The sequence below is a fragment of the Enoplosus armatus genome, chromosome 8 (assembly GCF_043641665.1).
Source record: "Enoplosus armatus isolate fEnoArm2 chromosome 8, fEnoArm2.hap1, whole genome shotgun sequence".
Taxonomy (NCBI): Eukaryota; Metazoa; Chordata; class Actinopteri; order Centrarchiformes; family Enoplosidae; genus Enoplosus; species Enoplosus armatus.
The window spans coordinates 11,322,140-11,381,365 of NC_092187.1; the positions used below are offsets into that span (position 1 = coordinate 11,322,140).

Below are 59,226 nucleotides of genomic sequence, written 5' to 3' on the forward strand. Positions count from 1 at the left end.
TCAAGGTGGCTCTCTGATAATTCTAACAAAGTGACTCTTTACCTTAATCACTGTGTCAGGAAACATGGCAGATCTTCACACTTCCCTCACATTTTGTCAAAGATATAACACTATGGAGATTAGCCTGAAACATTCAATTATTATGGTCTATTATTAGCCAAGCTAATGGATGAAAACTCAGTTAACATTTCCGTGTACAATGGGTCCAATACAACGATGGAAACCTTAACTGTCACAAGCAGGAACAGAATATGATGCGTTTCCTCACGCCTAAGTTTTAGCAACCAGAGCAAAGGGTTTGGCAGGTTATGTAGCCTATTTAGCAACATAAATCTGTGCGGAAAAATACTGCCACCAGTAGTAACAATAAGCGCTGATAGAAAACTGCACGGACTCTATTGTGCTGCTTTCCTTTAATCACCTGCATCTTTCATCTGTGCTACAGAAGAAAAAGAGCGCAGAGAGAAAAGGGCTATTGGCTTCCGGATGGAGTAAATGTGTGTGTCGCTACAAAAAGGGCACCATCTAAAAGATGTTGAAATATTCTGGGGAGAGCGTATATGTCTATATAAACATCTTCAGGCAGGCAGCTGCAGGGGGTGTGCGCAGTAAAACACTGGTATGCATTGTTTGTGTTTCTGCACCACTAGCGCCATGCCGTGTCATTACATGAGGCAATCTCTTACCTAATCAGCACTGACACACACAGCGGCAAAGCACTCCTCCTCCTCCTCATCTCTCTCCCCCCTTTCTCTCCCTCTCCTCAGGGGCCAGCCAGCTGATCCTACACCATTTCATTTTCCTCTTTTACTGAGATGGCAAATGGCTGACTGTTATTTTTGAACACTTTCGATTTATGCTTTTCAGCACTGTAATTGACTAAGTGCTATTATTAGCCTATCTTGCCCAAATACTGAAAAAATAGGCTATCATCTGCACGCTACGGCGTCTTTTAACTAATAATTAGTGAGACGCATGAGAAATCTAACAATGTGTTAACACTCCCAAATATTGGAGACCAAAAAAAAAATCCTCAGCACAACTACTTCATGTATTCATTGTCCTACGTTTGCTGTTGCTTCACAACTCTTACAAATGTTAGTCAAGCCTCCATTTCCAGTTTCCACACACATTGTACAACAAGTACATAAATCACAGAAGACACTGAAATGTGGTGAGTTGCAAAATTGAACAAATATGGAGAGAACTTTTTTTTTTTCCTTTTCTTTTTTGCTGTACCTACGACCTGCCAAGAGGCTGGCAACAATGCAAAACACAATGTGTCTGATTAGTTAAGATGTGAATCCATGCCAAGCCAGCCCAATAAGACAGAGGTGGCATTTGCAGGATGAAGTGAGGCCGACTTCACCGCGGCTTTTAGCTCACAGAAAAAGCAGATTTGATCACATCTAGTACATCAAATACCACCAGCAGTATGTAGCAAGACAGCTCACAATTGTTAACACGGATAGCGTTTGCCGATGCTATCTCCTTGGCACAATTGTGGAGCTGCAGCGCTAGGCCTGAATCAAACAAAGATGAGATATGATGCAGCAAGCTTGGATCTCCTCTTATGAGAGGTGAAGGGAAGCTGTCAAAGAACACAAAACACATCCAGCATCTTGCCTCCTCTGACTTGCTGGGATAAGCCAGGAGGAGGAAGAGGAGAAGGGGGGGGCAGGTGCTTGCCTCATTTCTGCCAGTGTGCCCTGTGCGTGTCAGTCCAATATCTTAAAACAACACATGCAAGGCTTTGCTACAGCCAATTACCCAGCTCTTGGCACAGGAACTGAAAAACATCTTCGGAGAACAATAAAGAGAGCTTGGCTTGTTGTGCGTGCTGTCAGTAAGTGCTGACAGATTGTTATTTTTAATGAATATACAGCACTTGAATGGCCCATCAAGAGGTCTTTGAGCGAACATTGCTCCTTTGTTCAGAGCATTAATTTTCTATGTAACAGCCTGATATCTTGCAATGCAATTGCTATCATGCACAGTAAAGGAAAAAGCTAAATCAGTTTATCCACTTGCTTCCCTATTGTCCATGGCGTCCTCTTTGCAGCAACTATGCAAAGTGATTAGAATATAAAGACAAGGCAACACACTCAGATAATTACAAACCTGATGTGTAAATGCTTGATTACACATCATTTCCTGTGTTGATTCTGTCAACCAGACATTTCACTGCTCACCTCTCCTGGCAACGTAATTTCATACTGTATATGAGGTCCCTGAGCAAAACTGCCTTGAAGAAAACAATAAATCAGCCTAATCACCTTCATTTGAAAAGCAATAGCCTTGCTGAAAGTAAAATGGCTCTTTTAAAATACAGGCTAGCCACAGCGATGACAGGTTATAGCATCATCTCGTACTGCAACACAATGCCACAATGCCTCAGTGTGCAGCATGAAGTAGCTCTGAGACTAGACCTGGGCATTATAATGGGGAATCATCTTTCATGACAATTCATGGTGAAGGAAAGATGCAGTGACGGCATCTAGGTGAAAAACAGCAAGACGCCATTCGAGCGCAGCATGTAAACATTGAATTCCCGAGCATGTGTATTGACAAATCATCCAACAAAGAGGTGTCAGAGCGCAGTGGAAAGGGATTTTCCTCATTATTGTCTGGCCTTCCATTTGCCATATATTACTCACAGGGAGCTGCCATTACTCAAACACACATTAGTCATTAAAGGAAAATAGCAGGGTTATTACACTTCTCTTATCATTACTCCGCTGCTACTGCAGCCACCCAGCTAGATTAACATTCGATGGACAGGGTGTGTCATTGGATATGTGACTCAAAGTAATTTTACCCACTACTGCTCTTGAGATCCCATTCAAATTGAAACACTATAAAACACCCTGACCTCCTCTGACCCCTGAACTAACCAGATAATATGGATTCAAAGAGGACTTTGCACATTTAATACAAAAAAGGCAAATAACGGCCCTGCGAATGTCATGAACAAAAACAAACAAATAAAAAAGGTTTTCTTTTAAACTATTCAAAAATATCCTTGTGGCTGAATTTTAAGAATTTTCCTTCTACAAAAATCAGAAACCAAACATTAAGGTGCTTTTCTGTCAGATCTGTGCTTAAGTAGTAATCAACGTATAGCCTGTAATGGCAGACCTCCATAACCTAACCTTGCAAGTTTACAGTCTAAGTGGCAGTTAAAGAAAATCTAAATCACAGCCACTAAGCTGCTGGCAGCAGGAAAAGCCACCAAAACATCAGATGCGCTATATGCAAGATGTATAGAGCTAAAAAGGTGTCACTTTAATCACAACTGCAATGACTTGATACAGGATATGTTCAGTAAGATCTAAAGCTGATAAAAAAAAGACATAGTACCTGTTGTTAATTAAATGCATTAATGAGCTCACTGTGTAAAAATATTGCAGTATTCCTCACAACATTTCTGACCATGTGGGTGTATGTGTGTGTGTGTGTGTGTTTTCTTACCTAACCCTCTGTTACTAAACCATAGTGTGTAACAGACATCACAGACATATGTGATGTGTATATGAACTTAGTTTTTCAGTTCAGTGACCTCTCTTTACAGAGTAATGTCATTATCAGGAGGCCTGGATAGAGTAGTGGTGTAGTTGACTGCAAAGTACCAAAATGTGTCCAGGTTGTTTACAGTCATTAAAAACATAAAGTGGTGTTGAGCATATTTATGTTTTACAATGCAATGCTGTCAGGATATCAGATAATTCATTAAAGATTCCCTTATACCCAGGCTCATATTGTGGCACGTTGACAAGTAAGGCTTTGTTGTCAACATTAAATTACATTCTTTCAGTGGACTGAAAATAGCTTGGCATTTATGAAGCAAAACAAATGTTTCTCACTCCTTTGATCATTGCGCATAGTGTACGTTCATTAGTTATGGTGAAGTCCACAATTGCGCAGGGCTATGCTGCCTGTAAGGCACAAAAAAGTAAATAAGTGAGGAGTGAGTCATAAGCACTCAATAAAAATAAATCACTAGCTTTTAATGGCTTTATCTTTCTAGGTTACAGATATTAAAATGAATAGAAACCATCTCTGTAATATCATTTACAGGACAGATTATGTGTGATTTCAGTAGCCAAATAATGTCAGTGAATTTCTTTTTGTTTACTATTTTCAAACTTATATTTCATGACAACTCTCATGCAAAAAATCCCATTCACTGTTAAAAGAATAAGCTCAGCAAATATATCTATCCTTGTAACTTATGTAGTCACTACTACTCAAATGTTTTGAACTACTCAGCCTGCCAGAGGTGAAAAGTGTTAATGCCAATTCTGTAGATTTTATTTGTTGACAAATTTCTCCAATGATGATTTTACAAGCCTTGCAGCTTTGTTTTCAAAAGTCATAACGAGTGTGCGGATATCTAGTGTTATCTGTGTTTAAAACCACCCCAGACCAAACTCGTAAATAATCACAAACTGCAAAGTAGATAACAATAATTTAGCAAAAGTCAAGCAGACAAAGACAGCAAGTTAGCTTCGCCAGCTAGCGTTTCCATGAGCTAATGACAATAGCTGAATGGGCTAAGGCTACTCCCTGGAATGCAGCTACTACACTGGGTAATTCAAAATGGGAAAACGTTTGCTATGAGGTATAGCCAGGTTACGTGCACGTTAAAATTACAAAGCGTTTAATAAAATGAAGTCAGGTTGTATGTGTTACATGTGCTCTGTGCTAACCGGTGTCAACGAGCTGTTTGTATCCAGACATTACACTGCTTCTTGCTGGCATCCCCAATCATTGCTAGTCACTGGCGCTAGCCGCTAACGTTAGTCCATGGTAACCAGCAACAGTAAGGGGCAAACAAGTCTATCAGCTAACTAGCTAGCTGCTGCTAATAGGCAAATTAGCCAAATAGCTAGCAAGCGAGGGTGTACGTTAACAGCCCAACGTTTACAAACTATTCCTTCATATTTGTCATTTCTTCCTCGTATGCTGCTGAACGTCTAAGGCAAAGAAGACGACTGGTTGAAGCTCACAGCACTTACCTTAAGGAGCTTGATCTACAACATCTGTGATTTGTTTGATGAGAGACTGCAACAACAAACAATAGCAGCGGCAGCAGCAGCAGGGGCAATTAGCCAACGTTAGTTAGCCAAGTGTCGCCACTACAGAGAGTAGCACAACAGCTGCAGTGCCACCTGTATATCTTCTCTTATGTACGTTAGCTATAACGGAACGGACCACGTTTGATATAATGCTGTCATAAATGATGGACTTGAGAATAAAGAGGGAGTAATCGTTGCCGGAATGCTCAGACTAGTGTGTGTGAGGGGCACTCAGCATGACAGCATCCTTCTTCATCTTGGGGTGAGAACAGTTGGGGGGCTCTCAAAGTTCAACCGGTAAAATATCGTCACCCACTGGCCAAAACTGGGAACATCCACTGAGAGAGAGCGGCGGAGTCCTCAGGGTGTCTATTCTGTAATAACACTCGCTCTACAGTATCTTCATCCTTATAAACATGTGATACTGCCAGACTATATTTGGACTGTCAGTGAGCCCTGAAGAATTGAATTCTTGGGAGATTTGAATGAACTGCAGTATTGAATATATAGTAAATGAAATTGATTATTTATTTTACATTATAAGGCATACTGTAAACGAATAACAGAATTGGAAGAGAACAATATGACTAAATCCAACAATATTTTATAACAGAATATGATAGAAAAAATAATTAACACCGCACCACAGCAGAATTGAACAGAAAATAAGGATAAAATGTAAATGAACAACATAATTAGATTAAAAATTACAATATGAGAATATAATATAATGGAGTAGAATACCTCTGGGAAGATTTGAGTAAGTTGTAGCATTGAATATACATTAGATAAGATAGAAACATGATATGCATACTGTGTATATAGAGATAAAATAGTTATAAATGTGAATTTCATCACAGAATAGAATACACTTGTAATTTTCTTTAAGAAAGCAGCAGTAGCCTACTTTCATAACAAATACATATTTTACAGCAGCAGAAACAGTGATCACCTATGCTGGCATTTGGGTGCTGGTTTCTTAACGGCGCTTGCGCACTATGTGTTTAGGGGATCAAAGGTTGGCGGTTGGGTTTCATTTCTATTTCAGCACTGTTGATATATGTGTGCAGTAGAAACACTGACTATGTTTTGAATTGTTTGTTCATATAAAACTGTTCATGTGCATGGACGGTGCAGCAGCCCTGCTCAAACCTGTAACCCCTCTAATAGCCGTGGATTTATTGACAGGCGCTCAGGGATTGGACACTATCTGTTTGATGATTGATCTTCTTTGCAACTGTTTTTTTCTACCGGCAACTGAAACTGTTGCTGTTAGAAAATTATATAGCCTTATCACGTCATCATTTGTGTTTGTGAGGCGCAAAAAAAAACTTAGGAATATGTTCTTTTTATATTGAAATAAAGGCAATTTGTATGGTATCATTCATTTTCAATTGTTTCATTTTTCACCTTTTATTCATCTGGGACGTTTAGGCCTCATTACAGCACCAGCTGTCTTAAATATGGCCTGTTCAATAGTTGAATGAGTATCAGTTAGCTGTTTGATTGTAGGCAGCAAACTGGTGTCACTATCATGGACTTTGTATTTTTATTGTTACATCTAGAGAACATTTACGAAACATGCCTATACGTTTTGATGATGCCCAATAAAGTAAACTTTCACTGTTCACTGTCAACACATTGTGATTGTGTCAAAACACTTTGGTGGCCCTCAGGCTGCTATTTTCTTGTCAACAATGAACATGTGAGGGAAGTGTACTGCATAGATCTGACCACTAGATGGTGCAGGTCTCAAAGAAAAGAAATTAAGCATTGCAGTCTCATAGAAAACCATGCATCTAGGCAATAATCCATGCTGTATTATCCATTTACAAATCACCCAGATTCACTCGCTCACTGTTTTGAACCTCCTGTAAAAACATTGTTGTTGTGTGAAGAAGTGTTGCTAAATGAAATCTGCTGCAGCCGATTGGTCACAGGATGTTTACAGATTCTGTAACATATGCTAGGTAGTTTCTTTGTACCAGTGATTTGTAATACATCTCCTTGGTGACGGCTAAACAATGGAGGCAGGTTCAGACAGGGATCACACAAAGTGAAGTGGTGTGGCACGGACCCAGCTGGCAATTCCCTCCCAGTACCATACCACTGGTGAATAGACAGTCATTTATCTTGGCAAGGCACAGTACAAACCGAGCTTGCGTAGAGCTTCTGCATACTTTTGCCCAGGGGGGACAGAAATGGCGTCCCAGAGCACTGAGCTCATGTTTCTGCCTCTCACTCAGATTACACTGAACACTTCACACAGACAGGAGCAGTCACTGAGGGGGAGGCCCTCGACTGCAAATACTTTCACTTTGTCTGCAAGAAAGCTATGAAAATGATTTGTGATTATAACCTTGTTAAACTCGATAGTGATCATTATGAGCTGAAGAAAACTGGAAACCCATGTCTCTCTCACAGCTGCTTCGCTGTTTTCTCCCTTGGGTCTCGATGATTAAACTAAAAAACTTTGAATTCATTAGGGAAATTGATTTAAAAAAGGTAGAACATTTAATTGAAGCTTCATGGTAATCCCACGCTTTTTGTCAGTGCCTGAACATGTGGATTAAAAGAAATCACAAAACATTTCAAACTATATTGTTTATTACATATTCCTGCCAACGCTTACAGCAACACAAGACCTTGTCAGATGCGACACATTGCACACATAGTACTATTACCACTGCTCGAGGCAGAGCCGTACTAAAGTTACAGTAGCTCAAATAGTCAGTAGAGGACGAAGAATCACTACAACTCACAAGAAGCTTAACAAAAACCTCTCACACAGTTACACGGACACAAACATAGGGACCAACACTATTCAGGAGCTAAAGCATAGTTTGAGGGTGAGCTGAACTGTGGTTGTACTAGGACGTACTGTAGCTTCTCCACCCCACAGACAACAACTTGGACCTTGGATTTCAGCGTCGGTCTCTCTATCTTCTCTCCAGACAGGGCAGGTGACCTAGCGTGGCGTATATGTGTGAGGATTATTTATGAGCAATGAACACACAGAGGCCCAAGGGCGAACACCAGCTCAGATGGGGTGCCTGAAGTTCTGGCCGGCAAAACGGGCCTTGTCGCCGAGCTCCTCTTCGATCCTGGAAGAGAGTGATGGCTGTTAAAATGGATGGATCTATAGCCTGAGAAAATCTGCAATACGTAAGCCTCTAAGGAACACACAGCTCGTACTGATAATAAAGATGTGACCAAGCTTTTATTTAGCCAATAGAAATATGTTGACGTTTTTGGACTGGACTCACCTGAGCAGCTGATTGTACTTGGCCAAGCGCTCAGATCGGCAAGGTGCACCTGTCTTGATCTGGGAAAGGAATTAAACGACATATAAGACCCAATCTGTAATGTAAAAACTACACCAATCTCAACAACATTACTGACACTATGGCGCTGAACTTCAGAATAAGAATGAAAAATGACTTGTCGGTTAAGGTTTTACCTGTCCAGTGCAGAGGCCGACTACCAGGTCAGCAATGAAGGTGTCCTCTGTCTCTCCAGAGCGATGGCTGACCATCACACCCCAGCCGTTGCTCTGGGCCATCTTGCAGCTAAAAAAAGAGCCATGTTAGCCAGTTTATACTTCATTTACTTGGATTTTGGTAACGTGTGCTCTGCTGTGGACACTCACGCCTGCAGGGACTCTGTGACAGAGCCGATCTGGTTGACTTTAAGCAGCAGGCAGTTGCAGGCCTTTTCGGCCACACCCTTGGAGATGCGTTTAGGGTTGGTGACTGTGAGGTCATCGCCCACCACCTGGATGCTGGTGCTGGCTGTGAAATTGGTCCACGCCTCCCAGTCATCCTGGTCAAAGGGGTCTTCAATGGACACCACTGTGAGGACAGACAGAAGGAGAGAGAGCAATGTTACAGCAAATAGTCAATAGTTAATATCTACAGAAATCTTAAACCTGCCATAACTGATTTTTTGGCCACTTGGAGGCAGCAGAAAAAAGCTTCTAAATGCTCCACTATGTTTATCAGCTAGCCTCTAACTTTGATAGTAGAGTACAGTGGGTTTCTAGATGAAAACAGCTGCCCACTGCGGTTGAAAACAATGCTAATCAAAGCGGAGAGAGCAAACTAATATGTACAATCTGTGGACACGGGCAGCATATGCCCATACAGTTGTATTAACACTATATTGGATGTTTTCTTGTTATACTAAAATGATCTCCATAATATCTCGGAAAGTTTGCATCAGAGTTTTAAGGCTGTAAATAAGAGGGTATGTGTTAAAAACGCACCGGGGTAATCTTTGACGAAGCTCCTGTAGAGGTCAGCCAGCTTGTCAGGGGAGATGTAGCGGCTGGGGTCGTCAGGAGACTTGAAGTCCAGGTCGTACTTGCCGCCCTTGTAGAACTCAGAGGCGGCCACATCCATGCCGATAACAATCTTGTCAGTGTAGCCGGCCTTGGCGATGGCATTCTTCAGCAGCTCCAGAGCTGAGACAAAAAAACAACAACATGCTATAATAAAAAAGTGACTAGAGATGTTGCTAATAAAATCAAATCAGTCACCACTGAAGAGTCTGCTCCACTGGGGCATTTGCCATATCAGCACCTTGACCTGACACTGGAGTCAGAGGCTGGCAGTCAATGCATTCAGTGCAGAGTTGAGGCCTTAATTTAGAAACCATATGTCCGCTCAGGACTGACATGATAAGTGAAGTGCTTTCCTGGAAGGTCTAAGAATGTAATGCTTTCAAGACACTCCCTCATGACTACAGTATCCTAAAATAACAAGTAATTGATTCAGCTAGATCCCTGTAATGATCCCCTTGTGATGAAACTCTTATTGTTGAACAGTGGTTATGGCTGCGTTCATGTTTCCTCTCACCTTCCTTGTTCTCCAGGATGTTGGGGGCGAAGCCTCCCTCGTCTCCTACATTAGTGGCGTCCTTGCCATATTTCTCCTTGATGACATTCTTCAGGTTGTGGTAGACCTCAGCACCAATACGCATGGCCTCCTTGAAGCTGCTGGCTCCCACAGGCAGGATCATGAACTCCTGCATGGCCAGCTTGTTGCCTGCATGGGAGCCGCCGTTGATGACGTTGAAAGCCTGAAAAGAAGCAGAGAGGATCCGCTTTCAGCCTAATGGAATCACAACTGACTACAGCGATTCTTCAGATCAGACATTAATGGTACATGTCTGTTAGGCAAATGAGCATTAAGAGCCTCTATAAAGCCTGTAATATGTGACTTAGGTGCAGTATGATGCTCACAGGGACAGGGAGGATGACTTCAGGGTTGCCAGCCAGGTCAGCAATGTGGCGGTAGAGGGGAACGCCCTTCTCTGCTGCACCAGCCTTGCACACAGCCAGGGAGACGCCCAGGATGGCATTAGCACCAAACTTAGCTGAGGGAGGGTACACACAAATATTTCAATATATTGTGTATACTGTGTGTAGTTCTTTCAAGGCTGTATTTATGAAACATTAGCAGAAATCAATAATGCATGACCTTGAAATAATATGGTTCTACTGGACTTTTCTGTTACATAAACACAATGTATGAGTGCCTGTTCATGTTTGTGTGGTATTTTTTATGTCATTATAAAAGAACAGGACCTATCTTCAGTAATGACTGTTGAAAATACAACTCAACGAATGTGTCCGAAATCACTCCCTTGTTCACTCATTCACTACTCTTTATACAATAGACCCACAGTCAGTTGTGATTTATCAATCATTGTCATTTTATGTTAATAGATAAAATAACCAGACAGGAATATTTCTTTTTGGTTAATCCTGCAAATTAAATATTTGACCAATCAAGAATCTTCATCACATTGATGCAGAAATCTGCGAAAATATTGTCACAAAACAGTTCTGCTTACTTACTTACGACATTGCTCACCACGCCATAATACACCCAGAGATATTAATAAAGGGATAGCTTCAACGAGTAAAGTAATACATAGAACTTTACAATTTCAGCTCACAAAACTCTGCATTGATATTGTCACGCCAGTTGTACATAAAGTGGCATCTTACACTTGTTTTCTGTGCCATCCATATCCAGCATCAGCTTGTCAATCTTGCCCTGATCCACAACGCTCACATCCTGGATTAGACATAACATGACAGGTTATACTGTACATTTGGAAATAAAAGATTAACTAGGTTCAACTCTAATTCATTAGTTCAGAACAACACACCCCAATAATGTTAGGATAATCACAGCATTTCAGAATTATACCACTGCAGCTCTACCAACGCAGCAGTTTATAGATACTTTAGATATATCAGTTTTAGAAATGCAACAGTCAAAAACCAATGAGGTCAATGTAAAATACAAAAAACTCTCAACATGTCACTTTTATGCAGCGTCTTACCACTTGTTTTAAAATCATACAGTACAGACAGACAGTCAGTACTGCTACCAAGTATACTAATATTTTTGTGCCATCATTTCTTATTGAATTTTCCAGATGGATAAATAATGAATTCAAGAAACTGATCAGTTCGCTTGAGGCTTTTGACACTAGCACATATTAATATTAGTCAAACAATAAATGGTCCTACCTTGCTAACCAGTGCAGGTGCAATTGTTTTATTGATATGATCAACAGCTTTTGAGACACCTGCAAGGGACAAGCAGACCATGACTGACCCAGACAGAAGAAGAGCATGCAGAGCAGGCCAGACAGATGACCACAGAGCACCTCATCCAATCTCATGAAGATGTGTGAGTAATTCTAACGTGTAAAATATTATTTAGCCATCTATGATTGGGCTCTTTTTTCTTTTTAGATCTGTGAACATCTGTTAGTGCCTGCCAATGTTAGTTTCCAAAGGCAAACCCATTCTTCATGCTGCTGGGCACAACGGTATGTTGTTGAAAAGAGTCATCCTGTTATTCCACACTCTATTTACCTGGTTACACAATGCAGGGGCCAAGAATTCATTTATATATTTAACTGCTCTTTTGACTCCTAACAGGAGGGAGAAAGATGGAGAAAGAAGAAATGAAGAGGGAAGAGACAAGGACAGACAACAGAATGTATAGCAGTTTTGAAATGACGTGAAAAGGTAGCAACAGAACGGAGGTAACCAGTAAGTTTAGAGGGGGGATCAATGAAGACGCCTTACCTTTGCCCATGTAGCGTGTTTTGTCATTGTCACGGAGCTCCAGAGCCTCATAGATGCCTGTGGATGCACCGCTGGGCACTGCAGCTCTGAAAAGACCTTGGAGACACAGAGGGCGTTTTGCAATTGTCATTTCCTGGAGTGCTGTGTCATCATCTCCAACAAGACTGACTTACCATATCAGCCATTACCATGAAAATGCCTGACTTTAAACTATGTGATTACTATGTGATATTTATACAGCACACGAACATGGCTGACATGTCTGGCATTAAGTGCAGGACGTGCTGCTTGGTATTCACGGAGCAGCTAAAGGCCTTTTCTGCCACGGCAATGTACATCGTTATTCTGTCCACAGAGAGAAATAAAGCACGTGTGGAGGAAGTTGTACTGGCTGTGCTGCAGACGACTGTGATGTAACAGGGGAAGACAGGCCGCCAACTGAGCATGTGCAGTGCATCTGTGGAAGGATGCCAAGCCACGCCCATACATACAAGAGGATGGCCATTTTGGATTCACCCAAGTGAAGAGAAATTGGGGAAAAAAAAGCAAAAATCTATTCAGTTTGCTCAGTGGACCGGCAAGGATGGTGTGAGTCTGAGGGGATTTAGGGCTTAGAGCCAGGAGGACAGAGCTGCTGTCTGGGGCATGAGTTCAGGCTTAACACATCATCTGCATCAAGACATCACCTGGCTGCGGCTGGGGGATGCTGGCAGCAGTCCATCAGGGTATAAACAGAGATGTCGTGCTATTACATTATATCTGCTTTATTAACAACTAATCCGGCCAAATACAATAAAAAGATCCATCTGAAATAAGAATTTACTGACTTAACTGAGATGGTCTTCACAGCGACATTACATCAGCAAATTTACAAGTAAATATAATTAAAAACATTTCTATTTTGTGCTAATAATCCCACCATGCAAAGGATATAACTGTAACAGTGAGTGCACATGTCTCTCTAGATTAGCAGAGCTGCTGAACTTACATCATTCAAGCATAGGAGGTTTTGTAGTATGACTGTGACCGAGAGGCAAGCTGGTTACGTAACACAGCGCAACACATTACAGTAACTATGACAGACGTGCTCTGGGTGCTGCACACTCGCTTTGGTCTATGCTGTCAATGATGCCAAAACAGGCCTGGCTGACTTTAAAGGGAATCTTGTCAAAAAATATGTAAATAAAAGGTGCTATTTACAGTAAACTGGAGCACTTAGCAACCATCCCAAACTAATGAAAAGACGACAGGGCTGCAGAATACAGCAGTCGATTTCCAGCCAATGTGTTCAAGGCAGTGCAGCCAGTTCTGCTCACTTCCATGTCAATGGTCATTCAGGTTGCTTCATTAACATTCTCAGGACATTTCATTGGGTTGAGCTGTTCCTTTGTTTTAGCTCTCAGAACAGAACAGCTCGCCAAAATCCTTCAATCACGGTCAAGCCATTAGTTAATTGAATGGATCTTGACCTTAGGCAGACGTGTCAAACGTTGCAGGGTTTAGATGTTTTATGCTCAGCAGCTTCATTATGTAATCTACAATGAGGTGAGAGAAGCATACTGTAGATTTAATTAACCCGACACCTCTAATTTGCATGCAATATCAAGGATTCAACTCAACTCATACGTTTGCTAGAGGTACCTACTGTATGAGCTATCTGTGCTTTAATTACAGTAACAGAGTGCTGTAGAGACAGTGTGATATTACAGGAGCTATTTTCACACATCCACCATCTGATCTGATCCACTCTGGGCCTGGAGCTGGCAACAGTGTAGGGCAACAGAGGGGCTACATCCTAATCCACAACTTAACTAGTTTTCACTAGCTAGCTGGGCACATACTGGGCAACAATCACACGTTTTAAATGACCTGTTAAACAATCTGTAGCGGCTGAACAAGAACTAAAGTTTGATTTGTGACTAAAACACATGTATATATATATATTAGCCATACAGTACCTTTCTTGGTGTACAGGTCAACCTCCACGGTGGGGTTGCCACGGGAGTCAAAAATCTCACGAGCGTGGATCTTCAGGATGGACATGGTTCTGGATCTACAGATGAAACGACAAGGAAGCGACATCAGTATAATAATGTTCCACAGGCCAAGCAGACAGACACTGGTTACCGTGTAGTTACTTACTGAATTAAAGCCTCGCGTCAAAACAGTGAGTTGGCAAAAACGCTCAATGACACGAGGGACAAAATCTAATTTATAGCTTGAGTTTGGAGACAGACCAATAAACCATCTAATATAATCTCTGATTAAATATACACCGTATTTATTAGCTGTGTAAACCACCTGAACCAACTGATGTGGGCTGGCCAGGGTAACAGATATATTAGTCACAGAAAGGCGTGGCTTAGGCAGCAAAAAAAAAAAAAAAATCTCTGCAGGACCATTCAGTTTACTTAATATATCAGATTACAAAACAGCATTTCAAAATGTTTGTGAAACTGAGTTGAGAGCACTACTGTCAAACAGTTAAGTAAGAAGTCGTGATAACAACGGCGAAAAGTCACTTTAAGTAAAAGCAAGTGAATGACTTGGCACAATACATGTTTGGCTTCTTTTTGTCCAAGTTAGACTATACTGATACGGGTTGGTGGCCTGAGTAGTGGTCTAATCTCACGCAGCCTTCGTTATCTCTCCAAATTCCAGTAGCGGAGGTCAGAGAAGGTTTAAAGCCAGACAGTGTGGCCCTGACGCCTGCTGCCCTATTGATTCTCATCTGTTTTATCTAACTTTCCCTGAATCCATGCGCTAACCTGCTCATCTACCCACTCTGAATGCATGAGTGAACTTTGAGTACAGTCAAAAGCAAAGCTAAGCTCGAGTGTGCCCACAGCAGAACCAATGGAAAATCCTCTGGCCTTAAAAGTCTGTGTGGAAACTTGCCACTGGCTACAGCCAAGAGGCTAAATAGCCCAAACACACACACACAGATCCTGTTCTTTACCTAAATGGACATATTTTACAGTTTAATGGGGCTGGGTATTGAACCTCAATACCTTTTTGATACTAACCGAAAAGATTTAAATATGTTTTCTTTTCCAAGTTCAGGCTGTTTTATCTAGGCAAAGTTCTCGTAGGGCTGCTTGTGTCATTTTTCTCAAAGTAAGGTACCCAAAAAGGTAGAAAATGGTATGGGAACTGAAACTCACTCTACTAAACTTCACCACCCCTACTGAATTGGTAAACATAAGCCCAAAATATATCAGAGATGACATGATTAGTTGATTAACCCATTATTCAACAATTATACTCCATTAATGTTTTCAAAGTAATTTTTCAAGCAAAAATGCCCAAAATCCACAACTTAAATCAATTGTGAGGATGCATATCCTCATGCAAATGCTTATCTTTGGAAATCATAAACAAAATATGGGTTTTGGACTGTTGGTTGCACAAATAAAACTACTTTAAGTCTTTTAGAAGACCAAACGATTCATTGATTGATGGAAAAAGTAATCGGCCGATTAATCGATAATGAAAATAATTGTTGGTTACAGCCCAAATGTATAGTACATTAAATATATTTCTGTCATGGATGCACGCAAACTACAGTAAACGTCTATTCCATTTTTGTTTTTTTGCTGCCGGATCATTAACGTGGAGAGCAAGGAGGTAAGCTGGCAGCACAAAATGGCACCCACAGGAAAATAAATAATTCAGGATTGATACCTGATATGTGTGTATACATGTCAGCTTAATCCTCAATTGGGCTACATTAGGTCTACCAACCTCAGCCATATCTGTGTATTAATACTCAGTTTAATAATTATTCATAAAAAATACTGCCTTTAAAACTGCAGTAATCAACTTACAATCTAATAACTAAGTGACTTGTTAAAAGTATCTTCTGGAGGTCTGTTGAGTTACAGTAAAGACTGTCCATCACTAGAAAGGCTGTAATCTGTGTAATCTTGCAACATGCAGTAATTTTCCTACAGGCGGTGGACACACCCCCACGTCTGATGCAAGCAACTGGTAGCTCACCCACTGTCTGAGCCAACATGTGTAGCCTATGACAGTGTCTGACATACCATCACATCATTTAAGGCTTTGAACAAAAAAGACACCAACAGTGGTTCTTTAACAAATGGAGGAGACTGCTGGGAGTTGCACTTGCAACTTGACGCCCTTTTCCCACACACACTGCAGTTCTTAAATGGAGTGACATCTCGCCAGCTGACGGCCTGGTGTAAAAATAGACCCTGGGCTACAAACTACTCCATCCTGCATGCCGCAAAAACATCAACTGAAGAATTAACCAGCGTTTGTATAAACCGGTAATACACAATCAAAGTATCCGCTAACTCAAGGGCAAGACTTTGAGGTTATCGTCGAGGATGTGGAACATCGCGTACAGTTTATACATACCTTATAAAAGAGAAAACTAGTTTATATTAATGTACACTGTCTTAGAAGAGTCCTTTTAAATCTTAATAGCTGTTGTCTTATCTAGCGTTTGCATACAAAAAGCAGAAATAACGACGTCAAAGTTACCTTTCCGGCCTAACTGTGTGCAAGGACGGTGCTGTTTCTCTCTCGTGCGGGCAGGCAGAGAAGGCGCTCGTGACGCTTCTGGCTCGATGATAAGTGGACGGAATCAGGAAGGAACGGGGCAACGGAGCCACCTCATTGGCTGGGACTGACTCACGAGGCAGATGAGTGCGAGGAGGGATGCACGTTCACCATCAGGAGTCAGACTGACTTTACATCCCGATTGAGGACGAGAGGATGCGGATTTTTTTTTAAAATCTTAATAAAAGCATCTCTTTTAATAAACACAAAATATACACATACAGCGTACATACACACACAGGGCGAGAATGTTTTTGATTTGAGGTGAACTATGGGAAATGTAGTATTCGTTCGTTGTGGGGATGAAAGAGGCAGTATGCGGAAAGATGACGCATTATGAGTACGTGCAGAGAAGCAGGGATCTCCGATGCAGTGGCTCGTTGGTGGTCACATGTCACTTGTGGTCACGTTTTTTGGCACTGACTTTTCTTTTCACATCACGAATATGATAATATAATGGCGAAGGAGATGCGCGAGTTTGTCCAACAAGATGAAACACTAAGTAAGCGCTGCTGCGGCCAAAAGATGTCTGGATATCTGGAGTAAAACTGGTTGAAAACTGAATGGAACCGTCGTTTCAACAGCATATCAATAATTACATTCAACATGTTAAATATAGTCATCTAAATGCTGTTGAAAAAACTTTCACCTTTCAACCAAATGCATCCCAGTTTTAGACAAAATCTAGACGTCTTGTGCAAATCACCAAGTCACTGCTCACTGGGAAGGTTTTGTTAAAATGTGCTGTGATTTGAAACGTTTTGCTTACTATCAGCACCTTATTTGCGTTATGTTTTTATACGTGTTTGAACATTCGTTAATTCAGATTTTAAGTGTTTCCCCCTTGAGAGCATGAAAAGGTAGAACTACTTGGATTTGCATGAGGATTTGCACAAATGTGTATTCTAAAGAGTGACTGCACTGGTGATTCCTGTGGAGATTGCAGTAATGAATCACAACATGAGTGAATAGTGGGTTTCCCCTACGCATCTGACGTCTCATCATCATCACCACAGGACATGGATTTCATGCAGCTGCGCAGTGCAGTGAGAGCAGCATCCACGGCAGATCGGATCAGAGCTGCTGGAGTGACAGTGTGATGAAAGCCTGCTGCAGTGACCTTGAGACTGTGTCAGTGTTAAATTCAATTGCGCCATCTGCTGCCCGGGTGCGCCCAGTGAAATGTCTCCGCAACAAGTGCCATCCAGTAAGACATGTCCGAGTTTGGAAGGACAGATAAAGTCATCAGTCTTCAGATAAATGTGTGTAATAAAAAAATACAATATCTTTTTCTGAAATGTGGTGTATGTGATGTATAGAGTAGCATTAAATGAAAAGTAAAGTACAAGAAGCTCAAAATTGTACATATGTGCAGTACTTGAGTATATGAGGTACTTCCCACCACTGATTAAGGAATTAAACTTTAACTGACAGAAAACGAATGAATGACAGTTTAGTCTTTTCTCAAGGACAGTTTAGCTTGTTGTGTACATCTAATACTTTGACTTTCACTTGAGGTGCTGGTAACTTGTGATGAGGATATGTTTTGTTTTTTTTATATTTTGTAGATTCAATTGTTCATCAATAACAACTTATTTACAACTGCAGACTTGATGGATTGTTGTAAAAACACTTCAACATTTACTTATTTTACATTGAAACTGCAGAATTGATGGTTTATTAGAAAGATAACCGCCAGATGCCCTGGCAGTCTAATATTTAAGACACACCACATAACAGTTCATTTCCTGGCTGGACGTTTTACCCCTTTCTCCTCTCACATTTCCTGTCTCTCTCTCTTCTGGCTGTCAAATAAGAAGGCAAAATGCCAAAAAGAAACAAAAAAAAACTTCAAAGAAAAAAGACAGGCCCATTATACTGACATACTAATAAGTTGATGACTTATTAGAAAGTGAGAAACTCATGAGCCTTTCTTATGACTTTGTTAGGATTTGCAATAATCCAAAATTAGTTTGTATTAATGGCTTATAACTGATTTATAGCCATAGAGCATTGGCAAATGTTTTATTAACCATTAATAAAGCCATTAGTTACAACTTAGAAACACTTTTATTGAAGGGTGACTATTAAAAAGTGGAACAGATCACACTTATACTTTTTTTCAACTTTGGCCACTAGTTCAGTTTTTCATCATTTTAAAAGTAAAGTTCAACATTTTAGGAAATATCCTTAATTTCTTTTTTGCTGACATTTAGACGAGAAGATTGATACCACTCTCATGTCTGTTCGGTAAATAAGAAGTTACAGCCAGCAGCCAGTTAGCTTAGCTTAGCACAAAGACTGGAAACAGGGGGAAACAGCTAGCCTGGCTCTGTCGGAATGTTACGACATCCACCTACGAGCACCTCTAAAACTCGAGTATTAACACATTATATCTGTATAATCAGTCCAAAATGTAAAAATGCCAATTCGCCGTTTCAGTTATGTGACAGACTATTTCTTGACTAGGCACTGTAACTTCCCCCAGTCTTTGCTCAGGGCCACGTGATTCCCACACGTTAAAGCGTATTTCCCATAATGTCAACCTTTTCCTTTAAGTCACACCTTTGCTGAATTTGCCCCCAGCCGGTCACCTGGTGGTACCTGGAGTTTCTGCCTCTTGTCTGAAAGGTTCTTTCTGGCCCTCCTGTACTCGTACCATCTGCCTGTGAAATGGTTGGAGGCAACCGCACTGGCACTCTGCTATTCCGTTAGTCATCATTAGAAAGCTGCACCAAGATGTGAAGAAGTCCAGGAGTTTACACCGGCTGTGATATTGTCCAAAAATATGACATCAATTTGCATTGCTATGCTAATGACAGTAAAATCTGTGTGCCAGACATGTGGATATGTAGTATTCATTCACTTCAGGCTTTTCATACAGTATGTGTCATATAAAAATGTCATTGCCACTGCCAAGCTGCCCTAAGCGTAAGACTAATTTGCTCCAGTGAAGCTTCTCAGTGACTCAGACTGCGGTTGTACTGGGCTGCTTCCAGGTGTGAACGTGTGCGACTGTGCGAGCAGGGCGTTCCTGGAGAGAGCCTTCACGCTCAGTGGACCCTGGTTAAAAAGGGTAAATAAAGACTTAAAACCCATCAATTCTTTCTATGCTGTGCATTTCCTGATCCAGGCGGCTGAACCAGCAACCAGTATGTTTTCATGCATATAAAATAACACTATGAATAGGCAGATAATGTCTCTTTTTCACACAGCAACATGGTTCCAAGTAACACAATTTCCTCAGTTAGCCGAGTTTGCATAATTTGTGTGGTAGGTCAATGTCTGGAAGGAAATTCGTATTATCTTCTTTTTATTATCACAGCAGACAGAAGAAAAGGACAATGTTGATCGTTCACTTGACTTACTTGCGCAGCGCCTTGAATCAAGCTATATTACACAGTTTCAGTTGCACCAGCCATTTGACTGTCACACACAAAAACGTATGTATTGTTTTGTTTGTTTTCACACACAGTTCTTCCTGCTCACTCTATATGACCTTTTTGGCGCAGCTTCAACATTTACATCCAGGAAATACAAAAGAACCAAGACCCAGGATTTAAGATAAATAATAACATAAACGTACTCTAACATAAAAAATTACAAAAAAAGCACTTGAATAAGGGTGGTTTGTGTTAAGGAGGTTTGTGTTAAGGAGCATGACGTGGCAAGACAGCTTGTAACCACAAAATAAAGAAGTCCCGGCTGATAGTGAAAGATACCGATGTGTTGCAGAAGAGTGTGAAGTGGAGCAAAAACAGCTACCAGAAACAAACACATTATAAGCACACTGAATCTCTTCACCATCAGCTATATATGTTTGTATGTTCGCATGCATTTGTTTAGTGTAAATGCATGTGTCGTATGTGTGGTTACTGCGTGTGTGTGAATGCAAATAAACATTTATAAATATGTTATTATATGTTGTCACAACTTTCTAGATTATTGATGTCATATGTATTTGTTGTTATTGTTGATTTGATGTTATATTGATCTATTCTTAATAACACAGAATTTATTATCACATCCAACATTCCCTCCAATGCCAAAGTTTCCTCCCATGTCGCTGCATTGCCATCACACATCATCAAAACTAACTTATTAACCAGTGGGTTCCTCTGCTTTTTTCCCCAACAGGGTACTGGGAGGCCTTCAGTGTAATAAATGCTCATGAAAAATGCAAGAAGACACTGTGAAGGTCAAAGTGTGATGAGGTGTCGTGTCTAAAGAACTTGAGCAGTCACCTGATGTATATTTCATCCCATACTTGAGCAGTTGCACTCAAGAAAAATCCTTGTTTTATCAACTTCCTAATGAATTTGTTTTGCTTATTTGTTAAACATGTTTTTATCAAATCTTTACTGAGGCCACTGCAGGACTCTCTACATACAATCTGCTGCTGAACCACATACCGTATGTCAAGCTCACCATATATGGGCTTTAAATTATTAGGCTTGCTCTCGGCTGGTACAATTACATCATTAAAGTCCCCAAGACCTTAAAAACTATGATTGTCCTCAAGACAAAGATAAAACCAGTGATTTACTGAGGAAGAAGACTGCTTTGGTTCATTTCTAAGTGCTGGTGTATGCAAGTCGAGTGCCGAGGGGCATCGAATCCGTGGCTCTTAATGATCTCAGACTTTGTGCATGTAGAAAACGCTCTCCTGTCACTTCACCCGTAAAGGTCAGCTCTGCTTTCTCCACCTGGGCTTGTTTAAAATAGTTTTTTTTTTTTATCAGCCTTTAGGTGTTGATCGCCAACACAAAAACAACTGTTATCAATCAAGTGCAGAGAGGGGCCGTAACTCCAGTCCAGAGAGGAAGGATATGAGCGGAACAATGAGGGTCTTAAATCAAGGTGAGCCCTTTGATCACTTCGTAATTCAATCAGCCCTTTGCACACACGCAGACACAAACACACATCCTCGCACGAGATTTGTAATACTATGTTTATGAGGACTCTCTTCTTTTACTTCCAAACTTTGGACTTAGATTTCAACCTTAGTGCACAGGCCAAATTTAAATTCTAAACTATGTCAAACTTAACCCCGAATTCCAATTTTAATCCTAAATTTAAAGAAATACTTAAACATACACTTATTTGCTTTCCTGCCGAGAGTAAGATGAGAAGATCGCTACCACTTTCATGCTTGTGTATAAAGGTAACAACATCTGCCTACCAGCAACTCTAAAGTTCACTAGTAAACACATTTTGTCTTGGGGGGGGGGGGGGGGGGGGTTATGTACTGGACTATTTCTTGGCAGAGCACAGTCACTTCCAGGAGTTTCTGTTGTTTGCCTGACGACCTCATGGTGGAGGACAAGAAATAGTACGGCATATAACCCCGTAACCCCTTTTTACACTTTTTTTGTATGGATTAAACAAACCACAAACAGCGTGTTAATTAGTGAGCTCTTTCTGGTCTTTATGCTAAGCTAAGGTAAGTGGCTGCTGGCTGAAGCCTTATATTTACCAGACATGCTATGAGAGTATCTTCTCATCCAGTTCTCGGCAAGAAAGTGAATAAGCATATCTTCCAAAATGTAGCACAATCTATTTTTAAAATCCTGACCAAGACTTTGTTCCAACAATAAAAATAGCCCTTTCCCTTATTTGATCCTCACAGGCAAACTGCACACTCACACACCCCAGAGTTGACATTTACGGTTCAGGTGTGGGACATGTTGCGACTAGTGTGCATCAGCAGGTGATGCATGTCATGCTATTTACAACCATTGGCGCTCATGTTTTTTATTCACAGGTGCGTTTTTTCCTTTTATCAGATGCCATCTGTGTTTTTTTTCAGAATGACATTTTTTCAGTTTTATTAGTGACAGAGGCATGAATGAGCATGTAGCAGGGTTACCTGTGGAGACTGACAAAGTTAAAGTCAAATGGAAGATGATTAAAAGACACTGAGGTGTGATGCTGCACAGAAAACAACAACATATATAAGATACGTTATCTTCTTGTCTATACTGATATTTGATGGTAATCCAAAGTCAAATATGAGACTCCAACTTTTGCCCTGTTATGGGAATTTACCTGACATGACTGGCTTCATCTTTGCAGCAAGAGAGGAATAACCTGCACACAATAGAAAAAGTAAGTACAATTTCAACTCAAACCTAATTTAAAAACATATTTCAGTTAAGACAGTCAAGATAGTCGGTAAGAGCTGTTTCCCTGTGACTTGCGGCTGCTGGGAAGAGCACTGGGCGTTTTCAGCAGAGGTTTCAACACCTCCCTTCGCTCGCAGTTTAAAATCTAGAGAGAAAATATCTGTGAGGTGTCAGTGTCCTGCGTGGAAGGAACAGAGACGCAGCGATGGAGTTTTTCTCGGTGTTTGTCTCCGCTATTTTGGTCTGTGTTGTCAGCGCTGGCATTCCTCATGATGGAATACACTGGACATACACAGGTAAGCTTTTTTTTCTTTTCATTTAAACATTTCGTCTGAATTAAAAAAAAAAAAAAAGTTGTTTAATTTAAACAGCAATAGTGACAACACTGAATTGGATTTAAAGGTGTTTGATGCGTAAAACGTGCGTGGCAGCCGATCCAATGCGCAGTTTGCTCTGGTATAAAACAAAGAAGCAGCAGATAACATACATTTTTTCCAAGTTGTTTAAATATCATTATTACACTATTATTATTATTCGACATTCACCCGAGGCATTTGGCCGCGAGGCTCTCTGGGTGACGCGCGCGCTGCATTGGCCACATACCTCGGATAACCGCTGTCAGACTCTGGCTACATCAAGAGCTTGTGAAAACAGAAAGAAATTATTAGTTGTAAACAGCGCGACAGTAGGACATCATTTGGGAATGAATAGCCTACTATAGAGGAATACATATCAGCTGCAACAATATCCAGTTGAGCAAGTCCTGTGCGTGCCACTACAAACACCTGTGACCTGTTTTAATGCTCCACAAACAAGTGCTAATACCTTGCAATAGTTAGACACAGGGCCGCTCCCTGAATTCATTTATCTCAGTCCAGTGGGTGATTTCTACAATGTGATGAATAGTTCTCGGTGCTTGGTTTTCTTCACGCAGAGGGAGCTCTGGACCAGATGCACTGGCCAACCAAGTACCCCGCATGTGGCGGTAAGAAGCAGTCCCCGATTGACATCCAGCGGCGCAGCGTGAGACACAACCCAGACATGTTACAGCTGGAGCTCAGCGGATATGATGCTCAGAGAGGGAATTTCCTCATGTCCAACAACGGGCACTCCGGTAAGAGAAGCCAGCAGGAACAAAATGTCAAAGAAAATAATGAGCCTATACCACTGTTTTTGCTGCTCTAGTTCCTGAACTATAAACCAAACTTTGTGTGACTGCTGTTAAACTGTTCAGGCAACCATTGGTTTCCATTCATTTTCTTGTGGTATAAAACTCAACTGGCACATTCTCAAAACTTTTCAAAAAAGTCTGCAAACTTTGCCCCAGAGATTCAACATTGTTGCATACCATTGATTTGACTTGACTTGAAATGTTTTCACGGCATTACTTCAAATCAATAACATAAGTTTGACAAAATGCATATCGCAGCAATAAATGGAAACCAATGGCCGTCTGTCAGGTAAGAAAACATATTACAAAATCTGAAACACCATAGCTGTTATGTTCAGTTATGTTCATGATTCGTGTGGTGCCTCTTTTGTGTTTTGTTAAAATAAAACACTTTAACATCTCTATATCTTTATGTTTTCCGTCAGTTCAAATTGACCTGCCTCCCACTATGATAATCACCAAGGGCCTCCCAGGAAAGTACACAGCTGTCCAGATGCACCTGCACTGGGGCGGCTGGGACCTGGAGGCCAGCGGAGCGGAGCACACCATAGACGGCATCCGTTACATGGCAGAGGTTGGCTTAATGAAAGAGAGGTTTAGAGATGATCAAACAAGACAGGGTAGAATCTAAATGCCACCAATGCAGTGATGACAAGCCTTTACTGCACAACGCAAACATCCTCTCAACATTAAAGCCCGCACTTAATCAAACAGAGGCAGTTCCTACATACAGACCTGTTTAAATGCTTACATGAGTTACAACTGAGAACTGCCTCCATTCACTGCCTCAGTGTAGAACAGTGAATTATAACAGGTCATCAAAGCATGTAGAGCCTGGATTGCATCAAAAAGGAAACCAGAACAGCTTTTCATTTCCTCGCCCTTTTCTGTGACTCCATTTCTGAGAATTGTGTCTAACAGAGGCCTTTGTTGTCTACTGAATATTTTCCTGCTAACGTGTCTCTTTGCTTCCTATAAGACAACCAGTTTGTGTGTTCTTTGATTTAAGATTTGAACTGAATTTAAAGTTAATCTGTTATTTTAAGAAAAGCAGGTCATTGGGCATATTTTGGCACCTAACCTGCTGTGCATTTCCACCTTGTCTTTCAGCTCCATGTTGTCCATTACAATTCTGACAAGTACAAGAGCTTTACTGAAGCCCGAGATAAGCCAGACGGGCTGGCAGTACTCGCCTTTTTCTATGATGTACGTAAGCCACAAATACTTTTGTTCCCTTTCTTCTGTGTTCTGCTTTTTGTGACCACCAGGTTGTTCAACATCTACACAGGATGCCAGCACTATTTCTGATGTATGACCATCAGTTCTGCTTCAGGAAGTTTACAAAGTTTCTTTGTAGTGAAAGAAATTATCATTTGCGAAATGACCCAACGCCCTGTGAAGTGTATGATACTTTGTTTCGGTCATCCTGCTGGGTTGAAAGGGTCTATTGAGTGTTCATTTGCATGCCAACATATTGAATGAGGGCTTGTCTCCTGATGAATGCTCTGCATCTCAGGCAGTCGGCGGCTCTCGGCTGTGAGAGGTCATCGCTGCAGCAACACCATCTCTGGCATCCGCCGTGATAGCAGCGCAGAGTGGCTGAGAGTTATTTGGACAAACTCATTTAGTAACAAATGATTCAGATTCATTGACACTGGAGGTTAAAAGGGTATTTCCAGTTTATTACAACTTGGGTTTTATTTTCGTAGTTTTTGCCTTCCTTCCCACTGGTAATAATAAGGTTGTATTCATCAGGTTCATTTCTGAGATCTGGGAATGTAGCAACATTAGTAAAAAGAAGTCAGATGAGGCAAGAAACTCGAGCTGTCAGGTGATCAGACAGGATATAACGTATTTAGAAGGAAAAACAAAGGTGAACTTCGATTATAAACATCCGTCACAGTTTACGGACAGACATTCTGGTTCAACTTTGGGCTTTTGTGTCCAACAGACTGTTTTCTTGTGCAACAAGGGATTAAAGTAGTAAATGAAATAGTTTAGATGAATCTTGCTAAATGTTTGCCTTGTTTACCTGTCTGATCCTCTAACATAACATAGAGATACAATGGCCAAACCTACGAAAACAAGGCTCAAGTTATAATAAACCAGAATAATCAAGCGCGCCTTACTATTCCTTTACACATGCATACACACTCACACTTACACACACACTGTTGCCTTTTGCTTACATTTAATGCATACATGTTTTGTTCTGTTGTGTCAACCTTGTCAAGTCACCCACAGTGTTACGTTCTGTCTTGTTTCACCTATTAGGTCTTGTCGCATTCATCAAAAAAATAGAGTTGTAATACTATTATACTTGTGTGTTTACTGACTGTTCCACTGCATGTTCTTGCAATAAAGAAAAAAACACACACTCATAGTTTCAAAGGGTTTCACACTCACATATTTCAACACAAGAAATAAAGTTACTCTGCCTTAGAAAAACTGTTAAACTGAGCTCAACATTCAAATTAAATTCTTCTGTTTTGACTGAGCTTAAAGTTTCACACAGCTTTGCTTCACTTTCAGGACGGGCATTTCGAGAACACCTACTACAGTGACTTCATCTCCAACCTGGCCAAAATCAAGTATGCACGTGAGTTACTGCGCACAGAAACATATGCAACCGTCCTTGAATGGAGTCTAATGCCATTTGATCCCGACAGGTCAGACCATGAACATATCGAGCATCGATGTGCGCTCCATGCTCCCCGAGAACCTCAACCATTTCTTCAGATACCAGGGCTCCCTCACCACTCCTCCCTGCTACGAGAGCATCCTCTGGACTGTGTTTGATACACCGATCACTCTCTCACATAACCAGGTACAGCAGACAGGAAAGGCCTCAAAAATGTAGACATTTTGACAAAAAAAGTCTGCGTTTGTAATCCTACAGCTGATAAAAAAGTAAAACTCTCAACTATTCTGTCATATAAGGAACCTTACTGCCACCATTTGAAGGAAACCATCTTCTTTTGAATATTATGTGGTGCAACGTCATAGGTTTCTCTTCTTCTCTGTTGTGTTCAGATCAGGAAACTGGAGAGTACTCTGATGGACATTGACAACAAGACCATATGGAACGACTACCGCATCGCTCAGCCTCTCAACGACCGAGTGGTGCAGTCTTCTTTCCTGCCACGCCTCGGGAAAGGAAGTGTGTAGCATGTTGGGACACTGTGATTACACAACAGGGCAATTTATTCCTCAGAATTGACGTCAGGCAGGCCCAAGTCTAACTCTCGTCATTTTCGTTCCTCCTTTGTCTTTTCAGCGTTTTGTCGGCAAGATGAAATTGAATCCAGGCTCCTGAAGATCGAGGGTCTGATAACGTCCCTTGGAAAGCATATGCATTCAGGTGAGTGAGCTGTTAGTCATAAAAAACGCTGAAGATGTACCCATGTTTATTCTGCCTCATTTGTCTCTTTCTTAATTATTCCCTTAAGGTGGATCTCGCAACTCAAGGCCTACCAGATATGGTGAGTCCTTTGTTTACTTTCTGGTTGATTTATGACAGCAGATGATTGACGGCAGATGGATATTTCTCGCTCTCCAGTCTGATTCTAGTTTTTCTGTTTTCCTCAGAACCTCGTGCTCTGTTTCCTCTGGTGCTCAACTTCCAGGAGAAAAATTCTGGTAGTTATGCTTTGGCCCGCCTCAACCATCCCATGGACCTGGCCTCCTTCACTGTCTGCATGCACGTCCTGCCTGAGGTGGATGGGGTCCACACTGTCATCTCCTACTCCAGTAACGGCAACGACAATGAGCTGATGATCTCCATCGGCGAAGACAAAGATGCAAGGGAGATGGGCCTCTGGATTGGCAATGAGTTTGTCAACCTGCCGCACAACTTCAAGTCCCATGACTGGGCCAACTACTGCATAACCTGGTCGTCCCACACGGGAGGCGCGGAGCTGTGGATCAACGGTATGGTGGGCGAGCAGCGGTACCTGAAAAGCGGCTACACAGTCAGCCCTGGCGGTGTGTTCATCCTGGGCAAAGACCAGGATGGATTACTGGGTATCTCGAACGCAGACGCCTTTGTGGGTAAGATGACTGATGTCAACGTGTGGGACTATGTGCTGACCACAGCAGACATACGGGACCAGATGTCATGTGAGAGGAACAGCACCGCGGTGGGAAATGTGTTCAGCTGGGGAACCACCAAACTCAGTCTGTATGGAGGGGTGCAGCTGGACAGTCAGTACAGATGCTCCTGAAGAGGCTCAGCTGCTTCTGTTTGCAAGAGCTTCAAAATGCTAAAATATCACTGCTGATGGTGGGGATTTAAAATGTGTATGGCATACGTAATGAAGAATAAAATGTCTTTCAGGCACCTGTATTGTATTCATATCTTTGCATCATAAATAAAGGCTTACAAGTGACTTCTTGGTTTGTTTAATGACTCAAGCACCCATTCACATCTCTATAAGGCCGCACGTAGTGCACACATCAAGTTTCACAGTATTTTTAGGCAGTATTGAATTGCACAAAGATCTTTTATTCTTTCCAATAGTAGCCACAAACAAATTATACAAAAAGAGATTGTGTAAAGACTCACAAAACAAAAAAAAGAGGCTATGTTAAAACATTTCCAGTCCATTACAATACCCCCAAGCGCTAAGACTTCCTCTCCTCTGAATGCTCTCATTTTTCTTCAGAAGGCCGTGACCCTCACTGCATCCTCCCGGCTTTCTTTGCTCTCTTTCAGTGGCACATCCCCATCACCCAGTTTGATCTCCACTTTGTTCCTCTTGGCGAACATCTGGCTGATCTCCAGGAAGGTCTTGTTCTTGGTCTCCGGGACCACCAGCCAGATGTAGACCAGCGTGACCAGACAGATGAAGGAAAAAATGATAAAGCTGTAGGAGCCCAGACCTCTCTGGAGGGAGAAGGGTGGAGGGGGGAAATGTAATCAGCGTGTCCTCAAGATGAAACCTTGTAAATTTGTTAGCCAGAAATAGTTGGATGGACATGAACAACAGCCAAGGTGAAGCATCATTTGCACGCTACATTTGTTGAAACACTTTCTTTTTGTTTTCCGTTACTCAAACAAATTCCTCCCTTGTTTGCTTTTTGGTTTGAAGATGAGAGGAAGTAAACATGAGACAAGCATAATGTTTATGTTTATCTCTAAGACTACGCCATTAGAAAAAATACAATGACAAAACAGTTCCCAATAAGCAGGGACAAATGCTACCTCTGCAAGCAGAAAGACTTTTAAGAGATTTAAGATCAGATGACATATGAAAATGCTTTGCTTAAAGTAAGAATTTATGTCTGATATGGTTTTTCCACAAAAAAGAGCAATTACTACTTAGGAATTCTACTCTCCCCATTGAAAAATCCACAATACATGAATATGCAAATATCCTTCAAAGTTCAACCACTGGACATAAGATGTCTCCTACTTCACTGTAAAGCCCATTCTTAGTGCATGTGCACTAAAGTTTCAAGTTTCAAGTTAAAATTCAAATTAAGTGCTCTCTAAATATGATTTCCCTAAATTCACAAATAGTGGCCGGGGCCTTTATTTACCTCAACTGTAGAGGTCAGCGGGCCTTTATATGTATATTTGGTCATATTTTAGTAGTTTTCTGATCTGCTACCGTTTGCCCTGTTAAATTTTTGTTACTGCATTATGGTGTTAATACAAGCTCAACATTGAAAACCCTCAAGCGTTTCAGTGGACAGAATCCCTTAATTTCCTAACAAGGCTTTTATTGTGAAACATTTGCAGGACCATGTTGTGCAGCAGGAGTTTATCCACTGTATTTGGGTCCGGCCTTCATTTGTTTGCGGCGACCACGGCCCCGGCCATTATTTAAGACTTGGCTACTACTGGCTTTTGTTTGAGGGAATATGGTAGTTTTTCTTTAAGGCTATGAAAAGTATTTCCAGTTTGGATATGAGAGTTGGATTGGTTGTTGGCCAATCCTTATCCCCCCCATTTATCTTTTGTTGATAAAAAAAGGTATTTTTATTAATGGGTTAGAGAATTGTCTCTTGCTAATTAAATATGACGCTACAGCCAGCAGACAGTTAACTTAGCCTAGCATAAAGACTAGAAAAAGGGGAAACAGCTAGCCTGGCTCTGTCCAAAGGTAACAAAACAAGCCTAACAGCACGTCTAAAGCTCAGTAATTAACAGGTAATGTCTTGTTTGTTTAATCCGTACTAAAAACAGAGACAATTTGTGATTTAATAGGGGGTTATGTCTTGCCTTGCTGTTTACACTTAAAAAAAAACATCTGTTAACTAATTGCATTTCAGAAATAATAAACTTTCATTCCCCCAGTGTAAGAGTTCTTAGAAATTGTGTAACTGACCTCTAGGAAGGGGAAGACGAGGCCAACAGTGAAGTTGGAGAGCCAGTGGACGGAGCCTGCGACCATGAAGGCAGCGGGCCTGGCCGACTGCCTGAACATCTCAGTGGTCACCACATAAGCAATGGGACCTGGAGAGCACAGATGTGTTCAACCACAACCAAAACACTTCACAGACACATCATCACTCTTCAGGGTCACAGTGAGGATGCTCATGTCTCAAACAGCTGAGTGCAGATTTACAACATATATCATTACATGTCTCGTCGCATCCAAACAACGCCTCAGCTAATGGAGCACCCTAGTTGTAATCAGTGTGTGTGTAAATAACCATCGGCGGGGTCAGACTCACTGGGTCCTATGGCATGTCCGATGACGTAGATGATGACACATGCGATGCTGACGTAGGGCATCCACGTAACGCTCGCCTGTCAACACAAACCAACAGCTGCTGTTATTGTTAACCGGTTGTATTGATGCTTTCAAACGGGAACAAATACGTAACAAAATTTCTTTAATGGCTGGAGTCCTTGTTAAAAGCTCCACTGAGAGGATTATTAACGTGCCTATTCTCTATTCTATTCTTTAGAGTGTGCCTTTGCTCCTAAACTTGCGAAGATTGACTAAAAGAAAGAACTCCAGTGCTGTTGAAAGTGATGCCTGTCTGAGGACCCAGGTGAGATTACAGCGTTTCAGGGGGGCAGCACTAGTTTTGTGGTTATGTCTAATGGCCAGCGCTTCTCATACTTTAGTGGTGGGTGACTCTGTTTTTATGTCTCAAAGTTCTCATGACCCCAGCACATAGAGACGTCAAGTCATCGTTTTATTTTCCAGACCAAGCTCTAACTGTGTAATATATGTGGAGGCACAGTGACGCACTCTCTGCTGATTTGGCTTTGTACTCACTGGAACTGAATGAAACAGTGACCACAAGGTTAAAGTGCTGACTCTCAGCTGTGAAGTAAAGGGATGGCTCTGTCGTGTCATGACGACGGCCAATTCATAAACTTTTTTTTTTCTGTCATTCACTAATCTCCTCTGTCATCTCAGAGCTTGCCAATCCCTCCCTGCCCTGTAGTAGTCCTCAGCATTAGTCATAGTGGTGATCTGTGCCATCATACGTTTCATCCTCCTTGTCCTGTTCTGCTGGCTGCCTTTTTGGATTTTTGCCTTGTATGTTGCTGACCTTTGCCTTGTAAGTAAAACCAAGTAATCTTTACTTTACCTGTTCTTCCTGCGAGTCGTGCTTTCGAGTCCACACTCTGTGTTACTGAGCCACTGAACCACTAACAACTAAAACAAAAACTATCTGCATGGCCAGATACCACTAGAGGTCAATGAGAAAAAAAATTTTTTTGTTATGTGGGTGAACATCCTTTAAGGGTGTTTAAGGTGGTTCTCAGCCATATCGTAGAACTCACAGTCACATAGTCCTCCTATTTTAAGACACTGCAGCAGGCCAGTAATCCTGAACATACAGTACAGACAAAGCAATCAAAGAACCTTTATGGCCTAATAGTCACCTGACCTCTAACCAACTGAACATGTTAGTTGCGGGTTCGAGGACCAGACTGAAGGCAAAACCCCCCTTAACACAAGCAATAAGTGAAGTACTGGCCTGGCAGAACATCATTAGGGAAAATAAAAAAAGCTTGCTGATCTGTGGGTTGTGGACTTGCAACCCTGTATTAAATATGATGACTTCATTTAAGTTCATTGTAATTTGTACTATACATTTTGGTCCCCTAAAATTAAGGGATCATGTATCCAAAAGGCTACAATTCCTACACAGTTCATTGGATGTGGATGCAATTTCCCTAAAGGTAAATATTGGCACTTTAATCTCAGAGTCACTGTTTCATTTCGGACATAATGTGCTAGAGTACAGAGCAACAAAGAATGCATCACTGTCTATATTCCCAACTTATTCACTGTATTGATCAATATTCTATTATTGAAAATAAACAAATACATCTGTCTTAAAATCCTCCTATGACTCACTCTCCACAACAAGTCTCCTGACCTCAAGGTTGAGAAACTCTGACATACACATTATGTTTTTGTATGCTGAACCACGAGAGGGCAGCAGAGTCACATCGTACCTGGAGGTTGAGAGCGACAGTGAGCAGCACACAGGCCCCACAGCAGATCCCAAAACCACAGAGGAGGAGCAGCCGTCGTCCCGCGGCCTCCACGATGAAGACCTGGTATGACAAATTAACTGTTCAGAACAATTGTCTACTGCTGATGTGATCAAACAACAGACTGTAGATCCCAGCTTCTCCCCTCAAAGGTTTAATTGCTACAGCTGTTGTTACAAACTTTAACTTAACAGGGCACCTACCGCAGCTATGGTCATGAAGACATTCACTGCACCTGTTCCCACAGTGACGTACTGGATATCATTCTGCTTGACTCCTGCAGAGGCATATATGCTATCTGCATAGTAGTAGATCTGAGGAGGGAGAGAGAAATGCATCATGGTTATAAAAGAGTTACCGATTATAAACATAAGTAGGAGGATGCAAGTAGTATTTGGAAATGACTGAATGAAGCCAAATGAGTGATAACAGATCCAGTTTTATGTCCTGATGCTTTATGCACAGGATTCAAAGACAGTTTGATCTGCTGCCAGAACAGGAGAAATAGTTTAAACAATGCACTGTGATCTCTGAAACAGAGTCAGTGGAGGCATCAGTGGGTCAGGGACAAGGACAAGGACAACTAGCCCGACAGGCACGGCTCACCGCGTTGACCCCCGACAGCTGCTGGCCCATGTTCATGATGATGATGGAGACCAGCTGCCAGCGAAGGGAGCGCTGGGACAGCAGGGTGAGCACAGACAGGTGGCCCTCTGCCCTCTCCGACTGGTCCTCCAGACGCATCTCTGACAGCTCTGCGTCCACGTCGTCGCAGCCCCGCAGACGCTGCAGCGCTGTGGGTGACAAAACATACAAAATATTATAATACACAGTTATTTACCAGCTTCCCCCCCAGCCACGTGAGATAGTTTTTGTGTTTTCTTACCTTTTTTTGCTGTCTTCTCATCTCCTCTCTGTATGAGCATGTACCTTGGGCTCTCTGGGCAGAAGGGAAGCAGCAGGAGCTCTATCAGGGCAGGAATACCCGTCAAACCCAGCAGGAGGGTCCAACCTGGATACAGAGGGAACAGAGACACATCTTTTACCAGTGGACCGACCGAAAAAGCTCTCCCCCAGAGTCTCCCAAAATCAGCTGTCAAGGATGTGCTTCAGCATCTGGATGTCTAACATTTACCTGTGGTGTTGCCCAGTATGTTTCTGATGCCCAGCACTTGTGCACTGAGGATGCCAATAGTGATGAAAAGCTGCGGTATGATGCCAAGAGCTCCCCTCAGGTTTTTGGGTGAGAGTTCTCCCAGATACATGGGCACCACGTTGGATGAGAGACCTGCAGACAGGGAAAGACAACTTAAGATACCTGATGATTGCTCTTATCAAATCAATGATTACTTGAACAGTTGAGCATGCGGACCTGCACAGATGCCCACTAGAAACCTAGCCGCGATGATGATCTCGTAGGACTTGGCAATCTCACTGACTCCCATCATCACAGCAGGGACGATAGAGAAGATGTTGTTGAAGAGGAGGGTGCCCTTCCTGTCGCAGGGTCGATGCATTTAGTGCAACTAGTGTACAGTTTTCATTCTGCATGATAAACGTGACATATCCACTCTTAGATGGGGCATAACATGTCAGCATTACCTCCCTAGTTTGTTGACCAGAGGGGCCACCATCAAGGAGCCGAAGAAGCCTCCTAACGGGTACATGGACACAGAGAGAGACCACAGCAGTGTTAGGAAGTACTCCTCCATCGGCCGGCCGTAACGCTCCAGGTAGGTGGTGTTATAGAACTGCTGCATGAACTGAAGAGAGCAGGACAATACTGAGAGACACACATCATCACATGTAAGTGACATTGGCCGCTATATCACTGTGTGTTACAGCTTTCGTTTTTTTTGCTTGAGTTACCGGTGACGGAGAGTTGATCACAGCCACGTTGTAACCATACTGGAATGATGAACCAAATGCAGATATGAGTGTTGCCAGTGCCAGGACCACAGTTAATCTCTGCCGGGTGGGACATTAGTGCACTATGTGAAACCTCCCTTTACAACACAAACATCATCCATCATGATTACATTATTTGCACACCGCCACAGAACAGACAAAACAAACATGGACGTGATAATCACACCTGGTGTGTAACTCACCCCTCTCCTCTCCGCAGGCCTTCCCCATTCCTCATTCTCCTCCATGGCTGTGTTTGGACTTGTTGTCACTTTCAGCAATAATAACCGCACATTTTGTTTGCACTGCACCACTGGATAACCGCCTGCCCTTTGGACAGGAGATCAGAGAGCGTAGCAGTGGTTTACAGCTGCTGACTGCGCACTCTGCTCTAGCAAGTTTTGTATGCAATACACTCAAGATATTAGATGCTGCACGGCGCTGAATGTTGATATCAGATATCTTTTATTGCTCTGCTGCTTCAACTAAATTGGTTCAATTGATGAAATCCACAGCCGTCATTGAAGGCTGGAGTTATGTTGTCATCAAAATGATAAAGCCACATGAGCGTCCTCATTGCTTATCCACCTGCAGGCTAGATTACTGAAGAGGTGTTATTACAAAACAGACACAATGCTGAAATCACTGACAGTTGGCAAAGACTTCAGTGTTGGTCTTTGCACAGTTTGAAGGATGTATCTGTTCTCACGCTGAAGACAGTTAATCACTGATTACTGCAAGAGCACCACAGCTGCGAATCTCTTTTTATGTTTGCTTTGTCTCCAATTTGTCATGTGCTTACATCTTATCTCTAAAGCTGAGTCCGTTTGTCATTATGTGTGCTGTTTACTCTTAAAACTACATATATTTATCATTATAATTTTATCTTGACCATATATGTGTTTTGTATTATGTCCTGTATGTGTTCTCATGTTCAAATAAAGTAAAAAAAAAAAAAAAAACTACATATATGTCTGTGAGTAGACAATGCTAGAGGGAAAGGGGAATAATTATAAGTCAGAAATAATGCCACAAAAGACGAAGTGTTAAAGTAAAGTGTAACTGATACAAAAGTCAACATTTCTTTGGAAGGTCACTTACATATATTCATAAAATTAAAGAATGATGAGACCCACCACCAATATCAGCATATTATACTAATATAGCTATATATAGTTATAACAGTTTGTAAACAGAGAAATCTTCCACATCCATATTAAAAATAAAATAGTTTATATCCAGCAATTTCATCAAAAGCTTAGTTTTAGCTTTGAAAAGATGCAATCCAGCTGAATACAGAGTGGGATGACTGTGAAATCATAGCTGGCAGCTAAACTCAGCTATTCAGAGGAGTGAAACCTTGTAACATCGAGTTTGGTCCAGATGATGGAGCCAATTTGCAGCATCCGTCATGAGGAGAATGCACCTGAGGTTGACACTGAGATGGTGGCATAATGTTGCATGTCATGGGAAAACAAATGGAAACTGTGACATTTTCCCATGAAAGGAAGAATGTGGAACGTGACATTATGTGCTAGTGATAATCGAGACAGAGACGTCACAGTGTGAGCCTGGACATTTAGGGATTTTAAAAAAGTTTATTGTGAATTTCAGAACAATTAGTCATGTATCTGGTGTTTTCTGATGCTTTCTATCACAAGTGTAAAAATTGTTCAGTCACTTCTAATTAAAATGTCTTGTTGCAGCTCTGACCTATTGCCCAATACCTCTGGTGGTCAGTGTGTTAGAGAATTGGCTCCGAGCAGCACTGACACGCCCAAATGAACAGCCTGTGTTGTGAAAAAAAATGACTTCCATTAACTTGACTGGTGAATGGTCACCCCATGCGGTGTAGTATGGCCCTCTGGTGCTCTTTAACTTAATGAATTAAGCGGGCGGAGAGCCAGCAGAGGAGAGAGCAGAAAACCTCTTCCTTAAGTGTTTCCACCGGCTCCAGTTACTTCAATGTCAGCCAAATCTCAGATCCGACGCACTGGATTAATTCCTGCAGGAAATACAGTAAGTGTTGGCCCTCTTGTTTGGCCTCTGCCGTCCTCAAGGACAGAAAAAAAATCCCGGCCGTTTTGGATGTCATCAGCATAAACAGCATTCACTTCCTCCGTTTTCCCAGACATGGTATCCAGTGCTCGCTGTTACTGCTGGTCCTGAGAGAGTGAACTCTGCACTGTGTCGCATTACTTTAAACCACAGATAAAATTAGATTGAAGGAAAACTCTTTATCTTCTAAAAAAAACCCGGTGTATTTATGTTTTTAATATTTCCAGTATAAACAAGGTCTCCATGTTCTGTATGAGAACTAACTGCCCTCAAGCGCAGTGTTGTTGTTGTGTAATGAAAAGTCTGTCCGGCCTGATATAAAGGCTCATTACAACATCATCAAACAGACCAAAGGGACCATGCAAAATCCATAAATCCACTTACTATGATGCCACCTACACAAGACTTCCCAAATAAGCGCTTGCCCTCTGAGAGTCAAACAAACAATAATCACTTGAGGATAAGAGAAAATTGGCTGTCAACATGGCGGACTTTCTCCTTCCTCACCTCTCCCAACAATCACCATGGTAATTAATCTTATTTGAATGTAGCTCGTCATCTCTGAGGCAGGCTCATTAAGATTCAACGGGGCTTAGACTATATTTTAGAAGAGCTGAAGGACCTATAGGAAGTGGCATTGTGGTTGTAAGCCAGGCCGGCCCCACGAGCCCTGTGGGGTTCAGTGGGTTCATGCTCATCGTTGGCCTGTAGCTCAGTCGGCCAAATAGGAGCCAACACCAGCAGGGGTCAAAGGAGAAGTGAGGCTCACGGGAAAAGTTCTGGTTTCAAGGAGGAAGGACGGCATGTGATAGCAGGTCATGCATCCTGACCACGGTGACAGTAATGGTGTCAAGTAAATGTGGGTGACACGTCAGACACTGATGGGCTTTTTGCAACGGCTGCCTGAAAAATGTTGCAACTATGAGGTTGGGCAAGAATGAATAGGCTTTCAGAAATCAAAGACAAATATATCAAGGGAAATTATTACCTGATATGAGCATCGTAGGAGAATGTTTTAATCTATAGTGTATGTATTTGAGTGCTTTGAACTCTGACAGAAAACTATGCCCATTTTGTCATTTCCTTTATTTGACAGAGATGGTCAGATGTAATCAAGTTTCTTGCACACAACCCTTTTGAACACACCAAAAGTCATACTGGATATACATTGGAAAAGTATTTTTGATTAAAGTTACATTGCAGAATATAGTAAAGTGATAATCTACCCAAAACACTTTTCAATATCTTGTGTGAAAGATGGTCGTTTCCTCATTTACAGAACAGCAGCTGTAGTCAGCGCTAGTTCATCACAGCTGCAATGGATTCTAACAGTGACAGAGTTTCACTTTGGAAAATAAGTGTCAAAACATTCATAGAAACTTCTCAAATCACATTTTCTTTCTACACTACTCTTCCACTACTTAGTATGTTACAAAGACTCTTTGATTCACCACAATATGACTAAATGTCTCTGTAACAAGCAGTTTCATATTTTAGCAATGAGCATACAGACTGACTGAGGAGAAGTACAGTACTGAAGATTGTGCGGCAGGACTGGAATGAGAGGTTTCTCCAGAACTCAAGCTACTGTTCTGTGAAGAAACACTTTTCACAGCCATCTTTCAAGCCAACACATTGCTTTCCTTTAACACAATCAGGTGATAAAATGTGGGTCATTTTTTCCCATAAATACAATACCTGAATACTCAGTGGAACAAGATGAAAACTGAATATTCATTTCACAGTGATAACCGCAGACTGTAAGTGATAAAAAAAAAAAGCTGCTAAACTGTCCTTGTGTACAACTGTTCAAAATGCAACCACAAAACAGGAACAAAGAACAACTTAAAGTGAAATGGCACTTTTAAGTTTGATGTACAGCACATCTATGAAACTACAATATTCTTGTGCAACATATTCAGCCTGCAACACTCATAATGCTTCACCAAATGCTGGTGTACAGTCAGTAAAAGTGCACGGCACTTGCTGTGATGAAGCTCAATGAGCGGTGGAGCGTCGACCTCTGTCTAGGTTCACATCCACAGAATCAAGTATCATCTATCAGTCTGGGCTCGGCTGGTGCTGTCTTCTTCCCTCTGTGTGGAGGTGTCCTGTCCCGGCAGCAACCTGCGAGGGGCATCGCGCGAGTGCTGCACCTCTGCACGACACCTGGAGCAGCAGCAGAGCGCGGTGCAGAGCCGCGTGCGGACTGGCTGAGTAAACAGTACAAACATGATGCAGTTGGCTGCTCCCTGCGAGGTGTTGCCGATCCCCTGTTGGTTAAAAACAAAAGGCTTTAAGGGGAGCGTAGCAGTGAAAGATTATTACATTGGAATAGAAAGGCCCTTAATGGGTTGAAAATGTAACATAACCTCTTAATATTATTATCTGAAACAATATTATCTAAAGAGATAGCATCATGCTATGAGTTCAGCTAATAATTCAACATTTTTATTTCATTGCAACATTTGCTTTAATTGACGAATAAAATAACATATTTTCTTATGAACTATTGTATTATTATATCAAATAAAAATATTTTACACACTTACAGAAACAATATGTTGTCATAAAACTGTCCAGGATGTTATTACATCATAAAGCTTTTACTCAATGTATAACCCATTTAAAAAGAGATAGTTTAAAAAAAGTTATTATGCAACATTTCAAATGTTCAAAAATATCAGTGAACACAGGAACCTTTTCATGATGAATGTGTGATGATTCACAGGCGTGACAGCATACAATCACACCATCACAAGGTTTACAGCACACAAACTAATGATAGCACACATATACACCCACACTTGTGTGCTGTCATACACACAAAACAACTCACACACACAAACAATCTAAAGGACAAAGCAGTATTAACAGGAGAGGTGAACTGTAAATTAAAAATTGTCATTAGTAGACATCCTCTACATTGGACATCACCGGTGCAAAAGAAACTCACATGTAGAGTGACTAGCACTGGGTTCTGTCGCGCTGGAGAGCCGGCTAGCAGCAGTACGAAGCGCACTGTGCTCCAAATGCGCAGGACGATGAAGATAACGGGAATGAGTGTTAGCTTCATGTCTGCCATGGAGGAGAAGGAGTGTGACGGAGCCCTGTTGGTCAAGATGGGACGGTACTCGGACAGGGCAGCGTGCTGCGTCACACAGAGCATTTTTTCACAACATGAAAACAGGAAGCAGAAAAACAAAAAATACAAATAAAGAGAATGCCGTGTCATCAAGGATAGCAGGTCATTTTCTCACAACATGGCCGCTATTTGAGGCAGACATGTTGCTGCAGAATAGAAAAATGTTTTAATGTGCTCTTTATTAGTGATAGTGATATCTTCAATAGAGTAAATAGAACTAGATCAACTTATTATTTTTTGGTGGGGATCAAGATCAAGGGTCAGGTCAAGGACTTTCTTTAGCAGGTTTTTAATATTATGAGATAGAGATATTTTTCTCTAGAGATGGCCAGGTCAGTCTGTCAGTTGGTCTGTTGGCTTCTTGGTCCACCACTGTAGGCAAGACTGAAATATCTCGACACATCAGTATGTGTATTTTGATCCCACATATTGGATTTGAGTCTGGACCATGATGAGGATATAAAAATTCTATTAGTTTCTATTTCTGTGTCTTCAAACAACACATTTTGTTTGGGCAGCTATGGCTAAGGTATAGTATGTGCTCTCTGCATGCTTTCTAGTTTGAATTGTGAAAGAAAAGTGTTTTTTGGTGGGGAGGAATATACATGATTCCACTGCCTTTGCAATTGGGGTCATAAGAGCTAGCATGTAGCTGGTAAAAACCTGGTTTGGTTCTCACCGCTATGTGGATATGCCTCTTGATCAGGATGTAGAGGACAGGGAGGGTGAGGTACGCCAAGAACTCCCAGATCTTCCCAGTCAGCAGCATCCACAGCACCCGGTCAGGAGCGTGGATCCTGACCCAGCACCAGCCCACCGACACCTCCGACGCATCGTAGCCAATCTTGTTCAGGGACACGGCTGCAACAGTGATGGCCAGAGGTACGCCCCAGCTAGACCACCAAACAGGGGGTGTAGAGGATTAAACACAACTTACTCAAAGTCAACATCCACTTCTTTAAACATCTACACAAAAGGTTCACCACTCACAAATACTGCAAAGACATGTGACACCATGTGAGATTATCTTTTGATTAAGGCGTGTGTGTGTGTGTTTCATAGCACAAACTGCAGAGTCATACCAGTTGTGTTGCTTTAGCTCTGTACATCATAAAAACACAAAATGATTTCAGGACCTTCAGGAGCAATGTTTGCTACATGTCCCCCTGAGCTTTACCTCCTCTCTTAAAACACCAATTTAAAAGAATACTATATTTTCATGTCTGATCATTATAAATACCACTATGCTTAAGGCCTTGTTGTGTGTGTTATGTATACAAGCCTCGATGAATGCCTCTGTTGTGTGACCTTCAATACAAAGGAACATTTGAGAATTCACAGCAGCAAAGTTAGAATGACAAACACAGACGCTGCGGTGAGGCGTACCCTGGGGTGAAAATGTTCTTGTGTCCAAAAATAGATCAATTAATACAGCGCAGTGAATCAACTCCCTCCTTACATTTTCACAATCAACATGGACAGCTCATCATTGTGCAGAAGGGAAAGCTGACACAAAAGGATGAAACATATGTGCTGATTCAGAGCATTCAAAGTAGAGTCCAGCTCATAAGTGTCTCGCTAAACCGTTTAACAACCTTCAAATAGATACTTTTCAAACAGTGAAACCTTGTGATTTTCAAGTGTTTTTGTAGTTGGAGTAGCTAATAACATTTGTACGTAAAATACAATAACAATAATCGGTCAGCTCATCAGTATTGGGTGATAATTATGCTTAAAAATAATGAAATATGTCATCATTTTGGGACAAATACAATTCTGCCTAGCATTGCGTGGTACATCAGGCATGATTTCAATGACCAAGTCTGATAATTTTGGTAATCTAATCTGTTAAAATGTCAAACTAACATTGACTATATATTGTTAATGTCTACATTTCTGTGCCTTTTAAAAACCTCTGTGATGATTGATGGGGGTTGATTTTTCCCATTTTGTTATTTAAAAACCTGTTTTCCCTTACGGCAACACTGTAACAGCATCTTAATGGGATGCTCTCAATAATCCACCTGCTGTGGAACAAATACACAAAAAAACATGATGAAAATGAAAATACGATACATATTCCTTCTGCATTTGAGTAATTTTCACATCTCCTTTAGAAGTAGCAGCAACTTGAGTTCAGCGTGGCATTTACTTACATATGTAGACAGGTAGTAATTAATCAGCGTTTTTTGAACTCTGCTTTAGCACCGAGTGAGAACCACTCGGCAAGGGGACAATAATTCAGTGTCAATGAACCAATTCCTAAACGTTTCCCTCGATGATGTCAATTCAAGTCTGGTTGTACAAAGAGAGACTTTGACTGGTGAAAGTTATCTTATTTCATCAGCCGCACACAGTAAGAGAAGCAATAGCAGCAATTGCAAGCAATTATTTTTCCCTGTGGAACAATTTTTCCCTTCACATTGCCCACTCAACAACACGAAAAAGCTAAAACTGAATGTTTGCCTCCTGTCAGCTGTAAACAGGAGCGTATTCAGGAGAGAGAGCAGAGAATAGCTTAACTTCAACATGGGGAAGCAGCGTTCAGTTTCTATACAGCATATATCTACCACTTTGCCATTTAATTAAATTGGGGATTATTATTCATCTTCTATTTTACTCTTTTTAAATACTATTATATGTCTTATCTTGCCCTGTGTTGTTTTATATCTTCTATCTCAAATTGCCTTATTGTTTAAAGGTGCTGTACAAATCATCTTGCCCCGCCTTATGAAAAACCAGGATTAGACCATTTTTCAAAGACAACTCAGAGCTAAAAGGCATATTCGAGCCCAGCCTAAATAGATCATTTAGTCATTACAGGACCAGAGTGGACTTTTATTTCTGATAGAAGTGATAAGACGTAGCTTTCAAGTATACAAAAATAAACGCTTCAATACTAGCACTCATTATAATAGGCCACTAAGTAAACACAACAGTCTCCATATAGTGGAAATAATATTTAAATGCCCTTCACATTGGTTGTGATGCCATAGTGGATAAACAACTGGTTGTTATGGCAACAGCAGTTGACCCACCCAATGAAGAAACCAGACTGACACCACAGGTTAAGATCAAGTTAACCTGCCACATAGCAAGTTAGTCTGTGTATCAGTTGTTTTAGGAATATGTACAGATGTTCAGTAGTTTCTAGATTAGTCTGTGAAACATAAAATCCGGGATTTCCTTAAATTTCAGTTAGACAGATCCAATAACTCGCCAATTATTTTTAACTGGAAGATCACGAGCCCCTTTGTGACCTCAGCACTCGGAACGTTGCTCCGTGATGGACTGATGTCTCCTAAGAGTGTTACCATGGAAACATAGCTCATGGCGCTGCGGCAGCCTTGGGGCAGCTAGTGAGGCTAACTCTAGAGTCTTTATGGTCTTTATATTTTTCTTTGAGCAAACTAATGTTAAACCAGTGTAACACATAAACTAATCTGAAATCAGCTCCTGTACTCTGTTTACCGGTTTAAAGACGCAGGTGGCCAACGTCAACTTTATTATGGTCCATAATCACTGGAAAATATCCCAAGATGCTTCAGGGCACATGTTCGGCGGCATCTCACATACCTGAAGCTACATACATTCGTCTTGTATTGTAGCTAGCCTAGAATTCAATAACTTATAGTTAGCTTAGCAGTCATATACTTACTATACTTAACTTACCTGACAAAGTGGAAAAACAACACCAGGCTTTCGGCGACTCTTTGGCTGGACTTCACGATAAAAACGTACAGGTAAACAGCAATGGACACAGTCCAGAAAAAAGAGCTGGTGTTGGCGAACGTGGATATCGCTCCTTGAACGACGCAGTCCAGCGAGTCGGTGTGAAAAACTCTCCAGACTCCGAAGGCGTATGAGACGGCCGACAGCCAGTCAGACACCGAGAGGTAGACCAGGAGCCTCCTCAGAGTTGTCCTCAAGTCGGACCAAATAATGTAGGTGAGGATGATCAGCGAAGAGCCCAGAAACGACAGCGCGCACGAAAACAAAACGACCACCTGCTCAGACAAGTACACAACCGTCTGATTTCCATTTGCCATGGTTTAGTGTGATTAGATGTGACACCACGAGTATCACTCTCAGACGTGCAACAACATTTGTAAACACTCCTCCGACGAGCAGACTAGTCTGTCATATCGTATATTTTGTATGTTATCATAGTCTCTCCGCGTTATTTGCCCTTAAAGCAGAGTCGAGTCGAGCTATATGATTTAGCAAACTTCGTCCATTGCTTTTAACGGAGCCATATAAACTTTTCTTCAGTGTTTAACCCCTCCTTCCCCGCCAACAGAGCTCTCCTCTCTCTCCTCGTTGCACAAACCGGAACCTAAAGCAGAAGTCAGAGTCAGCTGGTAATGGCCAGACTCATGTAGGTCTATTTTTGTTCCCAGTGGTCTTAACTTGTGTGACCTTAGTGAAGCTGTGACAAGTTTGTCACATAAGACAGAGGACAACCTGTCATTTTTCCCATTCCAGGCATGCTTTGTATAAAAAATATACTGTTACGCCACCTGTCATTTCAAGCAGGCTAAACATGGAGCAGTGGTCAGGTCATTTAGCAGTTAAGTACAGAATATTACATCGGACTTGTGCCCATAAACCTTAATAAAAACTGTCCAATTCCGTATTAATGCTTGCCAATAGAGTAAAAGTAAAAGGTAATAAAACAGCCACGTGAAAGAAATAATTTACAATAGTAAAAATAGAAAAAGAATCGCAACACAAAGGCACTAAAAGAGTACACAAAAAAGTAAAATAAGCTAAGACAGTAAAATGATAGAAGCACATTTGTGCTTGGCTTGATTGGCAATTGGAAGCCAGTTTGGGAATGCAAGGATCAGTGAAATAAGGTAATGTTATTTTGTTCAGTAAAATCCAAGAAGCAGAATTGTTAGCCGTGGATGCCATAAACAGGGCATAGTCTGTTCTTGTATGTAAATATCTTCTGAAAGCACCAGTAGTCATCCCCCAAGTATCATTTGGTCTGCAACTAATAAAAATCTACTAACTAAAATAAATCTTTCAATACATTTTTGGGTTAACTGGATTTATTTTATGCTCAATAAAACGCCTTGAAAACCACGGAAAATGCCCATCAGAACACAAGAAGCCCAGGTTATGTCTTCAAATTGCATGTTTTGTTTGACCAATACTGAAAAATCTCAAGGTATTAACTTCACAGTTATATAAAACAGAAAAAGCAGCAATCGCGATTGTCATATTTTGTTAGTAAATGATTGAAATGAATAATCAAGTATCAAAATTGTTGCCAATTAATTCTCCCTTGATTTACTTCTCAATTAATTGGCTAGTCATTTCAGCACTAATTACTATATTATGAATATTAAAGTGCTCTGCAGAACATATATGGATTTCTCAATATTCTCCAACCTGTGTGGACATCAGATTTAAACAGTTGGAAGTTCACAGTAACACATTACATTACCCATCCAACATGTGAGCTTTCCATTGTAGGAAAACCTGAGACTGTGAACGGGGACTGTCTCTGCATTCTGGGGCAATAAAATCATTTTTAAATTATAATACAAATTTAATTAAAGTGTGCTGCTGGTGGGCACCTTTTGCCACGCTTTGTGTCGAGCAGCTGATAAATATTTGGTGGCCTTGTGGTTTAAAGGGTTGAAGTGGAGGAAGATCTAAAGCCATAAAGCAGTGACCTTGTGTGAGTGCAGGATTTTAATGCTTCTGCATTGCTGCAGCCCAGAAAAAAACTGCAACTCCTTTTAGTGTTTGCAGCAATGCTGTGTCACATTGTGTTCTACCTGCAGTCTGCAGCAAACCCATCCGCATTATCATCAGAACCACACATACAATCATTTTTACAACACACAACATTTACCATCAAGTTTCAACAATGAATCAACTGAAGATTCACTGATTCTGTAGTGATTCTTAAATCAGAATGACACTATATATACTCAGCTGCGTCTCTGGTGTGTGTGAAAACCTAAATTAGTGTGCACCAGGCATCTAGGCCGTTCTGCCTCATCTGCACTCATTAGGTCTGCTGTGTTCGCATGGCAACGTCATTTTTTCAAGGGTCTCAAAGTGCTTTTACACAGTGCAAAGTGGTTTATACAACACAAGTTTCCATAATCACGAAATGCATGTGTACTGTGAAAACAAACAAGGCAAATTAATATATTAGTCTTTTTAAAATTTTTATTTACCCCTTTTCTACACTTGTAATTTCTTACAGAAATTATTAGGCTGCAGCTGGTAAATTAGGAATCAACCATATTCACTATTAATGTGTTAGCATCCAGAAAAAGTACTTATAACTCATTAAGAAAAGTTAAATCTGATGACAAAAACAAGATACAGTTGCAACTGAAAAATGAGGAAGCCAGTCATTTTTGAATGAAAGGGATTTTAGACTGTCTCAATTAAAAATAGAAATACAATGTTGTTTTTACAAATTGCTGCAGTGTTTCAATGAACAAAAGCGTGCTGGGAGGTTGCTTTCAGTCACAAGATGGCAGCAGAGGATCATAAAAGTACAACACAAAGTGTAGAAGTTTGGTGCTTTGATCCAATTGTAAATATTGTAAAGGCTGTCATATAGTTGATCTATATTCAGTTAATTCTGTATGAGGTCCACATCTTTACTTCGGCACACATGTAAAAACTTACAGCAGCAGCAGAATCCATGTTTGCTGCAGTGCTGATATACATTTTGCCTCCCTCACGTTTTTTTCCTCCCTGTGACGGCTGCGATCCCTGGGCTTCTCATTGCGAAGAATTTCTGCGGCAGTATACTTGCTGATTGCTTCGTTCTCACTCCTCACAACAACCAGCTAAGACACTGCCAGAGAAACACCCACAGGAGCCGTTGTGTCCCGCCGTCCGTCCCTCTGCCTGCCTCCTCCTCCTCCTCCAACAGGATCCTGACTGGTGTTTGCTGCGCACTTCCACCTGTGAGTCTGGCACTACGGACGCTCACACTTGTCATGCCCAGCTTCGTGGTGGTGGTGGTGGTTGTTGTTGGAAGGCACCGGCCTCACACTAAAAAGCCCCCGGGGGTGCCGTGGTCCTATGCCAACAACCGGAAGCTCTATAAGAGAAGTAGGAAATAATGATTGAGTTCATGGAATAAACCTAATTTGGCCTAATACATTTTTATGTTAAAGTTAAATAAATATCTGGTCAGATTCACTTTCTTTTCAGAAATCTTTAACTAAGATTTAAAGAGCCACTCCATTTTATCTAACTGCGATGCATTGATGAGTCTACGCTCTGCTGCCCAAAGTGACCCGTAAGCTTGTTCCCGAACACATTCTCGATACTCTTCTAGCCTTTTGTGCAGCATCTCTTTAAGTGCACACAACTTGGGCAAACACAAACACCCCCGAACTAAGAATAGACTTGCCATGACTCATGATTTTGCAACAAAAAGCTCAGTTTGATTTAGCTCTCATCTATTTGTGTGACTGTGTGTGTCTGCATGTGGCTATCTGTTCACATGAGTACTACATAGTGCAAGTGCCTGTGTGTTTATGCACCTTGGAGAGAACAACTAAAAATCCCCATGCTATCAGTTGTGTTTTCTCGCTGCAGTGCTATTTTTGGGATGACCATTCCATACTGTCCTCTCCCTGTGGACTCTGATTTGCTGACAGGACAACATGGATACTAGAGAGCGATCTGCAGTCACTAGTGAAAGAACAGAGGGAATTATGAAGGAGATGGAGAGGTGTCAGGAGGGATGTCTGGAAAGCACACAGTTGGATGAATGTCCTCTATCTGGTGCATCTTGACTGTTGAAATCCGCAGCAGGGCTATTTGTAGCTCTCCATGTCTGCTTTTGGTGTATTTTATGACGCAGTTTGGTTGTATAACTGGAAATTCCTCGCTGGATTGGTGGTTAGAACATGTTGACCTTATCTGATGTCAAAGAAGGAACTTAGATACTTATAGGAAAAATATTTGTGATGCTCTGATGCCAGTTTAAACACAACGTGCACGCTGATATTAACACTAAATATTTATGTGTCCGGTCCTGTCTTACATGTCACAGGTGATGTCCGCAGACAAACACAGAAACACCTCTTGGCCTGCTTTCAGTTGCCAAAAGGAGGCATCCGTGTTTCTTTGTGGCGATCCAGACGCTGCCTTCATTGAGCACATGATGACAGGAATTCCTTCATGCTCAGGGCTTGATGTAATCCCTAATACAGGATTGAGGAATGCCAGTGAAAACAACACCCTGCTTTCTCAATGAATGAATGAATGACTGGCTGCGTCTCTCTCACACACACACACACACACACACAGCCTCGACTCACATACCTGTCCACAAATACAGTTCAGGCCTCAGGCTGGGTTCAGCTTTACTGACAGACTTTTGTCTTCCTATTTCTCAACTACTGGCCAAACAAACAAAAAAAAAAGGTAGTGGGACATTTATTTACAAATATTACTGTGGGGAGTAGATGAATATTGCATGAATTAATTTAGTATGGGGCCTAGAATTGCTTTTCAGGTTTGACAGGTTAAAGGTCATGTTAAATACACCTTAATATAGACTTATAATAATTTTGGTTGTATTGATATGACTTAGGTATAGGCTTAAATTATAGATATTAATATAGAAGTAACTTGCAATGTGTTACTTAAATGTCCTAAAATAGGCAATATTCATCAAATAGTTAAAGTAGTAAGGAGCAGGATCGTGGCGCAAATGTCATTGAAAGAGATGAAACAACATGATTAGGGCAACTAACTATTCATTTCATTAAGAATTAATCTGCCAATTATTTAATCAGTTAACCACCTTTCCTCATATCCAAGGCATCTTCAAACGTCTTGTTTTGTCCGACCAGCAGTCCAAAGCCTGACTGACACATAATACAAAGGAAAACCTCTGCAATAGAGAAGCTGGAACTAGGAAATTTTTTAGACTTTAATGATTCATCAACAATCAAAATAGCTTATTAATTTTCAGTCAATTGACCAATCACATCACCACAACACAAAGACACACATACACTCATATAATATACACCCCAACCCCACACCCACCTACGCTTTCTGAATATGCTGTATCCCTCTGGATGCTAAAAAACCCAAAACACCCTCACCCAGCTACCCAACATCACCAACCCTGTGCACTTCACATCCCCGCCCCTCCTCGCTCCTCTCCGCTGCGCATTTCTCGGCTGTTCCAGTGTCAGCTAACAACGCACAACAGTCATGCTTCCCTGCTCCAGTCCCATTCCACAAGCGTAATCATCTTATGGCCAACAAGGACATTAGTATTTACTGTGGAGCCATGTTTCTGAACAAAGCTACACATGACACGCACACTGATGGCATGCCTGATGCTGGCTTAGCCTCTCCTGGGCTTTATGCAGCACAAGTGCTGTATGTATATTGATTTAGCTTTATAGATGTTTTAATTTATCCACCACTGGAGGCGTTTAGTTAGTAAGAAAAGCCTGGTTATGACATTTATTATCTACCTTTGTTGGAAGTTTTCTTTAACTTTTTCTGTTGTGTGAATTGGTTTCATCAGTATTCCCTTATCAGTATCAATTCAATGGTTTTGAGTCTTACACACAGTGGTCACTACCCCTGGTTACCAGAAAACAGAGTTGCTCCAGTAACTATCTGCAGGCTCACAGTAAAACACACAGATCATAGTGCACAAGACACTAAATGATTATCATCAGTCACTTGTGTGATTAATGTATTTGAGTTTTGACTGCAGAGCTAATCAGTAACATGATGTGATCATGTGTGACAATGTGGATAATCTGACAGTTAAGATTGTCTTTATCTGCTTTCCTGTATGTACAGTATGTGTGATCTTATGACGCCTCCTGACTCAAACACGGATTAAAATGGGGCCTTTTTGAATCCCCCATCACACTGTTAGTTATGGTTAGATATATATATTAGTTGCGAGAAATGATGATCTCTGAACTCTTTATGTCTTTGGAGAGGCAGCCTGCTGGGTCTCCAGGTGGAAACCGGCTTTCAATCGGAACAGAGGAGCAAACAATAACAATAAAGAGCCGTCCTTCTCTGTCTGGATCAAACTGTGGTCAGACAAATGATGGCCGAGTCCCCGGGGACTTGTGAAAGGGTCACTGGTGGTGTTCTGTCTGTGCGGAGGTCACTGTGCCACTGTGTGATTGGTAAGTTAACTGTGTTTGTGCATATCGCATTCAGTTACCTTTTGCATAGTTACCATGGCATCATGTTAGCATCAAGACTCGGCTTGGACGCCTTCACGGCACTTGGAGCTGTACTCTTCAAATTAACGTTTTCTCATTTATTTATACTTCAATCGGCTTACAGCTTGTTTTGATTTCCCCACACTAATTAGAGCTTCTGAAGTTTTACTCAAAGTAGAGGTGCGCTGTGCTCCGCTTTGCAGTCACAATTAACCTAGACACTCGCAGAAGTGCTCAGCTGTAATGTTATATGTCAGAGGCTTTTATTCACACACAGTTTTGACACTCACCAGGCAGCGAGGCAGCAGTGGAGCTCCTCCATCCACGCCTCTCTCTCCAGCGAGTGCACTCTGGTGTTGACATCAACAGGAGTCTGTCCATGGGTGCTGCAGGGCTCTCCCATTGTGTGGGTCACTTCACACTGGCAAACTGTTGACCACAAGCCTCTTCTCTCTCTCTCTCTTTCTCTCTGTGGATGTCTCTCTCTGCTTTAGGCAGCACAACAAGTCAAGACATGTTCCAACACGCCACCAACAGCCGGCCGGGTGTATGAGCCTGCTCCTAGACCAGAGGGGGAGGAGCAGAGGAGCAGAGGATCACGGGGGGGAAACCCAGAAAAGAATCCAGCATGACTCAGCCTGCTTCAATGGGTTAGCATACACAGCTTTCACTTTGAACACTTGAACACATGAAGGAGTTACTGTTTGAAGGTACATTAAGATTAACTCTGTGTGACACGGTCAAGTAGATTTTCTTACAAAAGCAGAGTTGAAGAGTTGATGAGAGGGACGATGGCGACTTATGACAGATCACCTGTGTTATATCACAGATCATAAAGAAGTCCAGTTTGCCTGCAGGCACTGACTTCTTTCTCTCTGCTCAGCAGGTCGAAACAGTTCACCATGTTCTCTGTCTTTCCCTTCCCTTTAATGCTAAAACCTCAGTCTTTACTGGTTGAAGGCTGAATGAATGCAAGTAGAAATTATCATCTTAAATTCAGCTGCAGTATTGCTAGTCATTCATACTCTTATTAGCAAGTAGTCCTGTTTTATCTTTAACACAGTGGATGAATAGTTTATAGAGGCTGTAACCGCGCACCAGTACAGCATACTAATGAAAGCTGCTGATTCATCAAATCATCTTACACAGTAAACCCACAGTAGGTCACATCAATTACAGATGAAGCCCATCAGTATGAATGATATGACTGTGAAAATCATAGGGAATGCATGGGCGGAAGATATGGAAAACCTGTGAAATATTAATATTTCCCTGGAACGGTGATGTCGAATGTCAAATTTGAATTTCAAAGCAGTTTATTAATGTAGCAGAGAAAGGATCCTCTCTCTGATGGATCATATATATATATATATATATATATATATATATATATATATACACACACACACACACACACACACACGTACATTTCATTCTATTTGGCTACTGACACATTAAACTGTATCATATGTGCAGGATCATCACCATCCATGAGTGCTTATCATGCAGAGCTGCTCTGATGCTAGCTGGTGTTTTTTTTTTTCTTTACTAGAGGAGGGGTGATGCCAGTTCATCACTGCTGTAGTGTGAAGTTGATCACTAGGCAGATTCTGGGTGCAGCGGCAGGAACCAGCTCAGCAAAACTCACCTGCTACAATATGGTCTCAATCTGGCTGCCTGAGCATCGTACTGTACATCACTGGTGCTGCTCTCCGCTGCTGCAGCCCGTCAACAGACTGATGACCTTATCAATGAAAGAGCAAAGTCACTGTGATGTTACGCCCAGAAAGAAGTCAAAGCACTTTTAGCTCTGCTTTTCCCCACTGAAAGCGACTAGAAAAGCAGTGCAAACTTTGTAAAAGAGCAGAAGAGGCGTATTCGCCTGCAGATAGTTGCTTTAATTTATTGGAAGTGGTGATGCGGCACTGCACTGCACAGCAGCATTCTGACAAAGTGCCAGCAGCAGTTTCACCAATTGAGTTGGTTCTTAATTTATGGAAGCATGAACTATCTATTTGCACAAGAGTGAAATATGGACAGTCATTGAGCTAGCCCACTCACGGGAAATTATTTTCTGCACTTTAATAGCTGAATCATCACATAAAACTCTAATTTATTCATCTTCCTACCTGGGACACAGACTGCAGCTGAGGCCTCACACTTGCATCTGTGTTGGGGGGGAGGGGGGAGGAGGAACCCCTAGCCCAGCAAGTTCAAAGCTTGCTGCATTGATTACATCATCGGAACTGGAGTGCTGGAACGGGACAATGCACCATCGGTGGGGGTGGAGGGGGGGCAACCGGCTAATCTCACCATTGCCTCCCTGTGGAGATTCATGAGCAGAGAGTGTGTGTGTCTGTGTGTGTGTCTGTGTGTGTGTGTGTGTGTGTGTGTGTGTGTGTGTGTGTGTGTGTCGTTCTCTTTCTCTTCTGTCTCTAAAGTCAGCTTGGTCCAGTCCAGAGTGAGACGGCCTGCTCTCCCTCACATTTACCACCACTGTGTCACGTGACTGAAGGACTGTCTGTGTCTGAGAGAGAAGGATAGCCTCGATGTGCATCCCTGTGTGTGTGTGTGCGTGTGTGTGTGTGTGTGTGTGTGTGCATGTGTGCTATTAGAGGCCAGCACTGCAGGAACTCAGCTGCTGCAGGACACTGCAGGATTGCTGTTCTGCTGCTGGCTCTTGCTTTTTTTCACTCTCTCTCTCGCTCCCTCTCCTCTCTCTATTCACTCAGGCAAATTGCTCAAGGAGGATGGTGAGAGCATGTGCTGCATACTTTTTCAGCAGGGGAGAGGGGGGGCGGGTGAGTGGAGGAGAAAGGAGAAGGGGGAGGGGGGGGGGTGGTGTAGAATCACAGAGGTGCAAAGCATGCTGGTGAGGCGCTGTGCTGGGCAACTGTACCTCTGAGAGAGACTACAGTAGAGAAATTGGAGCCGAGGAAGGAGGAGGAGGGAAGAAGAGGAGAGAGGGTGGGAGGTGGGGGGAGGGCAGAAGTGAGGTACAAGGAACATCAGGTGAGTGCGGCAATTTCCTTTGCCGGCAGTGCAGCACCCACCCTCAGTGAAAGTGCGAGCAGGAGAACTGCAGATGTTCCAAGATGATGTCAGGCTCCGGATGTGGTGCGGACCTCATGCACAGTTTGCTATCACTCTGTTCCCTCGCTCTCGCTCGCCTGCAGTGGGGGAGACATCCAAAAGGCCAGAGAGATGCTTTGGAGGTCTGCCTCACAAAGGGCCGGCTGACGACGCATGGTCTTCTTTTTCAAGGTCTTAGCACAGTTACCTGAGGTGAACTCAGAACTGGCCGAGCCTGCCTGCATACAAGGCGGACTGACCTGGCTGGATCCATCCTCCAGACCTCCCAGACAGGTTTCAGAGTACGTTTTGAATACTGACTCACTTTTATATGAACCGTTTTCGCCCACAAACTATTTTTACATGGCCTTTGAAAAGGCTCACGTAGACAGTGGAGTATGGCATAAAAGACAAAAGTAGGAACATCGACTTTTCAAGCAAGAGAGTTGATGAGATACTGCTGCTGCTGCTGCTGCATAGATTTTACCAAGCGTTAGAGTGGTTCTGCTCTCAGAGACCTTTTCATCTCTGTTTTTATCCAAGAGACAAATAAAAACTTAAACTCTCAATGCATGCACAAACACCTCCAGTACTTTTCTGCTACAGTTCGTGCTAAACTCTCCAAAAAACAATAAAGCGCTGCACTCTGCCCTGGTATCCACTTTTAGGACAGCAGGAAAGTCCTAGTAGCTAGAGCACAACTTCATGACTGCACCACAGCTCTCCTGTCCCAAGCAGGCCACTGTAGCCTCATTCTCATTTCCGCATTTTAGCACACTGACAGCCCAGGACCACTGACACAACAGATCCTTCTTGCCAGCTTCCAGCATCATATTCACAACAAACACATGGCTGCTAAATATAAACCCACAACTACCAGAGAAAAGTAGAGAGCTGGGACTATCTGTTCTTTCCTGAAAGCTAAGTCAGCAAAGATAAAAGTCTCCTCTAGTGGAGAAAACTCTTTGCATCCCGGTTAGTTATTTTTATTTTTTTGTCCTTGTGTCAAATGGCGAGTCCTCTCAACCAGCCGCTATCTGACACACCGGCTGCTATTTCCAGCCTGTACCATGTGTTAAACATGGATGAGGGAGCAGTGGAGCCTGACTGCTAACTGACTGGCTGTCTGGCTGGTTGCTGCCTGGTTATTACTGGTGCAGAGGAGGCTGACACTGATGAAACAGAAGCAGCCAGGAGCTTCAACACTGCAGGCATGCACACCGACATACGTACATCAACTCCTGTAAGGCTTATTTTAAGAAGTACACCATCCTATGTGAAGAGATAGGCACATAAGGTGACAACACACAAGGTAAATAAAACTAGAGAGGAAATCAATGTATACCTGCAAATGAGTCTCGGACGGCATCACACGGGGCGGAGAGGAGGAAAACTTCTCTGCACTCACTCTGAGCCTCATGGTCGCTGGTGATGTGCTTCCATGGCGCGGCAAAGTTGACTGCAGCATTGCCTCCTGAACAGAATGACATTGTTTGCACTCTCTCTCTCCCTCTCTCTCCCTCACTCCTCCCCCTCCTCTTGTACGCGCTGCTCCCCCTCCTCTTCTTTGCACGCTTGCTGGCAGCACAAACTGCACAGCTCAGCAGTGTTCCCCCACTGCCGCAGCAGATCCTGCATGAGCTCTGCGTATCTGAGTGGGATGGGACTTTTAAAGGGGAACGCATCCTCCAGGGTCAGTGTGTGTGCACATCCTCAGTCTGCCCTACTCTCCTCCCTGTCCTCCTCTACACCCCCACCCCCACCCCCACCCCCCGAGAATCATCAGTGTAAAGGACTCCTCACAAGAGAGACCCCCACCACGCACACATAACTCTCCATCCCCTTTTTATTCACTTTCACACTACAGCAAAAGCTGCTTTGAGATATGAGTGTGCTCAAAGCTCAATGAGAAACATTTTGCTCCACAGAGAGGCCATCTCCTCTGGTGTGCTTTGAAACTTGCCACAATATCTCTGAAATCTAATTTCCTCTGAAAGTGCCTGGAAGGATTTCTCCAGGTGTGAGTTGCAAAAAGATGTATGTACATTAAAACCATTTAATAAAAAAAAAAAAATGTACACGTAAGATCAGAAATTATGACACTGTGTGAAGCTAAATTAAGAAAATCACAGACTTGGTCACCACTTTTACTGCTTTTTTTTCACCTGTCACCTGGTGATACAGTAAAAATTACACTAGTGATAGTTGAGAATCATATTTCAACCTAGTACGCGAGCAAAACACAAGGCACGCCACAAGATTATTGCACACAGATCACCATGCATTTTGACAAACGAGCAAAAATCATGCAATCAGTGTGTGAGTGTTACTATATAAAAGGTGCTATCTCAACACCCGCTCAAAGTTTCACAATTATCACAGGTACAAAATCCCCTTCAGTCAAGTAAAATGTCCTTAATCTGCAATCCTTATTTACCTGCCTTTCATTACCCAAGATGCACTGCTCTACTGGTGCTATTCTGCAGTGCGCTAAAAAATAGAAAATATCTTGACCAACCAAATTTGTCTTTTGCGCGTTGCACAACTCTGCGAGAGTGAGATCATCCATCACTGAGTCAGCCAATGAGGTTGAACTTCTCTTTCTGCAACGTTTTTGCTCCAAAAAAAAACAAAAAACGCACTTGATGGTGGAACACTTTCCTACCTCTCAGTGATGACGTGTGCAGTGCACCGCATGGGCTTTGTATGGATAATGGTGGCTCCATTAAAAATTCTGCGCGTTTTACGCATCAGCGTCTTGGCTGCTCTCTGCAGCAGTGCAGCGCTCTCTGCTTCTCACTGCAGGTTTTTTTTTTGCATGACTTTGTTCTGCCTGGGCCCCCGGATGAACCCTGTGATCCTTTGTCCTCTGGTGCAAAACTAGGAGCTGCATGCATCTCATATTAACCCTGAACCCATCAAGTCAAGGTGTGTGCTTACTTGCTTTGAGCACATTAGAGTTTGTGTATTATATCAAGGCTTTTTTCCCTAATGAGCTTGTTTCTCTGCCCTTATTAGATACGCCACTGCTGGAACAGATTGCTGAATCAGCAGCACTCACATAATGGAGCATCTCTGACTATCGGGGATCAGCTACATGAGTCTGTCCATATCAATCAGCGTCGGTGTGAATCATAGGTGTGCATCATGCAGAAAAAAACTGTTCATCCATCAGCTGAGAGCGAAGCATCATTTCCTGCATGTGCGATCTGCATGCAGTGCTGCTGCTGCATCAGTGTGCCGAGCCTCGCAGCATCTGTCCTCTCCTGTGTACTCTGTGACACCAGGGAAAATGCTCCCGCCAGCATATCCCTCACACAGCCCATGCCCATTCTCAGTAATGGCATCCCCTGTAATGAATAAGCCATGAGGAGGGGCCCTTTTACATGTCCTATTAGATTACCTCGCTATGCTTTACCTGACTACTGTCACCTCACCGCCTCTGGCTCCCCACTCTTCTAAATATTCTCTCTTGTTAGCCCAGCCAAGGGCAGGATGTGTAAATGTGTGTTAAGGCTCATAGATCATATGAGTGTGGAGATTCGGAGTTGAGTCATCTGTGCAGTTCATTGAATGTGTACATACACGGCTCTCACTCATGTTTATGTTTCGCATTAAGGTCTGGGAAAACTTCCAGACTGTTGGCGTCTTTTGCAGTTGATAGGAAATGTTTACCTTAATAGGTGACTGACGTAAGGCTCATCTGAGGGGGGGAAAGGCTATCTGTCAAGTATGGACATTCTTGACACACACAGATAATGGAGTCGAGTCTAACCATCGGCTGGTGAGTTGGAGTGTGTCTTTTTTTTTTTTTTTTTTGCCCTTCACAGCCCATTCCTCGGCTCCATTGATCTGTGCGCAAAAGATAATAGACACATTGATTCACAAGCTCAGCAGCTTGCTTGGTTTACACATCAATTCAGACTAATTCTCAGTAGCCCTCAGTCCAGGAGGAGAATTACCTTGATTGACGACTGACTCCTGGGTCTATGAGGTGTACAGCGTAGCAGAATTTATTTCTGAAAATCTGACAAGATGTAAAGTAAAAAAGCATTTCAGGGAGCACAGGTGATTAGGCGGTTATATGGGATATTTTCAGGGGAAATCTGACATTGCAGGTGAAAAATAGAGTCAGAGAGGAGGTGATTAAGGCTAGCTAGCAATAAATTAACTTCACTAAAATCTTGCTCTCCACTTGGTTCAGTCAGTCTGGCGTAGAGATAGACTGAATCATGGGAACCTGGGTAGAAGGTGCGTGATGTGTTTCACTGCGCCAGTGCTTCTTTGTTGACCTCATTTTGTAAAGCTGAACAGATTCCTCTCAAGGCCAAGTGCAGAGAAAAAGACACACTGTCTTTTTTTTTTTTAAGATCTTTTTTTGGCGTTTGTGCTTTATTTGACAGCCACACAGTAGAGAAAGGCAGGGGAGAGAGAGTTAGAGAGAGGGAGGATTACATGCAGCAAAAGGCCCTAACCCTAACTCAAACCCAGACCAGGTGAGCTACCGGGATGCCCCCCAAAAAAGAAGAAGCACACAGAAGTACAAACTTCTAACTATTCTTACTATTTAGATAATATAATTTATTTCACTGACAAATTTTTCACTTTTTCAAAGACTCAGTTTCAACATTACCGTGATATTAAAGATCCCGTTTTGAAAGGCAGAGCCCGATATGTGAAGTGTGAGGTGTCATCAGGTTCTCCCTCCGTATGAGAGAGACATTAGTAAAAGGTCTATGATGGATTGACATTATGGTGAGTGGCTGATCTTCTGAGAGCTGGCTGCTCTGTTATGGTGCCAGTTTCGTCTCTACAGAGGTGTCGTAGCAAAGCATAATGCACAGATCAGCCAGAAACCGCAGCTGGGAAGCCTGTGATGTCCAACCATCTCCATGTAATATTTTAAGATAAGCAGGGAAAAAAGTTAAGTTATGTTTTTGTCTGTATTTCTCTTCGGCATTTTGTGTATTTAAGGCGACTGCAGTTAAATGTGTGCATTGTAGGGCAGGTAAAGTAAATATTTCTCTGCATAGAATAAAGACTTTGGACTTTGTGTTCATCTTATCTGTGGCAGTAGTATGTAGATGCCCACTAAGCTGTAAACCAGCTAAATTACACCTGTAAATAGTTTTAACAGCTAAATTCAAGGCAGAAGCCAGTTTACACTGAAAAAACCAAACCAAACCAAAGTGATCATCTTGAAAGCAGTCAAGGACCTCACTTTGATGAAAAATATCCTTCACCGGGAGCTGCCACAGTCCATCGCTGTAATGCTGCTCTTTTATTTTAAATGAAACATTAATATTTGTGTGATAGTACCGCAGAAAACAACTTTGTGTTTAATAGAAACTCCGCTCTACTGAATATATTCTCTGGTGTTATTTGTGTGCCATTTTCATTTGCAGACATGGCTTGTTATTTTGGTCTTTTTCCCTGCTGCATTGTCTTCTGCGTTCCAGGTTCTTGGAGGAGTGTTGCATATCCTCCACAACAACTCGTGTCATCTGGAGATGTGTGTTGACTCCTGGCCTACATTCACTACTGCCATTTGTTACCGTCAAAAACAGGTATGGCACACGGGGACAAAGATAACTTATAGGCTCCTCCAGAGTGGCCTGTTGATGTCTGTATCTGCCTGTGAAGCATTTCGGCAGCAGCAGCAGCAGCAGCGGCGGTGGCTCCGGGTTGATTCCTGACATATGCGCCGTCTTCACCAAGAACCCAGCAACTCTGAGAAGTCTGCTGCTTAATGAGAGAGTCGTAAACTGGAGGAGGGGACTCATATTCAGAGGTAGTGTCAAAGGATGAAGACATAACATTTCCTTAAATGAGGTATTGGAGTATACTGTATGTTTTGAATTATCTTTTCATTTTGATCAGTATAGCAATATACATTATATTTATTCCAGTGCGATACTACCATGTGTCTAGTTTCCATCTGTTTTTAAATAACTGTAACAGTTGTCTCCTCTTTTATTGTTTCCAATGTTAACTTCCTTCGTTCACTGAAGAGATGAGCTAAGTTCTTAAAGGAGTAGCATTTGTTGGGAACTATTTTCACCCGCGGATTAACACACATTTGGTGCAATAGTGAGTATTTCTGGCAGCAGGACATGTATATGAGAGATCGAATCAACTACAGTCGCCGTGTTCACCATAATGAAGGAAGATGTCACTCAGTGCAACGATGTGACTCATTGATGTGTTTTTAATAGTTTTCAGACAACAATGGAGGTCTATGACAGAGAGGAAGAGGATATATCAGGCTTTGGATACACTTGTTTGTTGGACTT

At 42.0% G+C, this 59,226-nt stretch overlaps 4 protein-coding genes across 4 annotated transcripts; 1 reads left to right on the top strand and 3 right to left on the bottom strand.

Moving 5' to 3' along the window:
• Positions 1 to 7,667: 7,667 nt before the first annotated feature.
• eno1a (enolase 1a, (alpha)) lies at positions 7,668 to 16,773 on the bottom strand. The gene is made up of 12 exons (XM_070911225.1): positions 16,699 to 16,773; positions 14,148 to 14,242; positions 12,190 to 12,285; positions 11,623 to 11,681; positions 11,092 to 11,161; positions 10,321 to 10,454; positions 9,935 to 10,157; positions 9,343 to 9,540; positions 8,728 to 8,929; positions 8,539 to 8,647; positions 8,345 to 8,403; positions 7,668 to 8,182 (listed from the first exon to the last, which is right to left on the bottom strand). Exons 2-12 carry the CDS (start codon positions 14,230 to 14,232, stop codon positions 8,119 to 8,121), a joined length of 1,299 nt encoding a protein of 432 aa, XP_070767326.1. The 5' UTR covers positions 14,233 to 14,242; positions 16,699 to 16,773; the 3' UTR covers positions 7,668 to 8,118.
• Positions 16,774 to 23,088: 6,315 nt separating this feature from the next.
• Positions 23,089 to 28,460, top strand: ca6 (carbonic anhydrase VI). The gene is made up of 10 exons (XM_070910371.1): positions 23,089 to 23,197; positions 23,836 to 24,015; positions 24,498 to 24,646; positions 25,183 to 25,278; positions 26,605 to 26,671; positions 26,742 to 26,899; positions 27,106 to 27,232; positions 27,350 to 27,433; positions 27,522 to 27,554; positions 27,661 to 28,460. Exons 1-10 carry the CDS (start codon positions 23,107 to 23,109, stop codon positions 28,293 to 28,295), a joined length of 1,620 nt encoding a protein of 539 aa, XP_070766472.1. The 5' UTR covers positions 23,089 to 23,106; the 3' UTR covers positions 28,296 to 28,460.
• A 272-nt stretch (positions 28,461 to 28,732) lies between these two features.
• Positions 28,733 to 34,698, bottom strand: slc2a5 (solute carrier family 2 member 5). Its single transcript, XM_070910465.1, has 12 exons — positions 34,654 to 34,698; positions 34,412 to 34,510; positions 34,145 to 34,305; positions 33,915 to 34,039; positions 33,678 to 33,830; positions 33,429 to 33,554; positions 33,149 to 33,336; positions 32,746 to 32,856; positions 32,504 to 32,605; positions 30,754 to 30,829; positions 30,405 to 30,532; positions 28,733 to 28,957 (listed from the first exon to the last, which is right to left on the bottom strand). Exons 1-12 carry the CDS (start codon positions 34,696 to 34,698, stop codon positions 28,733 to 28,735), a joined length of 1,539 nt encoding a protein of 512 aa, XP_070766566.1.
• Positions 34,699 to 38,522: 3,824 nt separating this feature from the next.
• Positions 38,523 to 43,702, bottom strand: gpr157 (G protein-coupled receptor 157). Its single transcript, XM_070911123.1, has 4 exons — positions 43,326 to 43,702; positions 40,333 to 40,546; positions 39,465 to 39,659; positions 38,523 to 38,781 (listed from the first exon to the last, which is right to left on the bottom strand). The coding sequence occupies exons 1-4, from the start codon at positions 43,700 to 43,702 to the stop codon at positions 38,563 to 38,565; spliced, it is 1,005 nt and encodes a 334-aa protein (XP_070767224.1). The 3' UTR covers positions 38,523 to 38,562.
• Positions 43,703 to 59,226: the final 15,524 nt, after the last annotated feature.

Excerpts from the sequence above, each read along its gene's own strand:
- eno1a (XM_070911225.1), bottom strand. The coding sequence starts at position 14,232 with ATGTCCATCCTGAAGATCCACGCTCGTGAGATTTTTGACTCCCGTGGC. Across the intron at positions 11,162-11,622 it reads CACCTGCACTGGTTAGCAAG|GATGTGAGCGTTGTGGATCA; the intron begins GTAGGACCATTT and ends TGTCTAATCCAG. Across the intron at positions 8,648-8,727 it reads GTCACAGAGTCCCTGCAGGC|CTGCAAGATGGCCCAGAGCA; the intron begins GTGAGTGTCCAC and ends CTCTTTTTTTAG.
- ca6 (XM_070910371.1), top strand. The coding sequence starts at position 23,107 with ATGGAGTTTTTCTCGGTGTTTGTCTCCGCTATTTTGGTCTGTGTTGTC. Across the intron at positions 23,198-23,835 it reads AATACACTGGACATACACAG|AGGGAGCTCTGGACCAGATG; the intron begins GTAAGCTTTTTT and ends TTCTTCACGCAG. Across the intron at positions 26,900-27,105 it reads TCACTCTCTCACATAACCAG|ATCAGGAAACTGGAGAGTAC; the intron begins GTACAGCAGACA and ends TGTTGTGTTCAG.
- slc2a5 (XM_070910465.1), bottom strand. The coding sequence starts at position 34,698 with ATGGAGGAGAATGAGGAATGGGGAAGGCCTGCGGAGAGGAGAGGG. Across the intron at positions 34,511-34,653 it reads GGCCTGCGGAGAGGAGAGGG|AGATTAACTGTGGTCCTGGC; the intron begins GTGAGTTACACA and ends CCCACCCGGCAG. Across the intron at positions 32,857-33,148 it reads AGCTGTCGGGGGTCAACGCG|ATCTACTACTATGCAGATAG; the intron begins GTGAGCCGTGCC and ends CTCCCTCCTCAG.
- gpr157 (XM_070911123.1), bottom strand. The coding sequence starts at position 43,702 with ATGGCAAATGGAAATCAGACGGTTGTGTACTTGTCTGAGCAGGTGGTC. Across the intron at positions 40,547-43,325 it reads TTGTTTTTCCACTTTGTCAG|CTGGGGCGTACCTCTGGCCA; the intron begins GTAAGTTAAGTA and ends TTGGTGGTCTAG. Across the intron at positions 39,660-40,332 it reads AGAGGCATATCCACATAGCG|CACGCTGCCCTGTCCGAGTA; the intron begins GTGAGAACCAAA and ends TGTGTGACGCAG.